This window comes from Sesamum indicum, linkage group LG4 (assembly GCF_026168435.1).
Source record: "Sesamum indicum cultivar Baizhima isolate 11 linkage group LG4, ASM2616843v1, whole genome shotgun sequence".
Lineage (NCBI taxonomy): Eukaryota > Viridiplantae > Streptophyta > Magnoliopsida > Lamiales > Pedaliaceae > Sesamum > Sesamum indicum.
The window spans coordinates 3,087,035-3,141,866 of record NC_142660.1 but is presented as its reverse complement, the minus strand read 5'-3'; the positions used below and the strand labels follow the sequence as shown (position 1 = coordinate 3,141,866).

At 32.7% G+C, this 54,832-nt stretch overlaps 6 protein-coding genes across 8 annotated transcripts; 4 read left to right on the top strand and 2 right to left on the bottom strand.

Annotated features, from left to right (window-relative positions):
• Positions 1–16,302: 16,302 nt before the first annotated feature.
• On the bottom strand, positions 16,303–20,932 carry LOC105160010 (ERAD-associated E3 ubiquitin-protein ligase HRD1B). 2 transcript variants are annotated; one of them, XM_011077254.3, is made up of 8 exons: positions 20,774–20,932; positions 19,225–19,770; positions 18,918–19,094; positions 18,207–18,356; positions 17,923–18,119; positions 17,524–17,680; positions 17,150–17,399; positions 16,303–16,883 (listed from the first exon to the last, which is right to left on the bottom strand). In XM_011077254.3, exons 2-8 carry the CDS (start codon positions 19,755–19,757, stop codon positions 16,752–16,754), a joined length of 1,596 nt encoding a protein of 531 aa, XP_011075556.1. In that variant the 5' UTR covers positions 19,758–19,770; positions 20,774–20,932; the 3' UTR covers positions 16,303–16,751. The 2 variants fall into 2 exon arrangements, with proteins under 2 accessions (XP_011075556.1, XP_020549084.1); XM_020693425.2 differs by lacking the exon at positions 20,774–20,932 and having other exon boundaries at positions 19,225–19,796.
• Positions 20,933–26,106: 5,174 nt separating this feature from the next.
• On the top strand, positions 26,107–28,229 carry LOC105160008 (DUF538 family protein (Protein of unknown function, DUF538)). The gene is made up of 3 exons (XM_011077252.3): positions 26,107–26,466; positions 27,061–27,115; positions 27,530–28,229. The coding sequence occupies exons 1-3, from the start codon at positions 26,365–26,367 to the stop codon at positions 27,907–27,909; spliced, it is 537 nt and encodes a 178-aa protein (XP_011075554.1). The 5' UTR covers positions 26,107–26,364; the 3' UTR covers positions 27,910–28,229.
• A 2,177-nt stretch (positions 28,230–30,406) lies between these two features.
• LOC105160007 (cell division topological specificity factor homolog, chloroplastic) lies at positions 30,407–32,494 on the top strand. Its single transcript, XM_011077251.3, has 2 exons — positions 30,407–30,710; positions 31,714–32,494. The coding sequence occupies exons 1-2, from the start codon at positions 30,618–30,620 to the stop codon at positions 32,329–32,331; spliced, it is 711 nt and encodes a 236-aa protein (XP_011075553.1). The 5' UTR covers positions 30,407–30,617; the 3' UTR covers positions 32,332–32,494.
• Positions 32,495–33,546: 1,052 nt separating this feature from the next.
• On the top strand, positions 33,547–38,797 carry LOC105160006 (Transducin/WD40 repeat-like superfamily protein). 2 transcript variants are annotated; one of them, XR_002286984.2, is made up of 10 exons: positions 33,547–33,873; positions 34,000–34,133; positions 34,952–35,034; positions 35,516–35,761; positions 36,091–36,163; positions 36,999–37,079; positions 37,154–37,235; positions 37,836–37,936; positions 38,236–38,467; positions 38,570–38,797. XR_002286984.2 is itself a non-coding variant. In XM_020693429.2 (9 exons), the coding sequence occupies exons 1-9, from the start codon at positions 33,772–33,774 to the stop codon at positions 38,318–38,320; spliced, it is 987 nt and encodes a 328-aa protein (XP_020549088.1). In that variant the 5' UTR covers positions 33,547–33,771; the 3' UTR covers positions 38,321–38,797. The 2 variants fall into 2 exon arrangements, 1 of the variants encoding a protein (XP_020549088.1); XM_020693429.2 differs by having other exon boundaries at positions 38,236–38,797.
• A 2,367-nt stretch (positions 38,798–41,164) lies between these two features.
• Positions 41,165–43,102, top strand: LOC110011879 (eukaryotic translation initiation factor 5A-3). Its single transcript, XM_020693431.2, has 5 exons — positions 41,165–41,394; positions 42,143–42,265; positions 42,364–42,420; positions 42,503–42,577; positions 42,687–43,102. The coding sequence occupies exons 1-5, from the start codon at positions 41,272–41,274 to the stop codon at positions 42,786–42,788; spliced, it is 480 nt and encodes a 159-aa protein (XP_020549090.1). The 5' UTR covers positions 41,165–41,271; the 3' UTR covers positions 42,789–43,102.
• A 5,110-nt stretch (positions 43,103–48,212) lies between these two features.
• LOC105160005 (Amino acid kinase family protein) lies at positions 48,213–54,614 on the bottom strand. Its single transcript, XM_011077249.3, has 12 exons — positions 54,458–54,614; positions 53,563–53,781; positions 52,940–53,037; positions 52,372–52,414; positions 51,479–51,540; positions 51,306–51,362; positions 50,080–50,115; positions 49,926–50,003; positions 49,355–49,421; positions 49,183–49,245; positions 48,521–48,624; positions 48,213–48,443 (listed from the first exon to the last, which is right to left on the bottom strand). Exons 1-12 carry the CDS (start codon positions 54,519–54,521, stop codon positions 48,348–48,350), a joined length of 987 nt encoding a protein of 328 aa, XP_011075551.1. The 5' UTR covers positions 54,522–54,614; the 3' UTR covers positions 48,213–48,347.
• Positions 54,615–54,832: the final 218 nt, after the last annotated feature.

Below are 54,832 nucleotides of genomic sequence, written 5' to 3'. Positions count from 1 at the left end.
ACTTTTTTATTGGCTAATGCATGTACCAGACAAACTGTGGGTCCCACCTGACACTCTGTGTGTGTGTCTATGGATTTTTTTTTTAACCGGCCCTAATTTAATGCAATATTTGCACGTATATAATTTAATAAATTCATTTATATATTTTAAAAAAATTGGTAACTATATCTGTATTATTAATTAAAAAAACACATTGTTCGTATTAATTTTGATCGTCTCATTTTATCCTTTTATTTATATTATTTTTTTTAAAAAAAATATTTATAATAGTTATTTTAATATTTTTTAATTATTTTAAAATTATTATTTTTTCTTCTCAACCCACTACTACGTATGTTTCTCTCATGTTCTCTATATTTTTTGCTCTCACGAATTTTCATAATTTTAATAAACCCTATTACTCTGCAAATTTAATTTTTCTTACGAGCTTTCATATTTTTAATAAACTCACAATTATAATTTTTTTTATTACTTATTTTGCCCCACATTTCTTTTTTCTTCTATACTTATTCTTTTGTATCACTTCATTACGTTTTGTGCTCTTTTATAATTTTTTTTTCATCTTACACTATAATCTTTTGTATGTTCGCGGGAACCGCGTGCAATAACAACTAGGTATGATTAAAAATTCAGCAAATAAGAGTTGTAAGTAAAAATAAAAAATAAATATAATAGCATAATAGTAGTTAAAAGATCTTGTGGACCAGTTATATTGGTACAATGTACAATCTTTCAAAAGTATAATTGTTATTTTAAAATTTAATGTTGTGGTGTCAAAATTTTAATTGTGAGTAAGAAGTGACTTTTTTTATTATATTGAATAGTTGTAGTGACACGACTGTCGTCCTACATATAATGATCTTTCATATTTTAAAATATATTATAAATAAAAATAAAATACGTAAAATAATAAATCATATTTCAAAAAATAAAAAAAAATAATAACTTATGTTATTATCGTCAAAACAAAGAATTAAAGTAGTAGTGCTAAAATGACGTGAAGTCACTTTTATTAAAAAAAAATAACTATTTAATTAATTTTAAAATTATCTAATTTGGATTATAATTGTTATATTTAGAAATTGGTGCGCCAACTTCACTGACCGTCATTTTTTTTTTTACCAACACATGCCATCTAGTAATCGAGTTTTATCTATTTTACATTCTAATAGTTGCTGCTATCTTTGTAGCTGCAATCCATTGATCTATCAATTTCTCGGTATTTTAAAAATTGATAACATTCAGGTTATGTATAGCGGCATATAGGTGCAAGGTCTGGAGCATGGTTCTCACCCAATGTGTATTTTCAGGTACTGTTAGTCTGGTTCCCACGAATATTAGGGTGGCGTTGGTGTGAAAATCTGCACTCTCTCTCATTGGATGATCCTATAGAGGATCATGTACTTTCCTTTGATGATGGTAGTGCTGGAGTGATTTCATTGGTTTGGATGTTGACTAAATCCACAATCCCGAGTTGGGAAAAGGATTCAGCCAATTCTTGTAAATCTGATAGATCTTCTCTCGTCACCTCCATTATTTTATATATCTAATGGATTCAGATCTTCTCTGGTCTTCGACTTCGGAATCTCTGTGGCCTTCCCCTTCTAATGTAGAAGAGGTACTGTTCCAAGGGCGTCCCTGATTCGCTCTTGTATGGATTTAGATATCTCAGGACTCTTCCTTTTGTTTCTCTTTATATCTATAATTTCTGACTTCAAATCTGTAAGATCCTTGTGTAGATCGGAAAGGATTTTAAGAATCTCGTTCACCTTTTGGCTCAAGGTTTTTATTTTCATAGGTATATGAATTAATCTATGTCCATAGTTTTGAACTGTCTTTCATATTTCTCTCATATCTTGGGAGATCTTCAAGGTATCCAACTCGAGTTCTTTTCAGTCAGTTTCTTTAATCATAAATTTTTAAAACTGTAACTATGCAGGAATTTACCCGTTCCGCTTCTCTTGGATGAGATTCTACCATGGACTTCAGTGAAGTGTAAACACCTTACTGCATTTTCTGGTAGTATTTGTCGAACTTGAAAATTCCTCAACCATTCTTGTTCTTCTTCTGACGTAATAAAGTTTGGGTCAATCCTCTTCGGATCATTATAACATTTGTCAAGAATTTTTCATGAGAAATTCTCTTCTTTATATTTTCCAAATTTGAAAACATTCCCTGTTTTCATCATAACTTGAGCTTTCATTTGATTCTATTTTCTCTCGAAGAGTCTCCTAATAAATCTAAATGTAATATAAGCAAATATTTCGTCAATAAACTTAATCTCTGATACCATTCTAAGCGAGCATTAAAAAAATGCAAAGGAAGTAGATATGTACTAAATTGTTCCTTGAAAGTTGCATTAGGGGTAAAATTGCCTAAAAATCTATCAAATTACTAAAAGTAAGCAATTTCGAAAGTTACTGGAACTAAACAGATATGAGCATGGTTATCGAACCAAAATTAATATTAGACAACTTAGCAGACTAAAATAATAATTTTTTCTTTTTAAAATTTCAATATTTACTTTTTAAAAGAAAAAGAAAAACTAATTAGCAATGTGTTTAGGTTGTAACTACAGGAATAGGATTGATGGTCATAGTTGAATTTGATTGGGTGATGTAAATTGTTTATTAGAGTACTGTACGTACTGTACCGAATGGCTCACAGAATTTACAGGTGGTATGGCCCCCTTTTGCAGGAGATTAAAAATTAAATAACTATCATACACATTTGATTTTGGTCAATGCCTAATAATAACTGTACTATTTCCCATCTTCAATAATTTATACACATTTCACATTTAAATTTTGAAAATTTCTTTTAAATAAATATTTAGAATATAATTTTAAAAAATGTTTCAGTTTCATTTTGGTAATAGTTTTTTGTTCTTATTTCATTTTTATTATTTTTGTCCAACAGTTTAATCAACGACGAGGGCATTATATTAAATAATTTATTTAATTTAATAAAAAACAATAATCTAAATCATATGTAGTTTGTAGTTAATTAGCATAATTTTGGTCAAAGTCAAATTCGTCGTGCTCGATTCACGATTCTAACGCCACTGAGGTATTGATCGATCGGTATGGTGCGGATTCAAGTCCCATAAATATGAATATATGTCTATTTTTATAGTATTTTTTTTATTTGTTTGGATTTTTTCGTAGATTTGATTTATTAATGTGTTGATAAATTTTTTAATTTGAATTTATTGAATGATGTAATGACCGATATAGGATAAAAATCATGATTCTATATAAAAACATAGTTTTCGTAATTATTAGGGTAAATTACAATTACCTTCACTGAAATTTGACGTAATTGCAAATACCTCCTCATTATTTGTAAAACTATAAATACTCCCCCTCCCTTATTGTAACGTCCATATAAAAACGAGCCCATTCTGTTTTCTAAAATAATTTTGTGAACTAATATTCCCTATGAAATATTTATTTTACCTTTCCTGATTATTTTTTTTTGTAATTTTCAAATACTTTTTTATTTTTTAAAAATTTCAATAAAGGTAAAATAGTAATATCCACTTTACCGTCTAGGAATTATATAATTAATTTTTATTTTATGGGGGTATTTATAGTTTTTCAAACAATAAGGGAGTAATTATAATTACATCAAACATCAGGGGATGTATATATATTTACCATAATTATTAGGGATAATTACACTCTCTTCTCTTGAGGTTTATGAAATTACACATAGACCCTATATGATTTGAAAAATTAAATTTAGCACCCTTGAGGTTTGCTTTTGCATAACAAATAAGTCCATTTGCCAGTCAAAATTCACCAAATTTATTGATATTAACAAAAAGAACTGAATGAAAATTGATATTCACCATCGATCGACTTATTACAAGTCAAATAATTTTTTCCGACTAAACTACATTTATAACGGTGAAGATATACCTCCTCTCATGCATTAACTTGTGAAAATGTACAAGGGTAATTTGATTATAAAAATATTTATTTGATCTGCAACAAACCAGTAATAAGTCAATCGCAGGTAAATATAGATTTGTTTTTCCAACTTTTTTCTAATATCAGCAGAATCGATGCATTTTGATTAAATAAGAGACTTATTTGTTAAATTGAAGCAAATGTCAGAAATATTAAATATACTTTTTCAAATTATATGAAATTTACGTATAATTACATCAAACCTCACATACTGAACTGTGAGTTGGTTTGAGAAAAAATGGGTGGAAATGGAACAGGAAGTAAATGAAGCGGATCCAATCCAGGGCATCTAAATCTCAACATTTGGATCCACATTTGGGGCCCATGATTTAAGGGTCCGAAACCGAGAGCAATAAATGGGAATGTCTTTTAGTATGAAATAATAAAAAAGCATGGGGTAGTTATGTGACTATCACAACTATCATGCTTGGTACATATATATATATATATATAATTATTTAGTATAAAAATATACAAAAATTATGTTTTTTTTTATAGTATGAGTTTTAATTTTAATGGGTTTATTTTATTTTATTTTTTAAAAAATAAAACAACCATTAATTGTATCAAATTCCACCAATGTTCATACGTTTGTCGGATTTCAAAATAATTATTTATTTATTTTAATAGTAGTTGTCAAATAATTATAACTATTATTTGTTGCCGATAACATATATATTAAATGAATTCGATATGTAAGAGCGCGTGTAATTGATTCACTCGAAAAATAATAAAACAACTATTTTCAAGAAAGTTCAATTTTATTCGCGTGGAGGATTTCTTTTAGTTACAGTTACATTATAAATTTCAATTATCAATAATTAATATATCATATATTAATAATTAAAAAAAATAAATATTATTAAAACTAACAATGGCAGCACACTCGATGTGTATACTTAAATTTTTTCTACATTAGTTTTTATGTGATAAAAATATTTTCTATAACTATATGAAAATCATGATTAAAAAAGTTGAATGATATTGAAAAAAAAATATCAAAAAATTTACACTAATATCGAAAAAAAATACCCTCTATACTCATAAACACGATTAACGATATTATTGTACTAATTTTTTAAATATGACAACTATACTTTTAGTTAGATTATTTTAAAAATTAATTATAATAATTTTTTTTTAACAAAAGTGACTCACTTCATTTTATCCCTACTACACTAATTTTATGTTGTGAAAATATACCTTAATTGATTTTCTTTTAGTTGTGATTTGTTAGTTTATATACTTTGTTCTTATTTATAAGATATTTTAAAATATAAAAGATGATTTATTATATTTGCACAGAAACGGTGTGGCATCGACTGCTAGTACTTAATAAAAAATAGTATAAATAAACTAACACTCGTACCACACATTAATGGTATACGAATTTTTTCATGATTTTATGATAATGGAATTTTAATTTCATCAATTAAATTAGACCTCGTTATTATTACAAGAGAAGATCCAAATTGACATTAAACAATAGGAAAAATCTAATTAAATAAATGTGAAATTTTTTGTTTGAAGATTCTTAGATAAACTCCACTTTTAAATTTAAAAAGTTGATAAAATTGATGCATGTAGCATGAAATAATCTTCTAATATTTATATTATTTTGTTGGATCTTATAGGGCCCCATGCTTCAATATTGGTTTTTTGGTTCCGTAACTTAGGTTGTTTGGTAATTTCGTCCTTTAATTTTTTTAGGATAATATTTTGGTCCTGTATTTCTTTAATTTTTTTTATTTTACTCATTTTTTCCTCCGGAGTTCACTCTTTCCGCTGGAAAAATTCATACACTTCTCACGTGGCATTTAAATTAGAGCTTTTGTTCCTGTTGATGCATTTCTGTCAGTATTTTTGTGATTTAACATTCTATAGTAGTATTTTTGACCTACATCTTTTTATTTTTTGTGAAATTTCAGTCTTCTTTTCTTTTTTTATTGGAGTTCAGCATTCTCGCCTGTAAGTTGATCTCCGACGAATCAAAGGATTAGTATCACAAAAATGAAAAAGTTACAAACATGCTATCTTATAAAGTTAAAGAATGAAAATATCAAATAACATAAATTACAGAGTCCAAAATGCATTTAATCCTATTGGTAATTGAGTTTGAGTCTAAATCTCAATGATCCTTTAATGTGACCCTAACAAAATTAGATCTGGATTTGGATCCGACCCATATACTCTATTCAGAAAGCCCACATAATTGGTGAAATTATTTTAAACATATAAAAAGAAAAAAAAATTAAGAAAATTAAGTAAAAATGAAAGTGTTAAAATTGTAAGTGGCACCGTAATGTCAAAACGCGGTGCCACTAACTTTTAAAAAGAACAAAAAATTATTCGAGTCACCGCGATTTGTAATTGCAGTGACAAAATTTAAAAAAAAAAATTAATTCATGTCACTGCAATTGTGAATCATGGTGACACTTTCGTAATTATAAAAAAAAAAGGAAAAAGAAAATTGATGTCATCGCGATCAGTGATCGCGGTGACACTGTAGTTATATAAAAAAAAAATTGCTTTGTCCGGCAACAATTGTCACCTTCTTTTTAAAATTTCAGCATTATTATGGTGAATTGTCGATCGCCAAATATATCGTTCGATTCCCCTTGATGAGACGAATATTTCCCCCCAAATAATTTTAAGTTTTATCAATTGTAAACAATGGACTTTTAACACAACCACCGTGGCTTTTCGCCGTCGATTCGCCGCCATCGGAGCGACCCACCACCACTGGACTCGCCTCGACCTAAGGGTTCTAACGAGATCAACCTAACTCAATTTTATTACGTATTTGTTGAGATATGAAAATTTGAAAATTTTTTCCCTGAAAATTCGCGTTGAAGCTGTTTGCCGCCGTTCCTCCGCCGTCAGGACGAATCACGGATTGTGACCACCGTTGTTCGAATCTTCTCGTCCAGACGATTCCAAGGAGATCAGTTTTGCTTAATTTCATCAAGTATTTGTTGAAATTTGAAAATTTGAAGATTTTTTTGCTAGAAATTTGCGTTGAAGATGTTTGCCGTCGTTTCTCCGTTGTCAGGATGAATCACGGATTGAGACCACTGCCATTCGAATCCTCTCGTCCAAACGATTCCAACGAGACCATTCTTGATTTCATCAAGTATTTGTTAAGATTTGAAAATTTGAAGTATTTCCGCCGTCAACATCTGCGCTGATGAATCACGGACTGAGACCATCCCTACTTGAATCTTCTCGTCCAGACGATTCCAACGAGACCAAGTTTGCTCATTTTCGTCAATATTTCACCGAGATTCGAATTTTTTAATTTTCACAACAATTTTTTTTTATTTCAGCTAAAATTCTTAGCATGATTTTTTTAATTAAAAAAATGGTTAAAACTCTCCAAATACACCTACTTCTGCAAAAAAAAATTTCAACATTTTTTAAATAATTTACCCCACATAATTGCCTCATGTCATTAATTGGTATGTAATTTTTTTTATTTTTACAGTCTTTTTTATTTTACCAATTTTATTAGATATATTTTAAAATTTTAAATTAATACAACATATAAAATATTTTTAAAATTTATAAAATGTGCAATTTCATTTAAAAGTAAGTTATTTTAAGTATTTATTCTATTTATATTTTTTTTAATTTTGTGTTTGGTACTGAATAAATAAATGTGTTAATTAAATTTTCTTTACGTTATCATTAAATTATTTTTCTTAATTCTTGTGGGGAATCTAAAGAAAGAGTTTAAAATAATGTATATTAGAAAATTTTGAAATTTATCGAAAGAATTGAAATAATTTATAATATAAAAATATCAGGACAAATTTAATAAATTTGTTATTAAATATTTAAAATTCTTACCTTCAAATTCATTCGGACAGACGCAACATAAGAATAATAATTCAAAAGAAATTTTTAATGAGGCGGACCAAGGAAAAATAACACTTTTCGTTCCGTAACTTTGGGTACTTACAGTTTCTGTTCAATTGGTTACAGAATTCTTATTATTTAGTCCTACAAATTTTTAAAAGTCTCACTTTTGGTCATATAACTTAAAAAAATAAACAAATAAATAACACTTTCGATCCCAAAATAAAAGTCTCGAACTTAACCGACCACGTAATCTTTTTCTATTAAATAGCTACTGAAAATGTATCGTGGGACCAAAAATGATATTTTTTTACAAATTATGGAACTAATACATTTTATCGTGGGACCACTCAATTATAATTATTATATTTTCTTTTTTATCTAATACATTTTACACATCATATCAGCTGTCAACGTATAATTTTTTTTTATTTTCACTCACATATTAAAGAAATAAATATCATAGGGGAAAATGGATTTTGCCGCTTGTGATATTGATAATATGTAAAAAATCCCATATAAATTCTTTTTTTAGCAATTTATCTCCTGTATTTTTTAAAATAAAGTAAAATATTCCTCAAGAGTGTAATACATTAATATATATAATATTAAATATTTATAAATATTCCCACGACCCCACCCCTGCCACCGCCAGCCCCCTCCCCACACCCTATGCCATCGTTGCGTCCTGGTCCAGTCGCCACGCCCCGATTGCGCCGCGAGCCTCTTCCTGCCCCCTCTTCCCAGTTTTCTCGATCACCTAATTGCCGCCCCTTTCCCTTCCTTTGGTGCCGCCACTCTTTCTATATTATATATGTGTGTATAATATATATATATATACATAAATATATAATTTTAAATCTATACTATCGAATTTGAATCAAATAAAATCTAAACTATTGATATGTTAGTCAAATCTGGATTTTAGATTCACATTAGATCCAATAGTTTTAAATAAGGATATAAATATATTTTTAAAGTTAAAAATATAAAAAATAGAAAGAAAAAAAAAACAGTGCGTGTATTCCACACAATCGTATAAAAGCTCTTTTTGCTGCATTTTAAGAAGTAGGGAAAAGTATTATTTTAGTTCGCTAAGTATGTCTAATTTTAATTTTAGTCCGATAATTATGTCTATTTTTGTTTAGGTCCAGTAACTCACGAAATTGCTTACTTTTAGTCCTCTGGCAGATTTTTGGATAATTTTACCCCTATGCAACTTTTGAAAGGCAGTTTTATTCATATGCACTTATAGGGGTAAAATTGTCCGAAAATCTGCCAGATGACTAAAACTAAGCAATTTCGTAAGTTACTGGACCTAAACAAAAATGGACATAGTTATCGAACTAAAATTAGAATTAGGCATACTTAATGGATTAAAATAATACTTTTCCCTAAGAAGCACAAAGAGGTAATTGCAGCTTTTATTTGTTATACGAGATTTTTTTATTTTTTATTTTTTTTTGCTCTTTTTGATTATCACATAAAGGTAAATTCACCCCTCTTTTGTGGAACAATTGGAGGAAATTCTGGTGATTTAGGGTTTCTCCCTTCAACATTTACCACAAATGATTTGACATTAATGTGCCAAATATGAAGTCAACTATTGTGAAACACTACTTTTTAATTACTAAGCAGAGCTTGGACCAAAACTTTGAAGAAGAGTTCTTCGAGTCTAAACTGTTGGGCTGTCCCTACGGGACTTCGGCCCGTCTTCTTGATAATAAACCCTCTTAAATTTCATTTAAAAAATAACTAAACGAATCTATTTAGGGAGTATTTGCGAGCGCTTTAAAAAAATACTTTTTAACTCTTGGCTCCGAGAAAGCATTTTTGAAGTGTTTGGAATGTAAATTTCTACTTCTGATACGGCTAAGAAAAGTGCTTTTAGGCTGGAGTGCTTCTAGCTGCTTTGACTTTTCTGTAAATAAATTTAATTTTATTTTTGACTATTTTACCCTTATTTTGATTCAATTTTATCATTTTTAATTTATTTTTAGAATTTATATTTAAAATTGATATAGGAGTTTTCGAATAATGTGAATTTTACGAATAACTAAATCTACACTTTCACATATTTAATATTTAAAGTTTTTTATATTTTATGTGCTATATCATCTAATTGTATTATTTCATTCACATAAGATTATTTGATTAATTAATAAAATATTTTTCTTGCAATCATGCAAGTTTAATTATTGTGTATGAATCAACAATTATATTACTTAGTGGGATCATTATAAATTAAACATATTTTTTTAATATTTTTAAAAACATAAATATGAAATACTAATCGAAATAAAATTTATAGTTTTTTGTGAAAAAATAATTATAAGCGACAAACAACAAGTGAAATAATTAACAAAATAATATTATCTTTCTAAGAAATAGGGACGAAACAGTCTTTCATCACTTACGTTTATCTTAGAAGTGATTTTTCTTCAAATACTATCGAATTTAATTTTTATTTTTTTTTATCAATACTACCTACTTTTGATTCCGCTACAACTTTCAATTTTTTCCACAAAAATCACTTTTCTAAAAGTAGAAATTTTTGCAAACACTCTGATTACTTGTTGATGTACATTAGTAAAAAATATTAAATTGTAAGGGTAAAAAAGTAATTTGATATGTATGAGGCACACCTTAAACATATATAACTCACCATACCATATAATTTCCAACACCCCTATAAATACCAAAATATTAATTTTTTATAAAAGTTACTATTCATTGACTAGACACCATTCTCTTGAAAACTACACATTTTGCGGAAATTTCATTTCACCTGGTGTGCAATTGCGTCGTGGTAAATCCCCGATTTTATCCTTTAGCAAAAAAACCTCGACATATAATTTCCAACACCCCTATAAATACCAAAATATTAATTTTTTATAAAAGTTGTTGTTCATTGACTAGACACCATTCTCTTGAAAACTGCACATTTTGCGGAAATTGCATTTCACCTGGTGTGCAATTGCGTCGTGGTAAAATCTCGATTTTATCCTTTAGCAAAAAAACCTCGACCACATCACTTGTATTTTCTTTTCATCTCATCTATATCAATGGGGCAACAAAAAAAAAAAATAGACGGAATGATTCAATTGAGATGGGGTATATTTTCAATATGTGATGAGACGAAATAAAAGTGTAATAATGATATACAGTTGAAGTCATACGACGAGTAGAATACGTCATATAAGAAAGAACATATAATGATAGCAGATGATCTAATATGTTTTTCTTGAAAATAATAAAATGATTTCAGATAATTTTTTATCCGAACGAGAAAATTATTTTACGACCAAACACTTCTTAATTGAATTATATGTAACGGGATGAGATTCATTTCTCGCACAAGCCTCGTTCTAAATTCCTATAAAAACGAGAGTTTATTTTTTTTATTGCAAATTTTATTATAATTCTTTGCACTATTAAACATACACATGACACATGTATAATGATTTTAAAAAAAAAAACAGTACAGAAAGGTGAGAAAGCTGGTTCTCAGTTGGCACAACGTTGGTGGGATGTGAGGGCTGAGATGTTTAGTGACAGACAGCGATAACATTTACATCTGCCTATCACTTGATGATTGTTTCATAATCCAATGGTTAGTTTTTGATGGACAAAGGCAGGCAGGCAGCTGTCTCCGTCACGCAAACCTGTTCACTGGTTGAAAGGGTTGCCAGTCAATTACGTTTACCTTTTTCCTTTTTTTTTGGAATTAAATATTATATAGATTTTTATCTTAATTGGGGCTTGATTTGATTTCTCAGTACGGCAGTGATAGAATGTGGATTCCAATATTAAGAATATAAGTATTTAGTTTATTTTTAATAATAATATATTGTTTTTTTAATTTATTCATTAATTTAAAAATATTAATATATTATGTATCGAATGCTGTAATAATATTATATTGGTTGAATTAAAAATATATAAAAGAAACTTTGCAATAATGAATGTGTGGGCCCCTCAAGCTCAACTGCCGGCCTATAAATCTTGTTCAATTAAAACTAGTTCCTGAAGCACATTTGATGTGTGTATAATTTAAATTTTTGTTTACATATAGTTAATTGAATGAAGAAAAATATAAAATTATGTGTGTGAAATAGGAAATTATGAATTAAAGTAATTAATCGAAAAGATATGATTATTTGAAGAAGAAGAACGTAAAGGTGATGTGGGAATATTTCATTTAGTTTTTCAAAGACGTTCCAGGGGTTATATTTATTAATATGAGAATATCTTATCAGGGCCTCTCTTCAGAGGCCTTCTTGAGTTTACATCTTATCAAGGTTTTTAAGAAAACCTTCCTTATAATATAATCCAGGCCAGGTATTGAAGGTCTGACACAAAAGTACCGTATCAGCAATAGAGACCTTGAACGTCTCTAAAAGCTCTAATATGTATAGAACTTCGGCCACCGTTTGATCATTTTAATGTCAATGGAATACGTGAAATCCTACAATTAAGTCCTTTCGATAAATATCGGTCGTCCATGTGGCAGGTATAAGCTATCACCCCCCCCCCCCGTTTGATCATTTTAATGTCAATGGAATACGTGAAATCCTACAATTAAGTCCTTTCGATAAATATCGGTCGTCCATGTGGCAGGTATAAGCTATCACCCCCCCCCACCGGACCTACTCTAGAAATTAAATAAGTGGGTATGGACAGGGTCTAATACTTTAAAAACTCATGAGTAATGACTTAATACCTTAAATTACCGATGGGTGTTGATATAGTCTAATCTCCAAAGATGTTTACTTATTCGTTAATTTAAAATTATTGAATTCATAAATATTTAGTATTTTAAAAAAATTAAATGGTATATAATTATTTCATTATATATTTTATTTATATTAATTACGTATTGAAATTTTAACCAAATATGCTAAAGCTTTTCTTATGGATTCTATCATTACTCAAATTTAATTTTATGATCAAATTAAGCAAAGCTTAATTTGACATTTAGGAAATAAAAAAAATACAGATTAAGCTTAATTTAGTTAAATTTGAGTAATATAAAGAATAAATAAAATTTGTCTAAATTCAAATTATTGAAAATTGATCAAATCAAAGTTAAATGCAAATGCAAATTTAAATAATACTTAAGAGATACAAATGAAAGTTAGATATATTATATTTAATTTCATCCATTTTTACCAACTCTTACCTCTTCATTTTGTTGATTATTGATTCATTATTTGGATAAATTTAAGATTTTTATTAATATCGATCCATCATTTAGATAAAATCAAGCTCGTTATTTAAATTTCAATGATGATCAATTTGCACCTATTGAAAGTAATTAGTTTTATTTTATTGACAGACGGGTCATGAAAGTCCGCTAATAAGTTAGTTAGTAACATAAATTATTTGACTTGAGTAAATTTCAAATGCCCCCTTAAACTATTCTTGTTGTAATAAATACCCCCGTAAATTAATAAATATAACGCTTAGCCCCTATAATTAAGTTTTTGGACAATATACCCTTGTATTATATATATATATGTATATTTGGTTCAATGTTTTTTTTTTTGAACATTCATTTTAAGTTTAATTAAATTTTTCTTAATTAAAAAAATATCTTTTAATTATAATAATATAAAATATAATAAGTGAATTAAATAGTTTAAATTTTATTAAATTTTACAAACTCAAAGTTAAGTACTGAATGAGTGTAATAACTACACAAAAAAAATATAAAAAGTTTTTATTAATTTTAGTTACATAATTAAGTTATTAACTATATATTCTTCTAGATAAAAATAAGTAATAACATATCAATTTTTGAATATATTTTCTTTAAAAAAATATGATAGGATATATTTATTTATTTTTATAAAAATATTGAACTTTTTATTAAGCATATATATTTGTCAATTTCTTTCTAAAAAGCATATATAAGTTGTTGGTTGTATTATATTTATTTGTATCTATTATATATAATTTATACCCCACTTTTAATTTAATTTTTTATTTATTTGAAAATAATTTGATAATAATTTAATGTGTAAAATGCTAAAATTTATTAAAAATAATAGGGACATTTTTGTCCAACTGAGGGGATAAGTCTTACATTTGTTAATTTAGAAGGGTAAATGTTACATCAATAATAGTTCATGGGGCAATGTGTATTTTATCCTTTAAAATTTGAGAACTTTTATTTTTTTTAAACATATTGTAAAAAAAAAAAAAAAAAAGGTCTCAAATGGATAAGACACAAATTCTACCCAATTTTTCGGGTATAATTTTGATAAGACCATATGGGTATTTTATTGGGTAAGGTATAAAAAATTTTCCACTGGTATTTATTGGGTTTGGATCTGGGTAGGGCGATACCCGTCCATTGACAGGTCTACCGACGTTCAACTCCACCATTGAGAAGCGCGAACTTAAAAAAAAACTAAAATAGCAAAAATTAAAAAGATGTAGAACCAAAATATTATTTTAAAAAGTTAAATGACAAAAATATTAGCAGAATGGGCCAACAAGGACAAAAACTCCAATTTTAAAATGTCGTGCGAGCGACACATGCATATTTTCGACGAGAATGGTGAACTCCAGTGAAATAAAGACTAAAATCACAAAAATTTTAAAAAATGCAGAATCAAATACTATCCTAAAATATAAAAAAAGTTAAGTGGTATAAATTACGGGATAAAAAATACATTTAAGCCCATCACGAACCATAATTAAATCAATAAATTTAATTATTGGACAGTAATGTAATTTCTATGGTTGATTTAAGAAAATAAAATATAATGCCTCTTAAAATTACTTCAATTCCTAATGAGATTTTATTCGGATAGTTAAAAAATTAAAAAAGATTCAAACTATAAAAACATTATTAAAATCACATAAAAAAAATCCTTTTATGATACCAATTTATTTATTTTTTTTAACATTATTTTGGCATCATTTACTTTTTTTTTAAAAAAAAAACTATTATTTAAATTTTCGTTTTTAAAAGGAAAGGACAAAATGGTAATTTTGTGGAGGGAAACACACACATTTGCGGCGGAAAAAAAGAGCTCACCAAAATCCAATCCTTTCCCTTTCCGAATCCCGAGGTCGATATCATCCACGAATCTCGGGTTTCCCAGAAACCTAAGAAATTACCTAAAACTCCCTCGTCACGTCTAATACTACTAAAATGCCACTACGTGACGAAATCGGCCGGGATCTGGGATGTGTGGTGTGGGGCCCCTTACCCGGAGAGCTGTCTTCTGCTTTTTATGGAAAAGGGCAGCGGCGCGATTGGTTCTGTAACTTCTGTTCAAAGGAATGAACCCACTTTTTGTCTCTTTTTTAACGCTGTTTCTACTGCTGCTAAGTGCTAAACAAACACGACTTTAGGAAAACTCGTTGTACCCTTTTTAGTAACTGCTTGTCTGCTCCGCCCCATTATAAAGTTGGAACAAAATTATAACAATAACTATAATTTTTTAGTTATATATATTTATATGATCATAATTTTATATTTTAGAGTTGAATAAAAATGGATGTATAAATTATCACATATTTGGCAAGGCCGGAATGGTGAAGTTGGTTAAATCGATCTGTTATATCATTCAATAAGTAAAAGTATATTTTTCAAAAATTAAAACATTATAAAGTCCAAAGCATCGTAAGATTCAAAATCAACAAAAACTAATTAATACTCACATACAAGAAAGTCGAATCTAAAAACACTCTGTCAGATGATGAGATATTTAAAAACCATTTTTCTACAGTTACTTTATGACAGTATTGTACAATGGTGTCTGGGAAAAAAATTCAAAATCTTTCCATAATGTTTGATTTTGTTTTTAACTTGTTTTGGGCTATTTTGTGGAGATAGAGAGAGAAAAAAAAAGATAAATAAAAATAAGTTAGAGATCGTGTGTATGTTTGGATTTGTTTTTAGATATAATATAAAATAAGTATGGTATGTTTGATGTTGGGTAGTGGGGAGACAAAAAGTACTATTTATTATTAAATCATGTATCTTTAATATATATTTATATATATATATGTATAAAAATATATATAATTTATTTAGTTGTGAGTGATTTAAAATAAATATTATTTTTTAATTAATTATATTTTTTTGAAAAAAGTAATTAAAACTATTTTAAGATAATAAAAAATATATTCAAAACTTACAAAACTAAGCAAACCAAACATACTCTATATTTTGGCCCATCTTAAATCAAAACCAAACATACTCTTTAGGTTCCAGTTCAAGCCCCACTTAGTTTTTTCCAATTGGGACCAAGAATCTAATGATCTGCTATCTGTCCCATGTGTACCCCTGGTAGTTATCATATGTCCAATCAACGGGCCCACAGATGTTGACCCAATTCAGCCCATTTTCTTAATGGGCCAAGCCCATTTTTCAGAATCTTGATGGATAGTCTGAGTTAGCCCAGTTCAAGGAAGGTCAACTCTTGTCCACTCACCCATGATCAATGACAAGTACAAAGAAGCAGCAAAGCTCTTTCATTCACCACATAGAATTCAAACACTACTGTGATTTGTACAAGTACAGACTACTGACTGAATATATCCAATTAAGGGGGGGAAACAAAAGGTGAAAATATAGTAAAACTCGTATCGGTATAGTGTAGCATTTCTCCATGTATTGAACTCGGATCATGATGTGAAAGTACAGCCTGAATTTGTGGGTTGCCCACTCTATTATCACTCGGTTAATTTAGGATGTTCCAGTCTTACGGAGGAGTATTTTCTTGAGAAGCAATCGGATGTAAGTACCGGATAGACAATGCTGCCGATGAATAGGGGGAGATTGAACGAGTGCAAATTGCAAGACTTGAGGTCCGTCCTGTGTCTATCTCCATGGCGCTTATGCTCCTTGTGGGGTATTATCTACATCTGCAGAGGTCATTTGTCTATAGCTCCGAGCTTCTAAATCTCAGGGGAGTCCATAACAGATGAAGATGGTGATGATACTGACTTTCCCTTGATATCAGATGATCCTAGATCCATCGTTTTCTCACCATTCTGTGTCTGTAAAAGCTGGTACTGGTTTTGCAGGAACTGTGTTGACAAATGGGGGATGTTCGTATTAGCATGGACATGAGCCATTGTATTCATGAAAGAAGTAAGCAAGTCGGAAATGATAAGCTAGAAAAAAGTATAGTTTTCATTTGTCTCCACCAAGGAAATGGGAAGCCATATCAGCGCTAAAAGAGAACACATACAGCGTAAGAGAATTATTTTTAGCCCATTCGTAGAAGAAAGAAATTTCAAAAGATTTTCATTTGTAAATGGAGATGTGACCGGATTAATCAAAATAGAAGTACCTCAATCTGGTTCTTAATTAATTTCGTTTGTAGGCCCAGTTGAGAGTCCGATGCACTTTCTGGATCGAATTGCCCATTAAGGCACGGGAACTGTGAAGGAAGTGGAGCACACTGTGGCAACTGAGCAAAGGTCACATTTGCAAACTCATACTGTTGGGACAGTCCACTTGCAGCTCCACCACCGGTGTTTGCCATTGAAGTGCTGGCAGGATGTCCAAATGTTTTAGGAAGCGAGTTATATCCAGGTGACCTACAAGCACAGAGTATAGTGCTAGCTTATTGCTATCTCTTCAGAATAACATATTAAAACGAGAAGGCATATACAGAAACTACGAACAACATTCAAATAATAAACAGTAGAAAATGGTGGATACCACATCAAAGCATTAGGAGAAGGATAAACAAAAGACTTCTCATATAGTGAGGCAGCAGAAGCAGCAGCTTGCAGTCTGGCCTGATGCTGACTAACATTATTATTTCCCGCACCATCAACAGTAGATCCTTGAGAAGACATACCAGTTGTTCCAGTTCCTGTATCCCAATAACCATGTTAGCCAAATGAGTTTTCCAGCAGTAAGAAATCGGGATTCCTCAAGATGCAACAAAACAAACAAAAGCCAAATTCTGCATTCCCCAACTATCAAGCTCGATTCACATTGATAGGGTAAAACTTAGAGAAGTCCTGGAAATTGCTCAATGGGGATTATGCTCTATTGCTCTAGCATGCCAAAAGCAAAACTAAAATAAAGCTACTCGCAAAGAGATTATCATACCTTGCTGTTGACCATGAGTTCTTGATGCAGTAGTAGATATCCCATTCTCAGGTGATATAACAAGTGCTCTGCATGTGGGGCATGTATTTTGTCTTTCTAACCATGACCTAAGGCAGTGCACATGGAAAAGATGCCCACAACTAAGTTTCTTGGCCACAGTCATCTCCTCACGACATATAATGCAGGTTGCATCACTTCTGCATGGATAGAAAATAAGATAATGTCAAAAGGAGTTATCAATAGAAAGCAAAACTAATAGTTTCCATTGAGTAAAAGGTGCTTACGCATTGAGCTCTTCAGGAGTTGCATCCGGGAAACGGTCATTCATATTTGAAGTGATGTTACGGTAACGTATGTAATCAGCTACACGGATTTTAAAGTTTCGGAATGTCTCATACAGCTCCCGAATCAAGTGAAGAGGCACACCATAGTTCCTGACGATACAAACGAACAAGCAATCAATCAGGACATTTGGGAAGTGACAGAATTAAGAAAAAGGAAACACTTTATGCTCATGCATCGAGCGTAGCAAGAAAAAGTCTATTTAATTAGTTCAGGACTCTGAAGAGAAGCTGAGCCATATTATGGATTAGCCAAGCATAGCTGAATTTTAACAATGCCTTGGACCATACAAGCATGTATGATCTGATCGCACTAAGCAGCAAAACCATAATCCCCAGACCTGGCTGCACAAGCTTGAGTATCTAGGACTTTAATTTGGTCAAATGGTATACAACCACATAAAACGATGCAGTGGAGGAAAAAGTTGAATTACAATAAGATTGAAATGTTTTATCATCAAAGGAACATCCATATAAAAAACTAGTAACCTGCTAGAAGCAAAAAGTTGGATACACATCCATACATGTGAAAGTAAGTGTCAAGAACAAGCAAATTTTGAAGTAAATATTTCACATGGAAACCAGCCCAGAAGCTCATATGCAGGTGTATACCCTAGGAATGCAGCAAAAATATTAAGCTGAATGGTAGCTTACACAAAAATGACAAGGAAGAAACACATGCACAGAGTCAAGTGGATCAAATCTCGGACAAGCTCCAAGTAAAATGTGTAGACAGCCTTCTTTTCCCATTGGCCTTCCATAAGCATGTCACTGACATAGAATATATACTTCAGGAAGGTTGATACAGTTGTCGTTGCGAGTATCATGTATCTGAAAGAAAACAATGTTCTGTAACAATAGTTCTTGGAAACAAAGTTGATACAAGAAATCACCTATTCTAAGCAACTTTTCTAGATGAAATTCCAGATATACAATAAATAATATAGTTCAAGAAACTTACTCGAATAGAAAGAATAGAGAAACAGAAGCCTTTCTGGTTTCTACCAAATACTTGATTGAATTATACAGAAAGACACTGTCAATAAGGAGGAGGAATCCCATGAAAGATACAATGCGGATATGAGATAGCATCGGAACAGATGGAGTTGTTTCTATGTATTCAACTCTCTTTTGGGCCAACCAATGCAAAGCCTTAATCAGAAGTAAAGCTGTAACCATAGCTAGAAATGTAGTAGAAAAATCTTCTCTGAAAATAGTAATTGTAAACAGTATTTCCATGACTTCCCGCCACGACTGCTCATTCAGCCTTTCAACTTCTGCTTCTCGGAGTGAGCCAAGAAAGATTTTCTTGGTCAATTGCCACAAGATACACATAACAACCAGACCCATGTTCAAAAGAAGCACCAAACTGATCTTTGAAGTCGACAGGTAAACCATTGAAGGGTAAAACTGGCCCCTGCTATTAAAGGCATGATAAATGACTGCCAAAGTAGCCAACAAACTGAGTCCAGCATATGATTGCAGCTTCATCATTTCACACTGTTCCCTGTTGATCATATGCAATCAATCAATTATATCCAGGCACCTGACAGAACGAGAAATTTATTTGTTTGATTATCTGATTACTATTCCCCACAACATAGAATTTCAGGAACTAACTTGAGACAAGACATTTACTTTGATTATTTCCTTTCCTCTTGAAATTCTTTGACAGTGAATTAGAGGAACTTTTTCCAAATATTGATTGATCATCATTGCTTTTCAAAATGAAATTTGACTATTACAGAAGTTGGAAAAGGGGGAAAAGAACAACATAGATTCATGTGACTGACAGCACGGCCATACTTTTCAATGCTTTCATTTTACTTTAATTTCAAAAAATCAGAGCTGTTCCGACATTTAACGCCATCAGGTTGTTTAGATCAATTCCAGTGAGTTTTTGGCCGCTGCATGACATTAATTTTAGTCGAGCTGGGGCGTTATATCACTCACCACCGCCGCAATCATTAATCATAAAATTTGTTGATTGTATGCCACTTAATGAAGTTACACATAACACAAACCAACTATTTAATACACCATTTAACTCTACCCAATCGTAAAGAATTGGGAAAAAAACTCAATACAAACATAAATAGATGAATAAAAACACACAAGACTTTTATAAACGTCAACTACCAAAAACACAAAATATTCCGTAGCTACAACTGAACCCCAAAAATAAAAAATGGTTAAAGTTGATGATCATCATTAGAACCCTAAAAGATGTAGTAAACCTACATACTAACATCCGAAGACTTCGTGATTCCAACAGAAGCCCAGAAATGATAAGAAATTGAATAATTGAATTAGCAAAACAATAAGAACACACAACAATTGCAGTTCCATCGCATAATCGCATCAAAATTCCGACAAAGACGAAAGCAATAACATTTCATCCGATTAAATTGCTGAAAAAAGAATTATTGACAAACTCATCTAACAACGGCATCATCAGATTCCAGGCGGACCCAGAATTGAGAATTAAAATAAGATAAAAGGGCACTTACTGTTCACAAAAACGGAGAGGAAAAACCCAGAAGCTTGGCCGATGACAGAAACTCCGTCGTCTGTGAAAATCCGGGAAATTTGAAGCTGAATGATTATTTGCAGGTAGGTTGGTTGGCCGGGGGGTTGAGGTGAGGTGTATGAATGTACGTGTCAAAAATTCATTGGTTGGACAGCAGAATATCATGTCCATGAGATGGGTGACTTCACGTGTTGACCCAACTGAGCCCATATTCTTATCATGGTCCAGCCCATTAGCTTTGTAGAAGGTAGCCCAAATGCCTGTTAAGCCCATTATCCCTTTATGTTGTCCACCACAAAGCCCAATTCTAATATTTTTGTTTGAACTCAATATATTTCCTTTTTATTTTCCAAGAATGGAAATCCTCAAAAAACTCAACTCTACATTTAATCTGCATTGTTTCCAGTGCCATGAAGTAATGGGTTTTTCTTATATATCTCATCTGTGGATATATGGGTCTAATGTGATCTAGCCCGTTATATTCAAATGAGTAAATTATTTTTTTATTATAAAAAAAAATAATTTATTTAATATATTTTTTTAAAATAAATTAATTTATTTTTCTATTTAAGGAGATTAATTATTTTATTTTAAAAAATACGGCGGAGTAATTTGCTGTGTTTTAACAATATAGAAGATAAATTGTTAATTTTTTTTATAGAGGATAATTTGTTCATTTATAATATTATAGGGGTTGTTTGTATTTTTTTTCATGATAAAATAAAAAAATTAAAAAGTATATAGATAATAGGATCCACATTGTATTTGATTTGATGTGCATATTGGGATTAGATGTTTAGTATCTTCTTGCCTCGATCTCGAAGCTTATTTTAGTTTATAGGGATAATTACACTTTCATCTTCTGAAATTTGGTATAATTATATATAAATTTTTTATGATTTGAAAAATTATATCTAGCATCCATAAGGTTTGCTCTGTGTAACAAATAAATATATATGTTAGTCAAAATTCATCAAGTTTGCTGATATTGACAAAAAAATTAAATAAAAATTAATATTTATGCTCGACTGATTGATTATTGGTTTATTACAGGTCAAATAATTTTTTTTGAATTAAACTACACTTATAATGGTGAAGATAACCTCTTCACATGCATTAACGGTTGAACGCGTATGGGAATAATTTGGTTATAAAAAGATCTATTTGACCTGCAATAAATCAGTAATAAGTCAATCATGGTTACGATATGTGTTTTTCTGATTGTTTATTAATATTAGCAAATTCGGTGAATTTTGACTAATAGATGGACTTATTTATTAGATCGAAGCAAACCTCAAGAGTGCTAGATGTAATTTCCCAAACCACAAAAAATTTACATGCAATTATACTAAACCTCGAGATAAGAGAGTCTAAATATCCCTAATTTATATGAGCTTAGAAAATTTGTAATAACAACATCAAGAAGAACCTCGAATACCAAATTCTAGGACAAACATCCATTTGTAACAATTTTGTCGTAGAAAAAGGGGTCCAGTTCTTTACTACTACTTTCTATTTGAGATGGCTCCAGTTCCAGTGCTTTAGGTCCGCCCCCCCATCTGTTTTGTTCTCCAATTGCCACGCGGTCATTTTCACCCAAATCCCTAGCCATGGATTGATTCCCAATTTCTCCAAAAATCATATGGTTTCTTCACCCAAAACCCTAGCTAGGAACTCTTTCTCATAGGTAGACATCCCCAAGTTTTTTGCTTACTTAAATATGCAATTGGTCTGCCTTCTTGCATGAGTACTACTCCTATTCCTTTCCCACAAGCATCTGTTTCAACTACAGATGTTTCAGTTAAATAGGTAATACTAGTACAGGGGCAGTAGACATTACCTCATTCAGTTGCTTGAAAGCACTTTCAGCCTCTTCATTTCACATAAATCCATTTTTTTTATAGAGAAGTCAAGGGTTCGCTAATGAGCCTATAGCCCTTGATTAATTTCCTATAGTATCATGTTAATCCAAGGAATCCCCTCAATGCTTTGACTGTGGTGGGGGTAGGCCAATTTCTCATGCACTCCACCTTCTTAGAGTTAGTGGCTACACCTTCATTTGAGATGATATGACCCAAGTATTACACCTGAGGTTGGGCAAAAGAACACTTGCTTCTCTTTGCATATAACCTGTGTTTTCACAGCAATTCTAACACACTTTTCAAATGCTGCAAATGAGCACTCCATCCCTTGCTATAAATCAAAATATTATCAAACAAAAAAAAAACTTTTTCTGAGGAAAGACTAAAAAGTCTGATTCATCAAAGCCTGGAATGTGCAAGGTGCATTGCACAACCCAAAAGACATAACTAAACACTCATAGCGACCACTCTGTGTCATGAAATTGGTTTTGGATATATCCTCCTCCCTCATCCTTATATGGAAGGATCCTGACCTCAAATCTATTTTTGAAAAATATTTAGCCCCATGCAATTCATCCAACAATTCATCTATCACAGGAACGGGAAGTTATGTTTTACAGTAAGCTTGTTAAGGTATCTATAGTCCACACATAGTAGCCCCCATTTTTCTTCTTGACAAGTAACACAGGTGAAACAAATAAGCTCTGGCTTGCTCTAATGATCCCATTAGTCATCAGTTCCCTCACAATATTCTCAATTTCAGTTTTTTGCTCATAAGTAAACCTGTAGGGATGTTGCCTTCTAGGAATAGCATCAAGATTCAGTTCAATCTGTTAATTGCTGGAAATCCAACTCAATAGGGTTGTGAGCTTGCAACCAATCATACCCCAACACAAAATCAGATCATCCTAACTTCAGTGCCCTCACAGGATAGAAATATTGGTGCCCTTGTACTTCCCAAATGAAATCAGGACAGATGACCTTGCTCATCAACTTATATCCATCAACAACACTTACCATCATTGAGGTAGTAGGCTCAGTCTTGAACCCCAATGCTCTAATCACCTTTTCATTAATAAAGCTATGAGTACTGCCATTACAATTAGGATATGAACCTCTTTACCACTCACAAGTGCCTTAACTCTTAGAGTACCACTGCTCATACTCCCACGCGTTGCATTTAGGGAAATAGTGACATCTTCTTCCTCTAGCTCATCCATTGGCTCCTCCACTTGCCCAGTGTTCTCCTCATATGCCTGCACCTCTTCTTCATTCATTAGCATGTAGAAATACCTCTCTTGCACTTATGCCTTAGCACAAACATCTCATCACAGTGGTAGCATAGATGTTTTTTCTTTTCTGGCCCTCCTTTCTACCTCAGTAAGGAGCCTTCTAGATTGTTTGTATTCATTTTTGGCTTTGAAGGAAAGTTTATAAGAATGCTTAAATGGTGGGGGTTTTGTTTTGAGGTTTGTATGCGGGCTTTGCTTGGTTAATGTTTTTTGGCGGGGTTGTGTTTTCTTGAGAATGGCATTCACATTTGCCTCTTGTTTCCTAGCAAATATAATAGCTTGATTAAGAGTGGCAAGTTTCATTATAGCAACGAACCCTTTTATCTCCTCCTTTAGTCCACTAATAAAGTTCATCATAAAAAATTCTTCACCCAAATGCTTGTTGAAGATAAGAATCTGTGCTTGTAGCTCCTCAAATCTCTCTAAGTATGTGTTAATTGTGGTTTCTTAATGAAGCTTATTGAACTTTGTTACTTATCTTTCATAGTCTAGATTCTTAAACCTCTCCAGTACAGCTACAATCAGTTCTGTCCAAGAGAGTTCTTCTCTCTTTTCCATATGACCTTGATACCACAGCTCAGCCTCCCTTCCATATGAATCATCTGAAAATACCGAGTACACACCCTGATCCAAGATCTTGAATCCTCCCTATTAAAGAGGGGAAACTTCATCCTATAATGGCATTGTAACTCTCTGAGTAGACTGATTTGTGGGTTCATTTCCAACTGGATGATGCACAGTTGCACGTGAGGAGGATCCCTTTTCCATAGATGCAGTTAATCCTTCTCCAAGGATAGACTTACTTTTGCTGTACTGTTGCAGCTATTCCACAACACTTTTAAACCGCTGTTGAACTATAAGTCTGTAACTAGAGTGAGTTCCATGTTCATAACTGTGATTGCAGTCTATCTTGCACATCTGTTAATTAATCAAAACTAGCATGGGTTTGTTCTTCACTCGCCTGTCTTCTTGCCCGTTCATTAATCAATATGTCATTTTTCTCCTGAGCTTCTTAAAGCTCCTTCAATCTAGTACCATCAACTATTGTTATATGTTTTAAGTTTCGAGGATCGTCTGGCTCTGAAACCAAATGTAACAATTTTGTTGCAGAAAAGGGGGTGGGATGATAGAACAGAAGACAAAGGAGAGATATTGTAGAAACTTTATAAAATTTTCATTGAATTCTGAACTGCCAAACCTCCCACTTTTAAACAACGTTCTAAAAGTTCAAAAAGAAATTACAATTCTCCTAAATCAACTAAAAATAGCGATGCCAGGATCCCCAGCTCTTTACTACTTCTTTCCATTTGAAGATGGCTCCAGTTCCAGTGCTTTAGGTCCGCGCCCACATCTGTTTTGTTCTCTAGCTGCCACGTGCCCTCTTGTTTGATGTAGTACCATCTCCCTAATGCGGTCACTTTCGCTCAAATCCCTAGCCAGGGATTAATTCCCAATTTCTCCCAAAACGTCGTCGTTCTTCTCCCCTTTTTTAATTTCTTCCCAAATTCAATTCCGCCCTTGATCGAACGGCTCTCATTGACCTCCTTCATCGATTGGTTGTCTTCGAAAGTCGCATTTTCAATTAAAAGCATGACACCATTGCAACCATTAAAATGACCTTTCAACGGGTTTTTGTCATTTTCAAAAAATCTCTAAGGGCATGTTTACATTTAGGTATAAATTTGGATTGTGCTATTTATCCAATTGTGTAAATCATTTTCTTTTCATGATATAGGCTCAGTTCAAATCCTATAGCTCGGAACAAGTCTTGATTGCGCTTGATATGAAATTAGAACGCATGGGGTCTGATTGAGAAATCCAAGCAGAAATCCACAAAATATTCAATATTTTTACTATTAAAACTTTTTCATCCTCACTCAAACGAATAGAGTAAACAACTTATAATTTTTATTAATTTATCAAATCTTACAACAAATTCATTCAAATTCTGTCAACCATCTATGCAAATCACGAATGTAAATTGGCTTTAATATGATTCCCTTATCAACATTGATAAGATGCAATTTTTGCAGTTTTCTCTCCCTCGCTGCCCCCGCCTTCCCACAAAAAAGCAAAGGGAAAAGGGCAGAATCCACTCTCACTTTATATTAAAAATGTCCCCTTTGATTAAAAAGATGAAAAAAGAGAGCACAAGAAAAGGAAAAAGAAATACAGATTTCCAAGCATGGGACCAGAACTAGAATAAAATCGGGTTCCAGCTTCCACTTTTCCACGGAAATGAGCAGAAATTCCACAACACAGTATCGGGAACCGTGTGTGGCGACTGATTTCTGTTGCTGCTGCTGCATCAACTTTCCCTAGTTTGTCTTGTTCTTGCTGCAGCTACACTCCAGTTGTGGCTTAAAAGGGCTGGAGAAGTACTGGAAGACACCAAAGCCCAGAGCTTCTAGAGGGGAATGGAGAAGGCGCTGGTGAAAATGGGAAGCATAAAAGCTGGAAGCTTTTGGCTCTCAAAGAAAGCAAAGGAGGAGCTGAATAACATCACCCAAGACCTTAATGTATGTTCTTTACTGCTTTCTAATGTATCTCATTTCTTGTTTTGGTGTATGAGCATTTGTGGGATTTGTTGGTTGATTTGGTTCTATGTGAGTTCTTGGTTCAATCTTTCTTGTCAATTGTTTGGAGGGATGTTGAGTGAAATAGGTTTCCAAGAAATGACTAAACAGAAATGGGCTTGGAGAATAGTTGGTTTTCTTGGATGTAATTTGTGTTTAATCTACTCAGCTTTGAAAGATTGGTGATTTGCAGGGGAATGCTGCTTGTTTTCTTGTAATGTTGTATAAGATGGAGAAAGTTCCAAGTTCTCATTTTTCTCTTTTTGTAGCTGTTGGTGGCTTTTCCTATCCATGGAAAATGTTGTCGAAATTAAACCAAATCAGACTGGAAAATGGCATTGATTTTGGAATGGTATAGTTGTATTTCAGGAAGTAGGGGTGATGCCCTTATGATATTTACATTGTCTTCTCAACAATTAAATGAGTGAATGTTGTTGGGATATCAGTTTATTACCACAGAGATATCATACTTGATAAGTAAACAAGTTCTATTTGGTTTGCATAAAATTTGACTGGTGAAATGGCCTGTTATCGCAGACCGTCTCCAATGTTGTGGAAGAGAAAGCAAAATGGATATTCAACAAGCTAAAAGGTGCGTAGTTTATCTTCGATTGTGTATTCTTGCAATCTTCTCATGCTTGTGGATTTGAAATCAAACAATTGAATACGTAACCTGGTTGTGCTCCACAAGCAAAAGCGACAAATGTTGAACGTCTGCTAGTGTGTGAGAGCAATGTTAATAGTGGCTCCATTTTCTCTGTTCATTGATATCTTGTGTGCTTTACATGGTTGGTTTTATTCATTCTCTATTTGTTGTGTATTCTTCTTGTTATTGTCTTCAGTATGTTTCAAATAATGCTCGGAGATACTTTGATTCTTGGGAAGGATGTAAATCATGGAGATATATTGCATGCTTGAAATTATCATCAACAATATGATCACAAGTCTTAACATCAGCAAACATGCTAAAATACATACTACCATTTTCTTGTCTCTTCCCGTATAGGAAAGCCACCGAGGAGCTTGCCTGATCTTCTACGAGAATACAACCTACCACCCGGCCTTTTCCCTCAGAGCATCACAGCTTACGAGTTTGACGAGTCCAAATCAAAGCTAACCGTTCACTTGCCCTTCCCGTCTGAAGTGAGCTTCAAGGACTCATCTGCAGTAAGGTATGCCCCACGAATCAAATGCATTCTTCTCAGGGGTAAGCTCATCGGTATAGAAGGCATGAAAACGAAGCTCCTCGTGTGGGTCAAGGTCACAAGTGTAGCTGTTGAGGGCAACAAGTCAGAAAAGGTTTCTTTCACGGCCGGTGTAAAGAAGTCGAGGCCTAACGACGCCTATCTCATACCTCGTGAAGCCGTTAGAGTCGAAGAATTTTGAGAGTAGAATCTCCAAGATGATGATGACGATGACATGGTTTTTGTTGGTAGTGGCTCATGGATACCTCATCCGTGTTCTTGATTCTAACATTATTAGGACATTACTAGGTTGTGATATGGTTTTCTTTGTAGTCAATTATCTCATGTACATCGTCAAAACCCCTAGGTAAGGCAGGGCAGTAAATCTAGTATGAATCATGTCTGCTGCAGTCTGCAGTCTAGAGGTTTTGGTGAACTCATCAAAGAAAAAGGGAAGCTGTTTAAGTTAGTGAAAATTCAGACATTTCCTTCTCTTTTTTATTTGATTAAATGTTTCCCTTATTTTATTTTTTTATTAGGGTAAATAGATTGATTTTCTTGATATTTAATATAATTATAAATATTTTTTTATTATTTAAGAGTTACAAATATTCTCTAGAATTAACCTCCTTATGACAACTCATTGTGGGGCGTATTTGTTAAGAAAAATTTGTAATTTTTTAAGGTTAAAATGCATTTTACCCGTCTCTCCCCCTTTGTTTTGTTGATAAAGTTAAAACTCCCTGTATTTTCTAAATAGGTTAAAAACCCCCTTGTGTTTTGTAAAATTCAGCAAAAATAGCCCTTTTGTTAGTAATTAATGAAATATGCATTACACGCGCTCCTTGTGCGTTTGGCGATATTTTTTAACTGTTTTTGATATTTTTATTAAAATGCCCTTATGGTACTTATATATTTCACATGTACATTTTTTTACTAATTTTGAGTGATTTTTTTGTATTTTCATCTATCTTAAAAAATTGTTTTTTAAATATATTTACTTAAAAATATAAAAACACTATATAAATCTTTTAATTTTATAATCTAAATTAAAATATTAAATTAAATCAAATCAAAATATATTTAATATTAAATTAGATTACATTTAAATTCAAATAATTTTTATAATCGTTAAAATTGAAATTTAAAAACTATAATTTTTAAATCTAAAATTATTTTTATTTAACTAAAATATATATTTAAGTACAATAGTTATTATAATTATTTAAAATTATTTTTAATTAACTAAAATATATTTAAGTAATGTAATTAAAAAAAAAAACTAGGACGACGGCGTCGTTCTTGATCTGAACAATGTTGCGTCACTGTCACCCCTATCTACGGTGACAGGAGGGGGGGAGGCGGCGGGATTGTGCTGAGGGGTGGCGGGGGAGGTGTTAATTTTATTTATTAAATAATATTTTTTATTAATAAAATCTGAACCCTTGATATCTTTTATAAATTTAAGATCCAACAATTAAAATTAATTGATTAGATCTAATAGTTCTGATATAATTAATATAGATTCAACGGTTATTAAAATAAAAAAAATAATATATATTAGGTAAGGGTGCAACGGTCATTTTGTGAAAAGAATTAATACCATTAGTTAGATTTAACAGAGATGGACAATTAAATTATATTTAAATTTATAAATCGAGTAGATATATTAATAATTTAAATTAATGAAAATATTCGAATGAAATAAATAATATAAAAATAGACATACATCCATATTCTTTCGACTCAAACTTAAATTCGTAACCTTATCAATCAAGCAATGCCTCGTTGACAAGTGTTGCAAATTTTCAATTATCATTTGTTGCGTGAAATGCACGATAAAGTTGTCGATCATGCTCAAAATCACAACGGCCAATTTGGTCGGACGATTGTATAATTAATTATAAAATAAATAATTATAATATTTGAATTTATAATTAATTATACAACTGTAAATTGATAATTAAGTTTGGCCAAACGGACACAACATCTATTCATTGATTTCTTTTCGGAATTCTTTCTTTCAAATACAAATAGAAAGTTTAAATAAGTCGTATCTTGTTGGATAATTACACTCTCTTTCCGTTAAATTTATTGTAATTATACATAAATTTTTGATGATTTGAAAAATTATATCTAGCATCCCTGAAATTTGCTTTCATCTAACAAATAAGTTCTTCCAGTAATCAAAATTCACTAAATTTACTGATATTAATAAAAAAAAATCTATATTTGCTCATGATTAACTTATTATTGATTCATTATAGGTTAAAATAGTTTTTTTTTTTATGACCAAATTACCTTCATATGTCTTCACATATTAATGCATGTGAGTAGATATACCTTCACTGTTATAACGGTAGTTTAGTTGGGAATAAATTATTTGACCTGCAATAAGTCAGTAATAAGTCAATTGAGTTTTTCGTTAATATAAGTAAATTCATTGAATTTTAACTAAGGGATGGACTTATTTGTTAGATGAGAACAAATATCGAGCGATAAATGTAATTTCTCAAACAGAGGAGATGGGAGTGTAATTATTCCATACATATATATTTAAAAGAAAAAAAGAAAAAGAAAGAAAAACTCACTCTATATAGTCGAAAATCGAAATATTCCTTTGAAAAGCGTGGTTTAATTATTAGATAACGTGTTATTCATTGAAGTCGGAAATCCGCGACTAATATGATGTCCTGTTGAATTGGTAATTAGTCAGAGCAAGGAGGAGTTCCTTCAGGACACAACGACGTCGTAGCATGGACTCCGCAGTGTCTACTCTCTCGCTACGAGTAACTGAGGAAAAGCAGTGAAGTGAAGCAACCTGAAAATTGCAGCTCAAAACCCTAGTGAAATTCACAAGCAAATCCATCAAACAAAAGGAGAGCTCCAGCAGCTAGAATTCGATTGCGAATGGCGATATCGGGAGATCTTAGGGTTTCGGCAGCTCTGAGTCCGTACAAATTCAACCCACTTCGCACCACACTGCATTTTCCCCCTTCTAAGGTTTGTTTCACCCTTTCCCCCTTTTCAATTTCTCTACCATTCTATCTTTCTTTATTGGTTTCTACGATCAGTTTTTTGTTTCTCGGGTTGGGCTTCGTTCTCACATTGGGTTCTAGAGAAACTTATCGGTGGTTATTTTTTCAGCATTTTTGTTTTTAATGTAATTTCATATTTTATATGACTGCAGGAATTTTTCTGATAATTCCGACGGTAGGCATATTTTTCTTTAATGCGAGGGATTATTGCGTTCTTGCTGCTGCAGATTCATGGATCTTTTGATTTTTAACAAAGCATGTTGACACAACTTGAATAGGATTTGCGAATTTGCTTCTTGGGTTATAATTGAACGTGATGCGGCTTCTCTGGTTGATCTCCAAAGTGGTTTTATAAATTATGCCCTAAAGTTATATTACATTTTAGCTCTTGAGTTCTGTCTCTATGTATTGTTTTCTTTACAGTTTACACTTGAAATGGCCTGAATTCATGAATGAATCTTTCCTGAAATGTGGTGTATGGAGTAATCTGGATCTCGATGCAGTATAAGATAAGATTGTCACTTGATGAAATCTTGATGTCCCGATAAATCACACAATTACATGACCATAAAAATTTGAGAAATTAAGTTATAGTTGGAAACATGCTATATTGATGCAATTCTATTGTTCATATTACTATGATGGCTGCTCTGGAGAATATATTCCTTGAGGTGATTATGAAAGCTTAGTGCCCATTACATGTTAAAATCAGACTGCGTGAAACTTCATGTTTTGGGGTCAAGTTGGTTGCTCCGAACATTTCAGCTAATAAAACGGCCTGGTGTTTTAGTTATATTATCTGTTGATGCTTCATGTTGACAGTCTTGTTATTGTCTCTCTGAACAAAATTCCTATCTTTCTTCCAAGTGTGCGCATAATGGCTAGATCAACACAGCCAAGGATAGTGTTGTATTGATACATACATCGACCGCATTTTTGTCTGAAACATGCAATTCATTGCTTTACAGGTGGATTGTAATGTGTTTGCTAATGGTGCATCCAGTGTTTCTGAGGCTATGCCAAGATGTGTTCGTGCAGCACTTGATGTCCACAGCACAAGATGCCACTCTAGACGGCCTCTTGGAGTTTTTGGAGAATATAAGCTTTCACAAAATTCCATCAGCCAGGAGGTTGAGAATTTCCTCCTCCATGCAATTAACATGAACTTCTTCGAGCGTTTAAACTTGGCTTGGAAGATAATGTTCCCATCACCTACATCGAGAAAGAATTCTAATGCAAACATTGCCAAGCAACGTCTCAAGATGATTCTTTTCTCAGATCGTTGTGCTGTCAGTGATGAGGCAAAACAGAAGATAGTAAGCAATGTTGTCAGCGCGCTATCTGATTTCGTTGAGATAGAATCACAGGATAAAGTTCAATTGAGCGTCTCAACGGATCCAGATCTTGGTACCATTTATTCTGTCACAGTGCCAGTGAGGCGGGTGAGATCAGAATATCAAATAGACGATGAAACTGGAACGATAACAAATATCGAATACAAAGACACTGGAGAAACTTCTGGTTCTGTTGATGTCAAGTTTGATTTTTACATTCCTAGCGACAAATTCAAGGATTTTAGTGTGTGAAATGAGGCGATTCTTGAGAAGCTGGACGGGACCTGTATGTTTGCTCGATATTGTTCTTTTTCTTCTTTATCTTTGTTTTTGCGAGCAAGTGGGATGTCTTGGATTCATTCTCTGGGCAGAATATATTCTGTATATATATCTGGAAATCTCTTTCTACTTTCAAGGTGGTCTCAACTTTGAATAAATTGCTAACAGGGACAACGCTTCTAATTCTCTATATATATCAAACCAATTGTTTGGTTCGATTGATAGGTAAAAATCAAACCAAATTCGGTTTAGCTTTTTACTGAATTAGCTGATTTTTTTTTTAATAATAATTCCTACATATTTACATATAAATACAATAATATTTTTATATATAGTTTTTTATTATGATATATACATATAAATATTATATATTTATTATATCATATATATTCTTTAAGAAAATGGTATTGACTACGGTATGGTATACTTGTTTAATATTTAATCACTCCATTTGAAATGAATTTGAATATTAGTTGATCTGTAGAAATAAACTTTTTTTATTTCTTTGTTTTACCATCATATATATATATATATATATATTAAAAAGTTATTTTTGTCATCACCCATTTCTATATATATATATATGAAATCGATTTTATTTGATAATTGACGAAAATCTTTAATTCTAAAGAGAAGTACATTATCAACAATTTTGGCATCGCATTAGAGATCTTGATAATATTTGTATTTGTGGTTTGAGTGTTTTATTTTGTGTTTTGGAGATAGATAGAGAAAAATAGAAATAAATAAGTGTGTGTTGAAAATAGATGATATGTTTGGGTTTGTGTTTTGAGGTAATTTAAAATATTTTAAAATAAGTGGTGCAGGTTTGATGTTGGAATTTGAGATATAAAAATCATTATTTATTGTCAAATCATATCTTTTTTATATAGTAATATGTATATATATTTACTATGTTTAATATTGTATTTTTTTGAGACAAAAATCACTGTTTATTGTCAAATCATGTCTATTTTATATAATATATAAAAGTGTATATATATTATATATAAAAAGTTGAAAAATAAAAAATAATAAAAATAAAATATAAAAAAACATAAAAATAAATATTAAGTGTGTTTTATGTTGTTTTGGAAAATACGAAAACATAAAAATCAAAGACAGTGCTTAGGTTTAAACTCATAACTTTGTCCGACTGTAAACACACACAGCGGAAACATATGGCCCATTGTAAATCATCATCAGATGACTGATTCTGGCCCAGCATTGGTCCTAAATTGGGCTATGAGGTCTAATCTTAACGGTTTGTTCTCCGAGGAAAGGACTCAAACGATCAGGTTTGAGCGGGAAATTTCCAGGTTAAAATAATTCTGCACTCGAATTCAAAGTACTCCTTGTAGCATTTTGCTTCTCTCCATTTCGCTCGCCTTCAGATATTCTCGCTCTTCCAGCATGAGTACTTGCTTGAATTTCAGTAAACCGATCAAGGACGCCATTTCGAGGATTCGATTTGCTCCCGTTTCGAACAATCTCCTAATTTCCTCATGGGATTCGGTAAGTTTCGTACTATGACAAAATTATCCTGCCAATTACTAGTTAATTGTGCTCTGTAACACCTCTATATGTGTGTTGTGTAATGGATTTTGTAACTAACAGTGGGTGTTTCATATAATTGAGCAGAGTCTTCGACTTTACGATGTGGATAAATGTGAGCTCAGATTAGAAACTTCTGCTGAAGGAGCAGCGCTTCTCGACTGTTGTTTCGAGAGTGAGTCGATTGCTCTGAGTGCTAATTCCGATGGTTCTATTCTCAGGTCTGCCGTTTTTGTAATTATTGATGTTTTGGTATATTTGTTTGTATGACTGTTTGTTATGTCTGAAAGTAGCGACATTCTACATTTATTTTAGAGCGAGTAGGAGATTTCGGGCCTGTGCAAAATAATGTTGTCAGTTGAATTGTTTCCAAAGTCTCTTGCATTAACTACTCCTAAATGAGACATCGAACTTATAGCAGTTATAATTTATCCTTCCGCCTTGGCATGAGTGTCTCAACAGGAATGGTACCTGAATTTTAGGCATTGCAGTGGCAAAAACTCAGCTATAGAACACCATATGTTATATTCAAACAAATTATAGGACGAGGAAAAGAAAACAAGATAATAGAAATTCAAAATTTTTTTAGGGGAAAAAATTGCACATGACATTTGGATTTATTTATTTTTGGTTAGGTGGCAGCAGCCCTAGCTTGCGGTTGAGTAGGTCAATTTTAAAGGATTAAGTGTTGCAGGGATAATCTCTTACGTCATCAGTTTCAGGTTGAATTTCAACAGCACACTGAAGTCGTTTGATCTTCAAGAATTTCAAATAAAAGAGCAACTAAGAAAAAGTGGATAAACTCAATCTAAATGAGCTAAATAGATTTGCCACATCCTATAACGTACCAAGTTTGTCAAATAAGAGGAACTTGAATTATACGAAAGCAACTGTACTTTTAATACAGTTCACTTATGAGTTAACAAAGTTGTGTTGTGTAGAAATACTCTCTTTTATGTTCGTCAGTTCACATTCATTTGTTTCCATCTTGGGTTGAAAATGCTCTTTTTGTTGACACATATGATATAATATTTCCTAGGTATGATATGCATTTGGGAACCAGCGAAGCAATAGAAAATCATGAGGACTTAGCAACCTGTGTTGAATATTGTGAGGAAACAGGTAAGATATTGGTAACATGTAAATCCACTTATTATCTTCAAAACCCATTTTATATCAGCAGTGCCCTATGTGTGTTTTTGACGTACTGAAGGAAATGTGTTCCAATTCTATTTCTCGTCAGATTCCGCTTGGACCTAAAGCACATATGACCTATCTTCTTTAGATTGTATTCTTTTCTAGTATTTTCTTTTTTGGGGGGACAATTGTATGGATGCTTGGTCTAAGAGACTCTAGCTCCATATCACTGCCAACCATGAAGGAAACACATGAATCAGTTGATGAATTAGGCTTCTGGACTAAGATGTTAATGCGTAAACAGAGGGCAGGTACACAAGTAGTTTTATTGTTTTTTACCTCAATATTTTTGAAGTTTTGAAAATTAGAAATCAAAATTGGACGTGAGGAAGAGGCAATTTTCTTTTTCCAGACTACATGAAATGGTAATTTCTGTGGTATTAACATTCTTTTTCTGTGCCTGCAGGTCAAGTTATCACTGCCGGTTGGGATAAAAAAGTAAAGTTCTGGGATGCACGCAGTGGTAGTTCTTTTGGATGCTTGAGTAATGTGGATGTGGAAGTTGAATCTGTGTCAATTTCTGGGTTAAATTTGATGGTTGCTCTCAGGTCATCAGTGCATATGTATGACTTGCGTTATGGATTGGTTCAAGCAAAAGAATATTTTATGGACATAAACATAAAATGTGTCCGCTCAAATTTGGATTTAGAAGGTATCGCAGTAATTGCTGTATTTACTCCTTGTTTAAAATGCATGCAATGAGCTTCAGCAGTTTGTGAACTTAAAACTTTTACAATTAATTACAGTAGGCTATGCATCATCGTCACATCCATCTTAGTTGTCATACAATTTTAATCGCTTGGAACTGAAGTTTTGATAATTGATTTCACTGCCATACGCTTCACTCGCTAGCATTATATACTTCATCATTATCTGACTTGTTAGCTATATTTTGAAATGAAATCACTATGTATCTCTGGTTGATACATTTTGTTGATTTAATGTCAGAGTTGATCTTGATGATGATGCCTATTTATGCAGGATTTGTGGTTGGATCGACTGACGGACGAGTTGCTTTGGAATATCTCGGTAAATCCAATTCAACAAATGAGGGGTCAGTATATATTTCTGTGCTATAGTCCTCTGTTGAGCCTGTTTTATGGTTTTGAAGGCCTCTCTTGAGTCTTGATAACTTAAGGTTCTGATCGAATTCGAATTATCTCTTCTGAATTGATTGGTATGCATTAGGACAAGTCTTTCGCTTGAAATAGATATTAGCAGTATATGTTTTGTCGATCTAATATGACAAGAATTACCCTTGCTGGAATTCAATACCACATGAAATGTACCATCTTAAGATACAAAAGGTTGTTCGTGCTGCTGCACTCAGCATTGGCATTTGTTTCGTTATTTCAGTTTTCCTCTTATAAATTATTTGCTATCTCTAAACATTCCCTCTAACTTCATGAACTTTTAAAGACCTATAGTGAAATAGTCATACTTAATATTATCACCTAAGTTAGAATGGTTTGGATTCTTGAGTACCGAGGTGGTAACAGATGTGACACCAAAAAGATCTTGATCCTATCTTCCCAAGGAGAATAATGCAATAAATTAATGCATCGTTTACATATTGACGCTACCTAACCTCACATGCCTCTGAAATTACATATATCAAAGTACGAAGTTTACTAAAGGAGTCATTTTCAAACACTCTATCACGTTTTTCTTTTCACTGCAATATTGCTCTCTTCAAGTTTTGGCAATAATTCCTTCTGAAAGTTGGAGATTTTCTATCTTCTATTATCTTTTCTCGAAATTGATATCTTTACTATTCCACATCAGGCAACATATTTGCACCTGCATTTCCTGAAAATGCAGTACTGATGATGTGTGTATTTTCACGGCATGTTATACAAAGATTCACTTTAAGTCTTGCACTTCTACAGATATGCTTTCAGATGCCATCCAAAGGACAAGAATGGACGACATCACCTCGTTGCAGTGAATGATATTGCATTTCATCCATTGTATGTGCCATTTCATTTTTAGCTTGCCATCACAGACCTTTCAAATACATGACTGTGTCCTTTCTCTTTCTCAGTTTATGTGGTGTCCTCGTTACTGGTGACAATGAGGGCCATGCTACAATTTGGGATGTCCTGAATAGGAAACGACTATTGGAGGTATAGTTAACCTTAACTTCTGGGAAATTGGCTGTCCTTCCACAAGATGTGTTTATACATGTATCAAGTATCAACCCATCAACATAATTAGGATACATAATAATGAGAGTAGTTGGAGGATGATAAATTGCATCAGTATGCAGTAGGAACTGATATGAAAGGCAATGTTAATGGATTGCATCCGATGGTCCCTTGGATAAGCCTTTGGTTCAATCATAGAGTTTGCAGCTTTCTTCATTTTAGAGTTTAGGGGTGGATTTTACACAAACCACTAGGTTTTGCCAGCAAGACTAGTTATGAATAGACTAAGAGTACTCTGTTTTACTGGTCTATATCAGATTTTCATCCATTATTAACAGATGTATAGTGTTGAAATTATGCATATGCTTTTGTGAAGATTTAACTGCATCCATGTGACAGGATTTTAGGTTGCTGTAAGCTTTCAGCTGAAATTACTAACTTATCCTACACATTTAGATCTGTAACAACACTACTCTGTTTTTTCACGTTTATCAGCCTGATATATTTGATTTAGTATTTTTCCGATCCAAACTATTGGGGAGTTCTGATTATCTCATAACATTCCTGCTTCACTTTCAGTTGCCTAGATATCCAAACAGTGTTGCATCATTGGCATATAACCATGAAGGACAGCTTTTGGCTGTTGCATCAAGTTACACTTACCAGGAGGCTGATGAAAGGTTGGCAGGCCACTTTATCCATTTGTGTTTCTTTAAGTCTTACGAATTGATTTCCCTCGTGTTATTGTGTAAAATGCTGGTGCATGTTACTTGAGGTCATATACATGATATGGTTTCGGCAAATTCACTATTCTTGCAGTAAAGACTCTATATTTACACTTAACACTGCATGCCTTAGAAAGCACAGGAATCACACATGGCAGCACAAACAATACTTTGGCAATAGCTGACAAGCATACGCATAATAAGTCCACCCACTTCATCCACTTGACTATATCATGCATTTTCTTTTGTGACAGAGAAGAGCAGCCTCAGATATTTATGCATCACATAGATGACCGACAAATCAAATCGGCTTCTGCTAGTAGTTCAAAGAGGAAATGATTGCGTGAAGACAATAGAAACTAAGGTCACTGCTAATGTCTTTATTGGGCACAAAATCAAGTTTGCCTCAGACATTCTTAGCATCAGTTTCGGAAATATCCGCAACCACTAACATCTCGTTGCTTCAAACACTTTGTTCAAGACCATGTGAGTTATCCTCTCCATGTCTCTCCAAGCACTTTAGAAGCACAATTAGGTCCGTCGTTGACATAGAACTGCATTGTAAACTACTCCTTTTCCCGTTTGAAGGTCAATTAACTTATAGTCATCCCATCTGGAACTGAACTTGACGAGGTGAAGAAAGCAGCAGGAAATGTAGAACCTCGGACTTGACCTCACGTAGAAACTCTTATTTTTGTGCCTGACACATTGTTTCCCCCTATCTATGTTATGGTGTGCTCTAATATTAGGACAACTCTCTGCCTGTACTGATGTTCTGATTGTCAATGTAATTTGTTGCTTCAGTTTTTACTGCAACTGCTTTCAGCTGTGGCAGTAAAAGTAGTTTTTTTAGTATTGGTAAATGATTTATACAATGGGGGAGCCTACAACTCTACAGTTGACAACCAACACCTGAATTTTGGGTGCTGAAGGTGTGGTTTCAATTTTTTTTAAATTTATTATTCAAATTAAATTATCATTGACGATTTTATAAAATAAATTTTTAAAATAAAAAACAAAGATACGATTTTGTGTGGTTTCGGGCAGTTTGGTGGTTTTAATATTTATAACAAAAATAAGATGTTAAGACTAATAGAAATTAAGAAATAAAACAAGTGTTGGTATGTAGCAAGTAAGAAAAATCAATATTATGCACCATAAACTATCAACGTTTCTAAAATTTTATTTAGATTAAAATATAAGATTATATATATTAATCTAATAAGAAAATATTTGATCATATAAATGTTAATGATCGGTTCTAGAGAGAGTAGAGGTAAAAGGTAGAAAAACAGAACAAAGAAAGCAGTAAGAGAGAAAAGAGAGAAGAGGAAAAAAAAAATAGGGGAGAAAAAATGAATGAAAAATTGAGATAATCGTTAAATGGACTTAAAGAATTTACTTTTAAAAAAAAAAAAAAAGGAAAAGCCAATGGGCTTAAAGAATTAAATATTATATATATTTTGTATAAAGTTCAAGTATAAATTTTATAGAAATGGACTTTGTAACGTGAATCTATGATAAATCTGAATTTTGAAATTATATAATTCAAATACGAATTTTTTTTAAATTAATTATTTTGTTGAATTATTATATATATATATAATTTAAACAATTATTTATATATTTAGCGGTGCGCTGCAGTGCGAATTTTTGCAATTTTTTTGAGTTTTAAATTTAAATTAAACCAATAGTGCAATGTAATTTTATTCTAAATTTAAAATTACAATTTTGAAAAAATAAATAAAAATTGATTTGATTGGTGCGATTTTAGAAGGTTTTAAATTTTTCGATCACGCCCACTTTAACCCCAGTGTGCGTCCTTTAATCGATCCTGTGGTGATTGCAAACACAACTTTTGTACCATTTGACCCTCGTCCAATAAAACATACTTTGCTTTCCATTGTAATTATTCTTTATTTAATTATTCATTATGCATATTAAATCATTTTAATATCTTTTCATTGATTTAAATAATTGCGTTAGTTTTAAAATTTAATTCCAATTTGCTCTCCATAATTAATATAAAATTGTCAAGTCAACATCATAATCAATATTTTTTTTTTTTATAAAATGTATTCTTTTCGTAATTAATTATATAATTGTCGTGCCAAATTAAACCTGAAACGTTAGGCACGTCAATTATTCTATTTTATTTTATTATAATTTTTTTTTGCACTCATCATAAAAAAATAACAACTTAAATAATTAATAAAATTAGTTATTTATAAATTTTTTTTATTTCAAAAATTAAATATACGCATCGAGTGTGCAGATATCATTAAGTATAAATTTAGAGATAATTACATAATCTTTTTCCTAAGTTTAGTGTAACTTGACATACACCTTCTGTGTAATTTTGTACTTATCATACGAATCGAAACTACAGAAACTGTTTACAGGATAATCACATTCTCATCCTCTGAGATTTAATATAATTACATGTAAATTTTCTATAATTTCAAAAATTATATCTAGTACCTTTAAGGTTTGCTTCCATCTGATAAATAAATCTAACAAATATATTTCTGTTAGTTAAAATTTATCAGTTGAAAATATATTAATAAAAATCGAATGAAAATTATATATAACCCGATTTGATTTATTGTAAGTCAAATATACCTTTTCATGCCCAAATTATTCTCGTACATTAGTGCATTTGAGAATGATATATCTTCATTATTATAAGGGTAGTTTAGTCACAAAAGATTTGTAATCTGTAATAAGTTAATTGAAGGTAAAATGATATTTATTTAATTTTTTTTATTAATATTAACAAATTCAGTAAATTTTAATTAACGGGGGAATTTATTGATCAGATGGAAGTAAATTTCAGGGTATTAAATATAATTTTTTAATTTATTGAGGATCGATATATAATAAATTGAATTTCAGAAAAAGAGAGTATAATTATCTATAAATTTATGTTGTCGATATTTTTCATTTTTTTTTGTTTTTTTTTGGAAGAAATATTAAACACGTGGACAAATACAGGTGGCTGAAATAGATAAACCCAAAAAGAAAGCCCTCCTCAAACACTGCGTCGTTTTGACGCGAACAAATCCCAGCCGTCAACCGCTTAACCACACCAATCAACGGCTTGAAATGAATCCTGGCTTTCCCCTTCACCGAAAACCCTAAAATCTCCCTCTCCTACACTAACATGGACTCAGACGCTATATAAATGAAAACACCCTTCCCACTCTATCGCCCGCAGCCTCGGCTCTCAGCTATCACTACTTCTACTCCTTCGCTGCTCTCTGCAAAATCCATTTGTTTCACTCTCTAGGATGTCGGACGAGGAGCACCACTTCGAGTCGAAGGCTGACGCCGGCGCCTCCAAGACCTATCCCCAGCAGGCTGGGACTATTCGCAAGAACGGTTACATTGTTATCAAAGGCCGACCCTGCAAGGTTCGTTTTTTTTTCTTTTTATTTGTTTTGAAGTTGGATGTCTGGATTTTTATTTGTTTCAGCTGGATTGTTGTTTGCTGTAGTGCAATTGTATGTGTAGTTTCGATTCAGTTTCTCGTGTGTGTATAAATTGGCGTCGCTGTTGTTGGTTTGCTTTGAGATCTGGGTAGTTTCGTGTTCGTTCAATTGTGGGTTTTTGTTTGTAATTTCTGTTTGTCGATTGGCGGTGGTGGTTTGGGTTTTTTTGCCTGTGTTAGGTTGATTTCAGTTGCGGTTTGGCGGAAACGCTGTTTGTCCTGTTGGATTTGCTCTCTTTCAACAATTTATGTTTTAATTGCTTTTGAATTTTTAAATTCCTATATGTAGAACGGATTTATTGCAAAAGTATTTGTTGTTTTGATTTTTGTTTGCTTCGCAATGATTTGCCGCGTGCTCTAGTTTCCTATATCATTCATATATTATACTCTTTGTTCTATGATCTATTTATTTATACATGCGATCTGTCTTTGACTAGAAATTTTCTTCTAAAGTTCTTCGTAACTGAATGATTTGGGGAAAGATTTCAGCAGTAAAACTATTAAGCTTCAAAGTTATGATGTGACAGGTTCATTGCCTGGAAAACAGAAAGATTCTTCCAAGAGTTTGATCATGATTGCCAATTTATCAAGGAATTTGATATTATTGTTAAAACATGATTTTATTCTTGTATTTCTATATGTTAATATCAACATATCCTTTATTTCTTCAGGTTGTGGAAGTTTCGACTTCCAAAACTGGAAAGCATGGTCACGCCAAATGTCATTTTGTCGGAATTGACATCTTCACTGCTAAGAAGCTGGAAGATATTGTCCCCTCTTCCCACAACTGTGATGTATGCATTTTTGTTTTCGCTTATTTATGTATCAGTCTATGATTTTTGCCATGTTTACTCTGTTGCGAATTCTGAAGTTACTTTCATTTGAATTTCAGGTTCCACATGTTAATCGCACTGACTACCAGCTTATTGACATCTCTGAGGATGGATTTGTATGGGTCTATTTTGTTTAATTCAATTGTTAAATTGGATTATTGATATAGTTATTAATGCTGCTTGAGATAAATTCTGTAGGTGAGTCTGCTGACTGACAATGGTAACACTAAGGATGACCTCAGGCTTCCAACCGACGAGAATCTGCTTTCCCAGGTTAGACATATACCAATCTATTATAACTCAATGGCTTATCCAAAAATATTTTTCCATAAATGTTAAATCGTGTATCCTAACATATAAATGTTTTTGGGTGAATATACAGATCAAGGATGGGTTCGCTGAGGGAAAGGATCTTGTTGTGAGTGTTATGTCTGCCATGGGAGAGGAGCAAATCTGCGCCCTCAAGGATATTGGTCCAAAGTAATTTGGTGTTATATTAAACAATATTTATAGATTAGGGAATGATGGGAGGACGATGGCCAACTTATTATTCAGGATCATTGAGACTGAATGATTGATGGCTTGTGCCCTCGACTATTAAGAAACCACTTTCCTGTCATCAGGATTATGTGGGTTACCTTTATGTTTTTACTGTTTTTTCTCTCTTTCTCATCTGGATGTGTTTGGTTGGACCTCATCTTGTTTATTATGGTGTGGGGGTAAAATTACTTTGTTAACTCGTCATAAGAATGTGTTTTCACTTGGGTACAATATTGAAGTTAAACTTTGTTGCAAATATGTGATTGTGTTGAATGGTGATGATTCTCTCTCTACTCTACTGTTGGAACACCAAATAGAGTTATAGTGGTACTCGGGTGGTATTGATATTGGATTGTGTAGGTGGGGGTTTATGGCGTGTTGAGTTATTATATCATGAACAGAGAAGGGTAAATTGAAGAGTAGAACTGCTCAGAGAATAGTGAAGATAAGTAAATTGATTGATCCGTAAATTCCAATAGAGTGGGCTTGGGCTGTAGATGAATCACGTTTCACAAGACGGATCTTGGCAATGTTGGTGTTCTTTTGTGGTCGATGAACGCATGATATCTGACTTCGACTGCGGAATGTAGCAGCACGAATGTGTTGGGATATATACATATATTATTAATTAATATATTGATGGTTGGTAATTTAACTCTATACAATTTTAATTAATTCACTAAAGAAAACTTGAAATATTCACTATCAATCCAGAGAATACAAATTAATCAAACGTAATTGCTTTTCTGAATTGCTTCAGATTGCTTTGATATTAATATATTAGTGTAATGATTTGTATTATTGTCCCAACTTATGAAGAAATATAGTTCAAGAATTTAAGGAGGATATATAAAGTTTTATAATTCCACTTATTCTATATATATTTTGAAAAACATATATAAACGTAAATGTATTTGCGGGCATTAAACTTTAAAGTGCAAAAGGAGTGAACCAATGTATATTAGACTAATGGTTATGTTGAAAATAAGCTTTAAAATTTTTAAATTATTTCCAACATTTTATTTGATTTTAACTAGCCAGTTTAATTTGATATTTATTTGAGGTTTATGACCCTATTATTATTAGTGATTTAATTGTGATTTTATAAGGTTTAATAAGTATTTGACAGTTACATTTCATATATTTATGTGACCTATTTATAATTGAAATTTATTATGATATTATGAGTTTTAATTAGGCCACTTAATATTTTATAACGGTCAAAATTTTACAGCTATTTAAAGGGCCATTAGCTTCTTTCATTTGACACGTTGAGAGAGATATAGATTTTGTATAACTTATGTTTTGAGAAACATTTTATGCTCCCACAAGTATTTGTAAAGTTTTACAACGTGACTATGGATTGATTTCTAGTCTCCTCGTAGTCGTGTACATGGAATGAGACATTGCTGGGAGCTAATGGGGTTTTATTCTGGAGTCATGATCAACCGATAAAATCTGCACGTAGGAATGCAATCATGGCTTTAGGTCAGCGACAAGTGTCGTGACTCTCCATCGGTGCAACTTTTCTAATTTCTAAACTTATTTCCTTCATCTTCGTACTATATGTAATTGTGATAATATATATAATGATATTTTATATATAAGATTATTTTGAAATATGATTTTAAGCACAAATCACACCATTTTCCACAACAGATTCAACGAAAATTGAGGTTTTATAAACACATTTACCGCTATTAATTAAAAAAAGAAAAAGAATAAGAGGGAACGAGAAGATGTCAACATATTGATGTTTGTAATAATTGATTGTAATTTTTTTATTAATAAATCTGTAATGTTGATTATAATTTAAAAATATTTAAGTTTATAACTAAATAATTATAATATATAATATTATTAGTAATAATATATATAATTCTTTTTTAAAAGTTGGCTTTGCTGACGTATATCAGCCCACAAAGACTGACAACCACTAGGCTTTACTATTTTAAGAGAAATGTTCGACATGTAAACGACTTGGACAGTTTCAATTTTTTGTACTTAAGTCGTGGATATTGTCCAACGCTTGTAATAAAAATGTTATGCAGTTCAAAAACAAATAATATTCTTATTATAAACCCAATCCAGTAAGCGATTCAACAAATAGTAGTGATAACACGTCGCACATATTTCTGATATCAAAAGAGTTGTTATACGAAAAGATCTTCAACTAATGCCACATAATCTGGGTGAAATTACCTTATTAAGCAACAAGTAAATGGATTTTCGAATTTTCGTGTTGATTCGGCAAGACTTGGTTGAGAGGACATATCATGGTCCAAATAAGTCCAAATTATGAACCTATTCCTTTTTATTATTTAGCTAACACGTGCAAATGATGTACGATTTCCCTAACTACTTCCTGGATATCGCTCTACCAATACCTATAAATTGAAGCTTTGTGTAGTCATTTTGATAAACAAGTCTCTCATATTCTCTCACTAAATTTCTCTCGAATTTTAGCTACTTTTAAGCCCAGTTTTGCGCTCCACACGAATTTTAGCATTTCATCATCATAATCAAGCATTGTTCTCACATTATTTCAAGTTTTTTCTTTATTCATCCAGTAAAACCGTCATTAACTTAACCATCAAAATGCTAATCTCTAGCTTGCAGGTTAATCCTCGTTAATCTTATGATTGCATCAGAGAATCCTTTGACTCTTGTGGTGCAGCTAGACTCCTGTATGCATCACTTGCCCTGTCTCTGAAGAACATGAGCTAAAGGTGTGAGAAATAGCCAACTCTAACAATAGATGTGACAATAGCTCCATTGCGGGAGACACTTCCCTCCTTTTTGCAACAAGATCCAACGAGGATCAGATCTTGGGAGATGGCAATGTTCCTGCTCCTGATATCAATTCGTTGGTCTTACCTGTTGTCATTGCTTTGCTCTTCTATGAAACAACTGAACAAGTTCATTGATATTGCTGTCAGCACTGTCCTCCAAAACCTCCGTGCTCGTGTTGGAAACACGGGAGCAGGTCGAACGCCTCTACCCACTGTCATTACTCCGTTCTACTGTGAACAACTCAACAAGTTCATGTTCTGGGTGCAAGGGCCGTGCTAGGAGGTGGATGACGCACCTGGATGGAGAAGGATTCCTTGAAGAGGATGGATGAGCTAGAGAGAAGCAACCGCCAGCTGAAGGAGGTGGTGAAGAGGAGGGAGCAGGTCCTTGAAGAGGATATAAAGAGCATTCACCACCTAAGGGTAGAAGTAATCAACTTGCATGCGATGTTGTGTGAGGAAGGAGGGGATTTGTAATTATCCTAAAATGGAGGAAGTGACAGATATGTTGGAGGGTTTGTGGGTGATCCACCTAGTGGACTAATCCTTGGAGTTTCAAAACTTGTTGGCTGACTGAAAGGTTGAGAGGTTGAGAAGGATATGAAAGAGAAAAACCCGCATTTGTTTCCTTGTACGGGTAAGAGAATCAAATTTCGACAACAAAATTTTAATTAGGAGAGGAGAATTATAACGCCCATAAATTCATTATGTATAATAATCATTTATCAGCATAACGATATGGATATATGGTATGACGATTGATATAGTATTTTGTGTAATTAGAGATTCAAATAAACAAGATAAATTCTAGTAAGCACTTGAACATTTGAAGCAATCAAATTTACGAGGTTAAAATGAAAACAAGAGAAATAAGATCTTCTTTTATAAATGTATACTATACACTTAAATTTCGACAAGATAAAAGGGAATAAAGGTGACTAGTCTCTATTACGAGTTATCTTGAGTTATACTCGTCTAAGTTTATTGATTCTTACATCAATGAAACCTGTAAGATGTCTACTAAAATTTTGTAGTTTTGATCGGAAGCTAAATCATTCATTTTAAATAGTATATTGAGTAAAATATTTTGTTGCCCTATTTATATAGTAATCCAAACTAAGTATATTAACAATCTTAGAACATGAGCAATGATAGTTCAATTATGATTCTTTTGTAAACTGAAACTATACACCTAAAAGATTATATTTTGAAAATATTATGATTTTTAAAAGAGTATATGAGTTTTGAGAGAATTTTACGAATCTGTGACGGAGCACTCCAGGTTGTACTAAAATCTGAATAACTAATTATATATAAATCCAATTTTCATATGATTCTTGTTGAAATGAAACTAGATGCATATAAGAGTATTTTGGAGGGTAAATGACACCTATATCAGTTATATTTTGGTCTAGGGAGAATTTGTAATGATGGAGTTGTTGCGGATCATTATGAGACGTTCCGATTTGATTGTTGATTGTAGTTGAATTATGAAGTTGTTAATGTGCTGATGGTAAAAAAAGAAATAAAAAGATGGCTTACCTAACCTGAGGCACATTCAATGATTTATGATGACGTGATTGGTGACGAGCCGTGTGTTGTCATTAATTAACATAGATGATGTGATATACGAACTGTGTGCTACGTGTATGATGGATGATGTAATATCATATAAGTTGTGTGCAGTGTGATATGATTGATGATAGGATATCATACAAGTTGTGTTGTGTGATATCGAAAAAAAATAGGAGATGATAACAGCCGGCAAAATTATTGAATACACTCCAACTAGGCTATGCATGACCCCAAGAAAATAAACCATAAGTATGTGTATATTATGTTGTAGTTGATGCGTGATTCTAGTATTGATTTTTGTATGATTATTGGTATTGGTACTTTATATTTTGTAGAATTTACATAACAAATGTTTGTTGATCGGTATCACTACATGAAATTGGTCTTTTGCGTATGTGCTCATATGTATTCGATTATGATTTGTTTAATTATCTATTTTAACTGGTTTGTAGACTTTGTCCGTAAAATACAGTAATAACATATTATATAACACAACAAATATGGCCAAAAATTAAATTCATGATATTTAACGATACATCGACTAATTTTATTAACAATAAATTACAAAACAATCAACTAATTGCTTTCTAATCACCTACTTTAACAGAATTTAAGTTGTCTAGCTAGGATTTTACCACGGTAATTTTGGAGAAGAAGAGAATGATAACATTTTTTAACCAACTTTCTTAGTGCACTTGACTTTCACGTGTACTCTCCCCGATTAAGTATTTAGGCGAGGGATTGTTTTTTGCCACGTTTGGTACTAATTTTTTAATTTCAACGGAATATGAGACTAATTTTAAAATCTCAAAAAACATGGGGTTAAGTTTGAATAAATCCTAAACTACGGGACTACTTTTGCAATTTTGCCTCTAACATGGATCGTGGGTTCCATCAATTGGAGACCAATGGTAATTGAGTACATCTCAGTGTTTTCACGTGCCACTTCTGAATTTGATGAAGTCTGGAGTTACGACAGCAATGGGACAAGTAACACGAAGGGGTAGAACAGTCATTAGTTAAAAATTGGTAAAGACACGACATAATTTACCTGATATCTCAATGGCAGAAGTATAGGATTGCTGGAGTTTACACATCTTTGTTTTGTCTTTCCTTAATGGAGGTTGCTGCCTATTCTATTTGGCAAGCCGAATGACGGTTCCGAGCCAGTCATCAGGTATATTTTCTTTCAGTTGCCCTTTCAAAGCCCGCACAGAGTGTTTGGTTGTTGCCTGCACGGGCGCATCAATGAGCATGCTTAACTTGTATTAAAAAAGATCATGTGTTGGGAATTTGAAAAAGATGTTACCTTCACAATATAGACATCAATCCCTAATTTAGCAATCACAGCAGCTTCTGATATTTTGGTGATCATGCCACCAGTCGTGTCGTGAGCTGCTACGGTTATCTCAACTGTTGAAACCAATTGCAAAGATTAAAGAATGCAGCTCAATAGAGAACTTGGATGACTGCACAGTTCCATCAATTTATCATGATCACATGACAAATTATGTGGATAAGCTGGTCTATGTGAAGTGATGAAGTAGGGAAGCATTTTCAAGTGACTCACTTTTAAAGAGGCAAGGTTCAGAGAAAAAGTGGTTGAAAAAATTTATTCATCCATGGGTGCCTGAACATGGAATGTTCCCAGTGCATAATTGAAATGCAAAGAATCTACACGTTCCATGCTTCTAGAGTAAAAACAGATCATTCTTATACACCGTGTACTGTTTGAAACTTCTACATTACCACCAAAAGGATTTCATTTTCGTTTAATGAGCATGAAAGTACAACGTAAAACTAGAATTGTGATCTATGTAAAACAGCAAGACTCAATCAGCATGTCACTATTCACAGACATGTTTTACACAAGTCTTGAGAAAAGCCAGCAGTTAGCAAATCAAACATAAGGGTTTGGGGAAAAGACACATTATCGTAGAGATTGATGAGAATTATAAACCTTTTACTGACCTTGCTTGCTCGTGTCTTGTAATTTAGGTTTTATGACAGACCAGCTCCCATCTTCATGCACAGCTGTGTCGTGTTGTGCATAATCAGTCATCATCTTAGCTCAAAATGTAAGCAACAACATGAGAAGTATATTCTGTTTAAAATGTGCAAAAAGGCTTGATCAGATACTTACCAATTTCCCTAAGAAGCGTGGCATCAGGTTCTGATGGTGGGCGGTCATATACCCCCAAAACATCTGTCTACATTGAGCAGCGTATAGGAGAAGCAAATGTGTTCTTGTATGAGCAATATACAATAAGGTTGTCAATTTTAAGACATGAGAACAACGAAATCTATCGAATAGAAGCGTTTGGGAACAGCTGAGATACTCTGCTATTAGCAAAAGGTTTCAGTGTAATGCTTTCTCTTATCAGGAACCAAAACAAAAAATGGAATAAGAGTAATCGGTGGCTGGCAAAATAATTTAAATTCTGATTGTAATAGAATGTGTATGTCCATGTGCTTGTACATAACATCAAACCTCAAAAAGATATGAATACAGGCAAGTTAAGAGCCACCTTGTAGTTCGGTTGGGTTACCTAAATACCTTTATGTTTTTGTACTAATTCATACTACAAATGATCAGTTAATAGAATTATCTTTTGTCATAAACAAGAACAGTTTGTCCGTCACATATTTCGATGACTATATCTCCATGATAAAGCACAGGAAAGGATGAGAAAATCATTGTAAGCAGAGGATACAAGAAAAACAACATATTTGGGTCTTAATTGTTCTGCCAGATGACGAATGATTACGTCTCCACTTAATATAGTGCAACCCTGATGAAAAATCACATGAAGTCAGGGGATGCAAACACCAAGAAAATTAACTTCGTTAAATATAAAAATGTCCAACCAGTGAACTATCCAGTACGGCATCTCCATGCAGAACCTGGCATGTTGATAAACGACCATCATTTGCAGATTTTATAATAGATTAAGAGGAATAAATAAAGACCAATGCGAACACAGAGCAAGAATCAAGCTAAAATGGATGGCATGAAAAACTCCAACCTAAAAGGAATCAGTATATACTACTGAAAATTAAGGGAACATGCATGATGAATGGCTTGCCAGTGCTATTTAACTGAAATGGCACATTCACACTTTTCTCTAGAAGAAGGTACTAGTGTGAATAAGCATAAATCATAGAGCGCCTTCTTAAAACCTAGTGGCCAAAAAGATACACAATTTCAGGTAAAATTATTTGAATGTCCAGCCAAACAATATCAGATTACACTGTGTGAGTAATGTCTGTTAAGCATAAAATTATGTTTGCATTCTTAGGATCTAATAGCCAATAACATATGCAATTTCAGTTAAATTTGTTTTAATCTTCGGCCAATCAGTACTTGATCACATTGTGAGAGTATTATCTGCTACTTAATTATGCACTGTTATTATTTTCAAACCAGAGTCTCTGTCACATTAGACTGCCAGTGTACGTCTTCAGGAAATTGAGTGCAAACTCCTTTTGCACACAATTATCCAACAACCTACAAAGATTTGTGTTTCTATTGCTACAAGCAGGAGAGAATAGAAGATATACAACTCCTAAGCCACATGCTTCTTTTAAATCTTAATGTTTTTTCATCACGTCCAAGTGGAAACAGAAGACCAAAGCTGTATCATGTTGCTTGAGTACCCAATGCAACAGTATACAGTTTTAGAACAGTGCTGTATAATAGAAATCGCAGAGTTCCATTATCCAGAGGCAACATAAGCCTTCTTCAGTTCCATCATTTTTCTACATAAGGACAAGGCATCGCTGATTTATTCTCATTTATAAGCAAATGAATGTCAAAATTGTCTTTTCAGCCTTCTCGACGATGTCAACCCACCCCATCTCCCTCCACTGACCCTGAAGAAGACCATGAAATTTGGGTTTTATCCAATACAAGATTTAAATAATTTTTTTCTTCTTAATAATATCAGTAAGTATTATTATCAATGCCAAAACAAATTTTAATGTCCTGGAAGGGAGAAACGGGAAATGAATAATAGAATTGAAACAGTTTGAGTGGGCCTTGAAGCCAACACTATATACTTTTTGTTGTGCTCAATTAAAGGACTAAAACTCACAGGTACAAATCCGGTGCCTATAGCTTTAACCACGGTTGAGATGTCTGCAATAGCTATCTGTGAAAAATCAGGGTAGGATTTTCTAAGATTTTATCACAAAGAACTATCTATGGAAGACAACTGGCAGCAGATATATTAAGAAAATTGCAACAGTATTCTGTATGACTTCTAACATTTCTTTCACAAGTTGACCAGCCACATGAAAATGGAGACATTCCAATAGAAGGGATACCCTCTGTAGAAAGAGATAAATAACATATGTCAAGGGAAAGGACATATTAACAAAAAAAGCGAAAAAGGAATTCAAATAAACTGGTCGGCAAAAGCAGGAAAGTATAAATAATGTGTCAAAGGAACGACTTAGTACCCAAGAAAAAGAAAGGAAATTGAAATAAATTGGTTAGGAAAAGCAGGAAAGAGTGTCTGTCCATAAGCATACATCAATGCAAATTGGCTACAAAAAGTTACTTCACATTCTACTGCATGTCCATTTTCTTAGTATATTAGACACATGACAATAGGGGCACAAGCTTTGAAGCTAACTAGGTAAGCTATTGCAGATATATTTTTCCTATAAAACAAGTAAGAAACTCCAAAAAAAATATCAGTTGTCTTGAATGCTAAATATTTCAAATGGCTCAATGAATGCTTATTATTCAGAAATTTGATCAGTGTGAGATAATAATAATCTTGATAAAATCCAGTGGGGAAAGAACAAAAAGTGCTGGAGTCAAAAGCAGCATGACAGAGACTAACTTATGTGTATATAATATATCTATGGCATTCCCAATAATAACCATTTATCTGTAGTGAATAGAAATAGATACAAATCAAGATAAATGAAATCCAGAGAAACATCAACAAAAACAAGCAAACAAAATGAAAATCCGGCCTCCCCTTGCTCATCGTCGTGTAATGCTTAACAGACCAATTTCAATGATAATTTGTTAGAAAAAATGAACAGAGATGCAAAATGTTAGGGACTTAAACACACCAACAAAACGAAAAATGCAGAAGGAAAAGACAAAACATTTGATATCAACTGAATGCATGGACCAATTCATACCTTTTGCAAGAGCTCTAACAATTTCAAGATTGAGGGATGTGACCTGAAATAATTAATGTAAAAAGTTACTGGAACTGCACTACCAGAATCAGTCACACGTACCAAATATATATTATGCATGAACAGGAAATTACCACATAAAACGCCAGTAAGAGATTTTAAAAGGATAAGAATATTACCGAATGCTACAGAAAGTAGGTAACACCACAGATATCTAATCATATAATGCCAATCTATTCAGATAAAATTACAGGTAGATCTAAAGTCATGGTAGTACAACCACCTAAAAGCCCAATCTAGGGAATGGCCCCAAAAGAAAGCTAAAGTGATCACCACAATGAATCAAGTTCTATTAACACCAGTTCATCAACTAAAAGTTGATCGAGTTGACCAAATTCTTACTCAGTCGATATCTACAGAAATAGTGGGAATACTGCGGCACAATATAAAATGGCCTTGTACCTGGCCTGATGCAAGTTCAGCATAAGATGATCTTCTAAAATCAGCAGAAAATAAAAGCCAGAATAACAAGACATGAATAGAAGTAAATGGACACTTTTGGTCTTACAGATATCCGTGTAGCTACAAAACCAGACTTGACAAGAGGTTTGCTCAATCCACCCTTATGAACACCTGACTTGCTTGCTTGAAAGTGACCAAAAGAACCTGAGGACAATAATCATGAGCTATTTGTCACGATTTGACCAGAAGTTCTATAACAACAGGGCTAGGGCCTGCTACATTGTGCCATAGGACACTAAGTCTGACAAAACAGAGTCTTGATATATAGGAAAAGTAGAATGTGGTGCGAAGAAATGCTTTCTGATCCTCAATTTAACTCGTTCAGAGCAAGCATGCAACCAAAATTTTGGAATAGAGGGGACAAGAGAAAAAGGAACAGAAGCAAAAAGACTTTGCCAATCAGTTCAGTGCCAATATAACAGTTTCATGTTTCAGAAATCCTCTGAGTCTATGCTTTCTAATTGATCCATCTTTTAACTATACTGTTCCAGTAGTTGTTTTCCCCTCTAAAGTTCTCCTGTGATTTTGACAGCACTTTCCATTCTAACAAGGTGACACATTCTTTATCCACTTTTAAGAATTGAGAATTATGTAACATAAATCACTGAAAGAATCAATAAGAACCCATACGTAACTCAGTAGTACAGCAAATCAAGCTAAAATGCCAACCTGCACCATGAACAACTATAAAATTTTTGGAGTCTGATTCCAGCTGATCATCAAAGTCATCAGGAACAGTCGGGTTTTCCAAGGATCCAGGCCTTCTGCTCCAATCCATCCCATGGCAAGGCCCCAAAATCATCGCTTCCCTTAGTTGTGATGAAACTGTGTTAAGGTTGTCCTCATTGATTGTCTCTAACTCATTTTTACAGGTAATTGCCGCACCCCCTGCATTCCACAAAATAAAGTAACACCAACGAGATTACATGTCCATGGAGAACATCTCACACGATGCACATAGACAACTAAATATTAATTTTTTCATCTTAAATGAATTATCTCTCATATGAAATGCATGATCCAAATGATGATTAATGAAAGTGCTCGGATGACCTTTCTGTTCCAAAAATTTAATGCTGGCGTGCACATCAAATCTCTAAATAGAATCTAGGGAATTACTTTCTCTTTACCAACAATAATACTATGCTTGAACCTTGGATTCAAGACCGCTATCATTTGAAGCAAAAGCAACATTTTCCTTAGTATTTAACGTGATGAAGTCATGGACCAACATTAGCTGAAAACGAAATTATTCACAACATTAAACCACAATTCCTGAAAACCTCAGGTTTGCATAACGTAGATAGTATCACTCCAAAATAGGCATTTCCAACAAGTAAATTCGGAGTGCGAAACATCATTAGGCAACTAAAGTCAACTGTGTAATACCTGACATGGTATCTCAAACACTTGAAAAGTGCCAACAAAAGATTAAATTGGACAAAGAAAAATGTCCATGAACCAAAGTTAAATAGATTAAGACGAACCGATTAACTCAAATCAATTGATAACTTAAACTAACAAAACAAGCAGATATATGAATAATTAAAGCATATACTCTCACCGAGCTTGACGATGCATTGCAGAGGTTTGGTCCACGCAGCTGTGCGTTCACGGTGCTCATCCATCGGCTTCTTATGCTAAGCAATCACCACGCCTCCGGTAGTGAGAACTTTTGGGAGTACACTCTAAGCGATGTGGCTAAAACCGAATTGAGATCAAATTACTAGAATACCCTTTTCTCTTCAACAAATGTGTTGGGTCATAGGCCTATATTAGTAAAACTAACACTTAATACTAATCACCCATATTATTATTATTATTATTTAAAAATTTACTAAATACCCTCTAATTTTAACGATTGTCTACTAATTAGCCCATTCTAATAGGTTTTCATTCATTTTTTATGATATACTGATCAAAATGCCCTTGTAAATTA

Bases quoted from the DNA above. Each gene is read 5' to 3' on its own strand.
- LOC105160008 (XM_011077252.3), top strand. From the start codon at position 26,365: ATGGAGAAGGCGCTGGTGAAAATGGGAAGCATAAAAGCTGGAAGCTTT. The intron at 26,467-27,060 runs GTATGTTCTTTA...CTGTTATCGCAG, and splicing joins ACATCACCCAAGACCTTAAT to ACCGTCTCCAATGTTGTGGA. The intron at 27,116-27,529 runs GTGCGTAGTTTA...CTTCCCGTATAG, and splicing joins GATATTCAACAAGCTAAAAG to GAAAGCCACCGAGGAGCTTG.
- LOC105160006 (XM_020693429.2), top strand. From the start codon at position 33,772: ATGAGTACTTGCTTGAATTTCAGTAAACCGATCAAGGACGCCATTTCG. The intron at 35,035-35,515 runs GTAAGATATTGG...CTGTGCCTGCAG, and splicing joins TGAATATTGTGAGGAAACAG to GTCAAGTTATCACTGCCGGT. The intron at 35,762-36,090 runs GTATCGCAGTAA...CTATTTATGCAG, and splicing joins CTCAAATTTGGATTTAGAAG to GATTTGTGGTTGGATCGACT.
- LOC105160010 (XM_020693425.2), bottom strand. From the start codon at position 19,781: ATGATCAACAGGGAACAGTGTGAAATGATGAAGCTGCAATCATATGCT. The intron at 19,095-19,224 runs GTAAGTTTCTTG...GTTTTCTTTCAG, and splicing joins TCTCTATTCTTTCTATTCGA to ATACATGATACTCGCAACGA. The intron at 16,884-17,149 runs GTACTTCTATTT...TTGTCAACACAG, and splicing joins TAATTAAGAACCAGATTGAG to TTCCTGCAAAACCAGTACCA.
- LOC105160007 (XM_011077251.3), top strand. From the start codon at position 30,618: ATGGCGATATCGGGAGATCTTAGGGTTTCGGCAGCTCTGAGTCCGTAC. The intron at 30,711-31,713 runs GTTTGTTTCACC...ATTGCTTTACAG, and splicing joins TGCATTTTCCCCCTTCTAAG to GTGGATTGTAATGTGTTTGC.
- LOC105160005 (XM_011077249.3), bottom strand. From the start codon at position 54,521: ATGGATGAGCACCGTGAACGCACAGCTGCGTGGACCAAACCTCTGCAA. The intron at 53,038-53,562 runs GTTGGCATTTTA...TATTGTCCTCAG, and splicing joins TATAGTTGTTCATGGTGCAG to GTTCTTTTGGTCACTTTCAA. The intron at 50,116-51,305 runs GTGAGTTTTAGT...TCAACATGCCAG, and splicing joins TAGGCACCGGATTTGTACCT to GTTCTGCATGGAGATGCCGT.
- LOC110011879 (XM_020693431.2), top strand. From the start codon at position 41,272: ATGTCGGACGAGGAGCACCACTTCGAGTCGAAGGCTGACGCCGGCGCC. The intron at 41,395-42,142 runs GTTCGTTTTTTT...TTATTTCTTCAG, and splicing joins TCAAAGGCCGACCCTGCAAG to GTTGTGGAAGTTTCGACTTC. The intron at 42,421-42,502 runs GTATGGGTCTAT...TAAATTCTGTAG, and splicing joins ACATCTCTGAGGATGGATTT to GTGAGTCTGCTGACTGACAA.